This window comes from Oreochromis aureus, linkage group 7, assembly GCF_013358895.1.
Source record: "Oreochromis aureus strain Israel breed Guangdong linkage group 7, ZZ_aureus, whole genome shotgun sequence".
NCBI classification, from domain to species: Eukaryota; Metazoa; Chordata; class Actinopteri; order Cichliformes; family Cichlidae; genus Oreochromis; species Oreochromis aureus.
The window spans coordinates 38,208,183-38,269,130 of record NC_052948.1 but is presented as its reverse complement, the minus strand read 5'-3'; the positions used below and the strand labels follow the sequence as shown (position 1 = coordinate 38,269,130).

Sequence of the window (60,948 nt, the reverse complement as noted above, 5' to 3'; positions counted from 1 at the left end):
TTTCTTTTCCATATGGGTTTTACTGCCACATGCTTACTGTTTACACTCACTGTACACTTTATTAGGTACATCTTGCTAATAATTGTTTGGACCTCCTTGGGTTTTGCATTCAGAGATGCTCTTGATTGTAACAACTGTTTATTTGAGTTACTGTTGCTGTAGTTACTTTAGAAGTATTCTAGACATTCTCCTCTGATCTCGGTCATCAACAAGGCACACTTTCTCTGAAGTGGCTGGTGAGTGTATGTTGCATTGTTGTGCTCATCTTGACTGACATAGAGCCAGTCATTCCAACCATGGATTCAGGAGTCAGTCTCAGCTACTTTGCCATTCCAGGTGCTTAAACGTAGCCAGTTACTTTATCTTCTTTAACTATGTTTTTAACAAATTTCCAAAGAATTTGAAAAGGTTAACAGCGAGCATGTTTGAAACAAAGGTTTTCTTCAGTTTCCAAGAATAATGGCTAGTACAAGTTACATATGAGCATAAATCTAAAAGAAGTGCTTGTTCAGTCTTTGACCTTAATTCAACTACTGCTCACTACAGTGTGCAATAAGTCATTATTAAGTCATGTTTCTAAAATGACTATTGATTTTCTCACACAGCAAGCGCTAGCCAAGAGCAATGACAAAATGCAGAAGCAGAGATAAGAGTGAAGTTTCTATGAGGACAGTCCCTGCAGACGATTAGTTATTATCCACAGCTGCTGATGAATCGCTCATTGCTGTGCTGCTTTGATCACTTTGCTCAAGGTAATTTCCTCTTATTTTGTAGTATTCCTGGCAGAAAAATCAATGACTGTTTGAATTACTTTGAATGGCTGAATTTGTATGAATAGATAAGTAATGACTGAGTGATTTATAAGCTTTAATGGGGGGGCTTTCTGGGCACACAATTCAAATGTCTTTGTGAGGTTTAACAGCTTGAACTGAAATAGGAGAATCCCAACTTCCTGACTGCTTGACCTCATTTGCTGCCGTGGCAGATTCCGCGTCACGTTGTTGAATGTTACTACTGTCATATTTTAAATACAGTTATTAAAAACACATATTGTGTGCATGTTTGTGCATGTGTATGAAAACCAATTAAGCTCCATGTCAGAACATCTGGAAGTCTTTGCGTTCGAGTCCATTAATGCCTCAGAATGAAACAGAATCCGAAAGAGAATAGACACTCGTCCATGCATGCACACGCCCATGCACGCACACACGCAGAGCGCTGTATGTCTCTGATAGCTTCTATTATCTAGGTCTCCCTCCTGGCTGCACATCAAACATGGATGAGCTCCAGCCATAAAAGGCTCCATTTTCCTTTGATTTATACAAGGAATAAAAATCGGAAAGGTGAAAAGTCCAAACCATGCATATTTTATCAGCTCACTGACACCAAAGGCAAGACAGACCAAAAAATTTAACATATAGCAAAACCCAAAATAGACCACGATAGGACCAAAGACAGGAACTGCAATACTGAACCCCATGATCTCAGTGACCAAACACCTTCTAACCTGATGTGTTACAGACTAAACTGGTAATCAAATTTGATTAACATGGAGATGAAGCAGATGATATGTTTTATATTTGTTCTAAATTATGATGGAGATGGAGTGAACAGATACTGTGTTAGGATCAATAAACCATTCCTCTGGGTCCTGTTTGTCTTATATCTTGTTAAAAGACACCAGTGATACCATCAGTACTGTGCCAAAGAGGGGCTTTATCTAGGTGTCCCTGTGGTTTTAGTTGTTATGAGAGAGAGGGTGAGGGGTTGTGAGGAATGAGTTTGTGTGTGTAGGTGGGGGGGCTTGTGTGTACTGATAGAGTTTTGGTCACAATGAACATTATTATTATATTTTGTTTCATTGTCGGTCCTAGCAATGGTGGTATATTTGCAGTGGTGTCTAGTATCTAAGGGAGGTGTTGAAGTGGTTCGCATTGTTGCCTCACTCATCATTTGGAAACTGTCCTTTGTGACCGTGACATTGAATGGTTGGCTGTCTCTCTGTCTTGACCCAGTAATGGACTGGTGATTGGCTGGGAAATGCTCCTGCTCCTCTGTGACTTTGGTTAAGCAGTTAAAAAATGGATGTATGTGGAATAAAATTGTACACATGACATTGGACATCTCTGCTTAGACTGCATTCCCATGTGGCCAAGACCTAGGTAAGGGTTAGAAAACGGATGGATGGATGTTTCACTATAGGCAATCTTCAGAGACAATTTCATCTCCTTTCTTTTTGTTGGTTGAGGACTTAAATATCTGTTAGCCCCATCACAAGCACCTCTCTTTACTATACTATATGTATCTATGCTCCTTCCTTCCACCAGTCTATTTTCATATCTAAATTGCTGCGCACCTAGCCCTGTTCCCATTCCCTCCTTCTCCTTCTCCTCTCATCCTTCCTTCCTGTCTCCTCTTGTTCCCACTTCCCATTTTGTCCCCTTCCCCTTCTTTCTCCGTTAGCCATCCTGTCTGAATAATGCAGTGGCCACACAGCTGCACTACCATTGTCCCAGCTTCAATGTTAATGTTGTGTCCTTGTCACAATTATTAGGTCACTATCATCCATCAACGCTAATCATTGTCATACAGATACGGACAAACAAAACACATTACGGAGAACAAAGGCACACACATGTAGAGAACAAAGGCTTGCATGGAGCAAAGAACCACGTTGTGGTTTATGACACTCGTGTTAAATTAAATGATGCACTTTGAAAAGGCAAACACAACAGGCACTTTATCATCAGAGAGAAATTAAAAAAAGGAAATTCATTTTTTCTGTATGAAAGCTGTCCTTTTGGGGGGGTAGGGGTACTGAAAGTCAGTTCTGTTCATATGTGTTATAATCATTAACAATTATTTGGGAGGAAAGTGATCATTTAGACTGATGTGACTCCATGCAAACAGTTTTGGTTATATCTTCTACAACCTCAACTCCCTAAAACTTGGAATGGTGTGTAAAATTTAAATGATTTGCATAAAACCACATTTTGTCACAACGTAACATATCAGTAGACACATCAAATGTTTAAACTGATACATTATACTTTATTTCCTGGGAAAGATTAGCTAATTTTGAATTTGATTTGAATTTGATGGCAGCATCAAGTCTCAAAAGCATTGGGATGGGGCAACAAAAGCCTGGAAAAGTAAGTGGTACTAAAAAAAAGTAGCTGGAGGAGCATTTTGCAGATGGTTAATAATATGATTGGGAATTAAAAAAACGGCATCTTGGAGAGGCAGAGTTTCTCAGAAGTAAAGATGGCCAGAAGTTTATTAAGCTGCAAAAAGCAGTGTCTACAAATTATGGAAAATGTTCCTCTTTGTAAAACCGAAATGACCCAATATCTCATCCTCTAAATAAGATAATATCGTCAAATGTGTCTGGAGAAATCTGTGCACAAGGGACAATCAGAAATCAATACTGGATGCCAATAATCTTCTATTAAAACAGGCATGAATCAGTTGCAGAAATCAGTAGCAATTCCAGAAATCACTGTCTGTGTACACAGTTCATTGTGCTCTCCACAAATGCAGGTTGAAGCTCTATCATGTGAAGAATCCACATGTGAACATGATCCAGAAACACTACCGTCTCTGGGCCAAAGCATATTTAAAAGTTTTGGAAAACATAAACACCACATCCTGTGAATTAAAGAGGGGAAACCGTGCAGCTTGTAATCAATGCTAAGTACAAAAGTCTGTATTTCTGATGGTATGGGGCATGCGTTAGTGCATTAATGCACATCTGGAAAGACACGATCTGTGCTGATATATATATTAAGTTTTTAAAGCTACATAGGATTCCATTCAGATGGCAAAATCCATACTGTATCTATTACAACAATATAGCTTCATAGCAGAAGACTCCGGGTGGCACATAATGAAACAAAAATAATTATTATTATATGAAGGCAACCCAGGATTGTTGAGCAGCTAGAGTCCTCCATCAGAAAAGAATGGGACAACATTAGCAACTGGTTTCCTCAGTTCCCAGAGGTTTACAGACTGTTGCTAAAATAAGATGACCATGCCCCAACCTTTTGAGACATTTTTTCTTCTGTTTTTATTGACACTGCAAAACATCCCAGCTATTCTAGAATTGGGGATGTAAGATTAACAATGACAATGTTTGCTGCCACACAAGCGGACTGGGAGAGAATGGGAATTTGAGAGCATTTTATCAATAATAAAACTTCCCCATCTTCTGTGTCGATCATGTCTTTGGGGTCTGGTTTTGCTTTAAATTTGTGGATTTTAAGAATGGAGAATGCTTAGGAGTGAGCATGGTTCTTTTGCAGGGTCATTTGTTCATCAGACAAATCCTTTTTCCTTAAAGGGTTATGTATAGATTTGGCCCACTACAGGGCTGTGGATGGAGGCTAATATGGATTAGGTTAAATAAGCCCGTTGAAACATGAAAGGCTGCTGATAGCTGATGTGGGAATATCAGACATCTACTTGTAGAGACCTGAGGCTTTGGGGTATTGGCCAAGTGTGTGTGTTTCTGTGTGTCTGAGTGCTGCAAATGAATCGATAGTGATGAGAGCAGGCTGGGTTCTATTGCCTATTTAATTATCCTCCATCAAACAAACACGATAGCACCTTAAGATCACTTAGGCTGCAGTTCTTCACATATACACACCCTCACAGAGAGAGGGCAGTAGTCAATTTTATTTTTTTTAAATAGAAAAAAAATGAGAGGATCAAGGTCACCAGAGCAGAGAAAGACAACGGCCCTTAACCCTGTTCTCTGTTGGGGGGAAATCTTTAAAAAGGTAATCAGCGAGGCTAGTTGGCAAGATAGAATTGAATATGAATTAAGTAAGAAGAATTTGATTTCTCTGGGTTTATTTAATAAGAGTCAGTGCTATTGTCTGTCCTTTTGGAACTGGAAACTTGTGCAATTGATCTTGTGTACTTTTCATCAGCTCAGTCTCATCATACATAAAGCTTTGTCTGTTTTGAAGCATCTGAGCCGCTGTGGTCTACTGCCACCATCTGACTGCATGAATAATAAAGAATGGCAACATGTCAACGTAAAAACAAAACAAGCCATTTGGATGCCACAGCTTGGAAAGAGCAACATGGCCGCTGTCAGCGTCTGACAGACAGCTGTGAGAAGTGTGTGGTGTCTGATTAGTGCCTCTTTCTGTCTCTCACTCTCTCTCTTTGGCATGATTACATAACAGGGGATGTCTAGTAAAATCTTGTGTTGTGTATGTGTTGTTACAGTATGTGCTGACTGACTCAGTACATATGTGTGACCTAGATACATCCAACAGTCTCTCAAGGATTTATTAGAGTGCAGTAAAAGTTTATAATCTATAACGGGCAGATCATCAGCCTGCTCTTTCTCTTCTTTCTGCATCTGAGCATGTCTTTTAGTAATCTCGGGTAATTAGTAATTTGTTTTTTTTCTTATTTCACTTCTCACCTAATCTTCTCTCTCTGTCACTCACTTGGCTCTGAAACTGTTTCCGTGCACTCTGAATTCCAGACTTTCTTTCAGATTTTGTTTTTCTGCCTGTTCATCAATGCAGAAGCACGTGGTTCTTCTGAAAAACGTAAGGATTCTACATTATGAACATTAGTTAGTTTGACTGCAGAATGGAGCCGTTAGGATACATGTATACCTAAAACTTGACTGCATAACACAGAAATAATCAAGTATTTATTTTGAAAGCCATTGGAAGCAATATTTTGGTTGCTTTGCTTTAGCTGATGAACTGTGACCTGACATCATGATTAAGATACCACTGTTGTACTAATCTTCATAAACACATCTGTACATGAGTATATATATATTCTATGCATGGTCACCAGCCTTAGCTTTGATAAAAGCTATTGAACAATCACATTAGAGTTTCTGCACTCCACATTGACATTCAAACAGAACTGTAAGGCAAAACGTGTTGAGTTCAATTTTGTAATAGCGTCATCATCATCCAGAAGTGATCCGGACTCTGAAAGCGAGTTAATTTAAACTGGTAAATGTTTTATCAGATATCTGTAGCTTCCTCTCAGTGAAGAGAGATTCAAAATAAACAGTTATTGTAGTATAAGAAAATACTTCTTTACAGTAGAGAGACTAAGTGAATTACTTTTTCTGACTGAAATGAACCTTTTCAGTCTTGCTTGACTTATGTCCTTGTAAGTGTCACTTCTTCATCGTGGAAACAGATTTTTCCCCTTTTTGGAGCACAGTTGCTCTACTGTTTAAACCAGGAGACTGTCAGTTCTATGTGAGCCAGTCACCTAACAATGTATCTGCAGGAGATGAACAGGACTCCCACTGCTGGAACTCTACAGCACATACCTAAAATACTGCCTTCTACTTTGCAACTCTATCACAGTGATAAGACAGGCAGTAGAGTGTATGTTATCTGCTCTAGGTCTCACACACAGGACCACTGCAGCATTTCACTTTTTCTCCCTCACTCTCACTTCTCCTTCTTTTTTTTTCTTTTTTCTTTTTTTTGTTCTTTGCCGAGTCCCGCCTCATCACCTCTCTTTCTCTCTTCCCACTCCTCTGGAGTTCTCTCATCTTTCTCCCCCCTGCTGCATCCTCTCCCCCTCTCTACCTCTTTCCCCTCCTCCCCACATGTCTGTCTGTTCGAAACTGGAGCAACGTCTTAATCGAGGCTCCCGGACGTGACGGGAATTTCTAAGCAACCCCAGCTCTGCAGTACAGACACAAACACACATACACACACAGAAACACACACATTCTGCTTGGCAGCCAATTAACAGCCTGCGATCCCGCGCCAAAGGAATAACTGCATGTTGATGAGCTGGCGGCCGTGTGCGTCTGTGTGTGCATGTGTGTTTATGATGAGCTGGTGGCCGTCAGAGCCACTTACACAGATAGAAGGATATGTCTTTTATGTGTTCAAGGGAACGAGGGGGATTATGGTGCATTATAAACCATCTCCGTGAGAGACAAACTAAGACAGTAACAAGGAAGTGTGAATTTGCGCCTGGGATTCTCTTTGTGTGTGCGGCGCTGTCCCGACACTTCCAGGATATGTGGGTGTCGGTGCGTATAAGAGGCATTAGGAGAACAATGCAGATGATTTACTTGGAGCGGAGCCTTGCTTTCTCCTCCTCTTCCTCCTCCTCATCCTTCCTCTATTTTTGTTACTTTTCATTCTTCTCCACCTCCTCCTCACTTCTATCCTGCCTCCACTTTTGAGAGTTCATCCAAAGGTGAATGCTTGACAAAAAAAAAAAAGAAAAAGTATCTTTCCCACTCCAAAAACTCATATATTCTCTTTATGTGTCAAAAATATTGACACCAACCATGACACAATATCCCCGAGCAGCAAAATGCTGTATTTGCCAGTCGAGGTTTCATCATCCGTCTTCTTTTCTTGAGAGACACAGTAGATGTTGAAAAGACTGTGGGTTTAAAACCTGGCTCCATGCTGTTTCTGCCCTACTTCTCTGCATCATCATCATATCAGTCTTTGTTCTATACTATCAGGAAAGGTAAAATAAGTAAGGGTAGATGAGAGGTATAAACTGCTATTAGAAAATCTTTAAAAAAAAATTACATTCAGTGCTGTAAATTATCAATGCAACATATTACAAGGCACGCAGATAATTAGTTGAATAAAAATATATCTGTGCATATTTCGGTTGCTGTGATTGTTTAGTTTGACACATAAATAACTGTTAATTTATTTCTATGTACAGAAGTATACATCCAGATGAGGGATTTAATGTTATTACCCTTTGGAAAAAACATGGAGGACATCTTAGATTGTGTACTCTAGAGTCAGTATATTACAGTTACATGGCTGTGTTATTCATTTCTAATCATAACACTGTAAAACCACAAGTAGTAAAGTATTATTTTAACAAAAGGAAAATGCAAAGTAAAAGGCAGGAAATCACAAAGAAGGCCTGCAAAAACTTGAAAACGAAGAAGGAAAATTAATTTATTCATTTATTTATGGTTAGTATTTAATAGGGTCACTAACAAATGTGGTGTGATAGAAGACATATTTCAGAGGTATTTCAAAAGTTTTACTGGTACATGTATGAGAAAGGAGATCCTGCCATCTAGTGGATAAAACCTCAAATTACTGTTCGAAGAATAATAAAAAGACCCTATATATAAAACATAGATGCACAAAAAGTGTTTCATGTTTTCTGTGTACACTCTTAAGAAGTAGTCAATTTAAAAAAAAAATTCTGGTCTGTATTTTTTGTATTTTTACTGCTGAAATATTTCTACTAAAAATAGAGTTTAACTTTCGCTCTATGACTGGAAATTGCTTCCCTCAAATCTAAACTTGGCATCGATACTTTCAAATTCTAGTTCAAAGTAGTCTTGTAGTCTGTTATAATCACTGGCAAAAACTTAATGAAACGTAATGAAGAAATCATAAGAATGACGTCAGTGAGTTCTGTGAAACAGCTCCACCCAGTGGAGATCTGTGGCAAAGACCAGAACATTCCTGAAGACTCTGGACCTCCTCCACTTAGTATATATAAACTGGGACAGTCTCACTGCTGAGACAGAAAGCAAGACAAGCAAGACCAAGAAGAAAACAGACACCTGAAGAGTGTTTCATCTCACAAGAAGAGGACTCAACACTAAACACACTGAAGATGCTGTGCTCTCATGGAGTCCAGTCTGCACTCAGTCCATTCATGGACTTCTACTGGCCTGTACGCAGTCTGTGGCCAGAGATCAAGCCTCTGTTCTACCAGCAGGATCTCCTGCAGAGAAACCTACAGGAGCTGCGCAGCAGTCTGGAGCTGATGGATAAACTTCAACACAGGATCCTGGAGGAGACAGAGCCTTTCCAAAGCAGCATGGCTGTACAACCACTCTCCTGCCAGCTGGAGAAAGAGGGAGACAAGTTTGCTCTGACGCTGGACACTCGAGGCTTTTCCCCAGAGGAGCTGTCTGTCAGGCAGGTGGGCAGGAAGCTGAGAGTCAGTGGCAAGACAGAGAAGAAGCAGGAGGACGGGAAAGGCTCGTACTCTTACAGACTGCAGGAGTTCAGACAGGAGTTTGATCTGCCCGAAGGACTGAACCCCGAAGCCATCACCTTCCACCTGTCTCCCGATGGGAAGCTCCACATCCAGGCAGCCAAAGCTCTGTGTGTTGAAGAGGCTGAGAGAGAGCTGACTATCAAGAGGAGCTCAGAGGACAAACCACAGCAGAGTGTGTGTTCACAGGCAGAAGACAGCAGGACAGAGACACACAGCAGCACACAGGGCAAACCTGAAAACATGGACTGAGACATAAAATGATACCAATGTAAAATAAATGTTTTTGTACTAATGTTCATTTATGTTCATATGTGCAGTTGAATTTTTATATCTGATGATAAATAAACACCATAAAAGCTGAACTATGTGTTTTGTGTTTCTTTCTAAGTCATACATTAAAAAGCTGCAGTGAATACTATGACATAAATGAAATATGATAAATAATATGATGCAATTTATCCATTCATGCTCTCCAGCGCCCAGCTGCCACAGGTTTATAGGTGGTATAAACCCTGGACGAGTTCCCAGACTTTCACAGGGTTAATGCTGAGAGAATGAATGTCATTCATGTTCACATTATGCAATCTATAATGAAGCATATGTTTGGACTGTGGGAGGAAGCTTGACTACCAAGAAAGATACTTCAAAGTTTCCATGATGGCGGTGCAGTAGTTAGCACAGTTTCTTCACTGTGGCCTCACAGCAACAGCGAATGTACAGCTGGCTGGTTCGGGACTTTATGTGTGGAGTTTGCATCTTCTCACTGAATCTGTGTTGGGTCTGTTCAGCTGTTTCCTCCTGCAGTACAACAACACGCAAGTTAACTTTACTGGTGATTCTAAATTTGACAAAGGTATGACTGCGTACTTGAGTGATCTTCTGTCTTTCTCTGCGTTGGCTCTTTGACTGACTTTAAACCTTTTCAGGCAAACAAGTCCTTCTTTTGCTGGAGTATGCTGTCGGCAGACACAAAAAGCTGTGTGATGGATATATAATCTCAACTTCACTTTAGCAATTTAATGGAAATGAACAAATTCATTCTGAGTATTTACTCATGATGCTTAATGAAATTAAGGGGATATTTCAGAAATGATTATTATTTCATTTATCATTTGGTCTTCAAGATAAACATACTTTTGTCTGATAGATCTAAAGATACACATATTTATTCATTCTTACAGTAATGAACAGATTAAATGATTTCAATTGATTTTTTTCTTTACTTTTAATTTTGGCTTTGTCTGACATTCATATTCTTGTAGAAACATTATTGTTGTTTCTTTAAAGAAAAAAGCAGAAATATTTAATTGTTTTATTGCTTCTGTCAATCTGGAGAAATTAATAAAAATGGGATTTGATTGTGCAGACCAAAAAAACCCCACTTAATATTTAACTCCATGTGGGTAGTTTTAATTTTGTGTTGGCTCCCAACAAATGACAGCTCTGCATGTCAAAGTGAACAAGAAAACATTCATCACTTCAGGTTTAAAAATAAAATAAAATAAAATAAAACTGTGCATTTAATTTCCACAAGGTCTATGTGAGCCGTGCTTTTGAATATCCAGCAGTCTATTTTACAAATGCATTGCTACAGAATTCAAAGAAACATGAAGAACAAAATAGGTATTGCCTAATACAGGCAATCATTTTACAAATCAGCTCATTTAAGCTGAGGATGACAAAAAATAAATAAATAAATACTTTAAATCTGATAATTATCAACAGCCAACTGTAGCAATTTAATAAAGTATGTTAAAGATGTACAGTTCTGATCCTATATTGAACATTAACTGACGTCAGTATTCTTGAGAAACAGCCCCATGAATTGGATATATGTGATAAATGCATCAAACTGCACTATGTTCTGCAATTACAATGAAAGATTTTCTAGAGGTTCTTGAATTTTGGAGGTGTGGTTGTGTGTTGTTGTTTTTTTTAAAAAAACTAAAACATTTGAACAAACAATTTAAATAATGTAACTGAATATTTACTTAATCAAAGCAAACAATAAAAACTTGATGTCAGATCTGAAATATGTAGCATTTACATGTGACATCATAACTCCTGTGAAACAGCTCCACCCAGTGGAGATCTGTGGCAAAGACCAGAACATTCCTGAAGACTCTGGACCTCCTCCACTTAGTATATATAAACTGGGACAGTCTCACTGCTGAGACAGAAAGCAAGACAAGCAAGACCAAGAAGAAAACAGACACCTGAAGAGTGTTTCATCTCACAAGAAGAGGACTCAACACTAAACACACTGAAGATGCTGTGCTCTCATGGAGTCCAGTCTGCACTCAGTCCATTCATGGACTTCTACTGGCCTGTACGCAGTCTGTGGCCAGAGATCAAGCCTCTGTTCTACCAGCAGGATCTCCTGCAGAGAAACCTACAGGAGCTGCGCAGCAGTCTGGAGCTGATGGATAAACTTCAACACAGGATCCTGGAGGAGACAGAGCCTTTCCAAAGCAGCATGGCTGCACAACCACTCTCCTGCCAGCTGGAGAAAGAGGGAGACAAGTTTGGTCTGATGCTGGACACTCGAGGCTTTTCCCCAGAGGAGCTGTCTGTCAGGCAGGTGGGCAGGAAGCTGAGAGTCAGTGGCAAGACAGAAAAGAAGCAGGAGGACGGGAAAGGCTCGTACTCTTACAGACTGCAGGAGTTCAGACAGGAGTTTGATCTGCCTGAAGGACTGAACCCCGAAGCCATCACCTGCCACCTGTCTCCAGATGGGAAGCTCCACATCCAGGCAGCCAAAGCTCTGTGTGTTGAAGAGGCTGAGAGAGAGCTGACTATCAAGAGGAGCTCAGAGGACAAACCACAGCAGAGTGTGTGTTCACAGGCAGAAGACAGCAGGACAGAGACACACAGCAGCACACAGGACAAACCTGAAAACATGGACTGAGACATAAAATGATACCAATGTAAAATAAATGTTTTTGTATTGATATTCATTCAGTTTACATGTGTTGAGAAATAAATTTTTATTCAAAGCTTAACTATGTTTTCTGTGTGTTTCTTTCTAAGAACAGTGGAGGATAGAATGGGTTTTATTGAGGTCCTGTGATCCATGCATCCAAGTTCTCCAGCTCTAAAATTCTAAACTTTATGGCTTATAATAATAGAAACAAATGAGGACAAATTGAATTGGTCATTCAGACTGAAAACTGTTGCTTAATTCAACACCGTCTGGGTTTGATGAATGAGCTCCTGTATTTGTCTGAGTTAACACTTCATAGACCAGGTGGTTTCAGAGTAGTTCATGCAATCTTATTGTCTGTTCCAAAAATGTGACAACACTCGATGTCAAAGTGAACAACAGAACATTCAGTTCACAAGTAAGAAAAATCAAATACTGTGCAATTAGTTTCCACAAGTTCTCTGTGTGAGTTGCTTTTCAATTTCCAGTAATCTATTAAACAAATTCAAGTCACAGTCTTCAAACAAACACGAAGAATAAACCAAGTATTGATATATTGAGCAAATATTTTACAAGCCAGACTATTTCACCACATAGTTTAACAACAATTATATACTGCACATGTGGTAATTACTAACATCATGCTATTTGAAGTTAGCAAAACACATTTGCAAAAACAAATTCTTATTAACAATTATTAAGTGAACTCGGAACTCTTGAGAAACAACCCATCCTAGTGGATATATGTGGTAATGGCTATATATTGAAACATGTTCACCTGTTTTTCTACACATTCTTAGAATTTGGAGTTTGTGTTATTTGATTTTAATAATATGTTTTTGATTATAAAATTGATTTGAACTAGTTTTTTCAAAAATATCAGCATGAACCCAAACATTTGTTGATCAGTAGACAAACAGCTTTTCACATCAGACATGAAGTGCATTCAGTTCACAAGTGACGTCAGAAGTTCTGTGAAACAGCTCCACCCAGTGGAGATCTGTGGCAAAGACCAGAAAATTCCTGAAGATTTTGGACCCCTTCTGGGGAAATGGTGTACATCTAAGACTTACCTCCAATGTTTGCATTTCAATTTGTATTTGAATAAATGGCCTTGTTAAAAACAAATTCACTACATATATGGTTAGAATGGATATTCCAGTAAATATTATATTATATAATACTTCTCAAGTAATGCAGAGTTTTGTTCTTTATTTTTATTTTTTGTATTTTTCAGTCTTGGTGAGAGCAGTTTGACGGCTGAGGAACAAGAGGTCATTTTTCCTGCTGGCCTTTCTTCAGCATGAATCAGATATTTGTTTAGTAGATATAATTTTTCTTCCAAATCAAAGCAAATGAAAATCGGGGGGGGGGGGAATAGTACATATTTCAAGTTATGTATGGTGATTTAATTATTTTCAGCAGCAAAAATGAGGTTCTGTTCCTGTGAAACAGCTCCACCCAGTGGAGATCTGTGGCAAAGACCAGAACATTCCTGAAGACTCTGGACCTCCTCCACTTAGTATATATAAACTGGGACAGTCTCACTGCTGAGACAGAAAGCAAGACAAGCAAGACCAAGAAGAAAACAGACACCTGAACAGTGTTTCATCTCACAAGAAGAGGACTCAACACTAAACACACTGAAGATGCTGTGCTCTCATGGAGTCCAGTCTGCACTCAGTCCATTCATGGACTTCTACTGGCCTGTACGCAGTCTGTGGCCAGAGATCAAGCCTCTGTTCTACCAGCAGGATCTCCTGCAGAGAAACCTACAGGAGCTGCGCAGCAGTCTGGAGCTGATGGATAAACTTCAACACAGGATCCTGGAGGAGACAGAGCCTTTCCAAAGCAGCATGGCTGTACAACCACTCTCCTGCCAGCTGGAGAAAGAGGGAGACAAGTTTGCTCTGACGCTGGACACTCGAGGCTTTTCCCCAGAGGAGCTGTCTGTCAGGCAGGTGGGCAGGAAGCTGAGAGTCAGTGGCAAGACAGAGAAGAAGCAGGAGGACGGGAAAGGCTCGTACTCTTACAGACTGCAGGAGTTCAGACAGGAGTTTGATCTGCCCGAAGGATTGAACCCCGAAGCCATCACCTGCCACCTGTCTCCAGATGGGAAGCTCCACATCCAGGCAGCCAAAGCTCCGTGTGTTGAAGAGGCTGAGAGAGAGCTGACTATCAAGAGGAGCTCAGAGGACAAACCACAGCAGAGTGTGTGTTCACAGGCAGAAGACAGCAGGACAGAGACACACAGCAGCACACAGGACAAACCTGAAAACATGGACTGAGACATAAAATGATACCAATGTAAAATAAATGTTTTTGTACTAATGTTCATTTATGTTCATATGTGCAGTTGAATTTTTATATCTGATGATAAATAAACACCATAAAAGCTGAACTATGTGTTTTGTGTTTCTTTCTAAGTCATACATTAAAAAGCTACAGTGAATACTATGACATAAATGAAATATGATAAATAATATGATGCAATTTATCCATTCATGCTCTCCAGCGCCCAGCTGCCACAGGTTTATAGGTGGTATAAACCCTGGACGAGTTCCCAGACTTTCACAGGGTTAATGCTGAGAGAATGAATGTCATTCATGTTCACATTATGCAATCTATAATGAAGCATATGTTTGGACTGTGGGAGGAAGCTTGACTACCAAGAAAGATACTTCAAAGTTTCCATGATGGCGGTGCAGTAGTTAGCACAGTTTCTTCACTGTGGCCTCACAGCAACAGCGAATGTACAGCTGGCTGGTTCGGGACTTTATGTGTGGAGTTTGCATCTTCTCACTGAATCTGTGTTGGGTCTGTTCAGCTGTTTCCTCCTGCAGTACAACAACACACAAGTTAACTTTACTGGTGATTCTAAATTTGACAAAGGTATGACTGCGTACTTGAGTGATCTTCTGTCTTTCTCTGCGTTGGCTCTTTGACTGACTTTAAACCTTTTCAGGCAAACAAGTCCTTCTTTTGCTGGAGTATGCTGTCGGCAGACACAAAAGCTGTGTGATGGATATATAATCTCAACTTCACTTTAGCAATTTAATGGAAATGAACAAATTCATTCTGAGTATTTACTCATGATGCTTAATGAAATTAAGGGGATATTTCAGAAATGATTATTATTTCATTTATCATTTGGTCTTCAAGATAAACATACTTTTGTCTGATAGATCTAAAGATACACATATTTATTCATTCTTACAGTAATGAACAGATTAAATGATTTCAATTGATTTTTTTCTTTACTTTTAATTTTGGCGTTGTCTGACATTCATATTCTTGTAGAAACATTATTGTTGTTTCTTTAAAGAAAAAAGCAGAAATATTTAATTGTTTTATTGCTTCTGTCAATCTGGAGAAATTAATAAAATGGGATTTGATTGTGCAGACCAAAAAACCCCACTTAATATTTAACTCCATGTGGGTAGTTTTAATTTTGTGTTGGCTCCCAACAAATGACAGCTCTGCATGTCAAAGTGAACAAGAAAACATTCATCACTTCAGGTTTAAAAATAAAATAAAATAAAACTGTGCATTTAATTTCCACAAGGTCTATGTGAGCCGTGCTTTTGAATATCCAGCAGTCTATTTTACAAATGCATTGCTACAGAATTCAAAGAAACATGAAGAACAAAATAAGTATTGCCTAATACAGGCAATCATTTTACAAATCAGCTCATTTAAGCTGAGGATGACAAAAAATAAATAAATAAATACTTTAAATCTGATAATTATCAACAGCCAACTGTAGCAATTTAATAAAGTATGTTAAAGATGTACAGTTCTGATCCTACATTGAACATTAACTGAAGTCAGTATTCTTGAGAAACAGCCCCATGAATTGGATATATGTGATAAATGCATCAAACTGCACTATGTTCTGCAATTACAATGAAAGATTTTCTAGAGGTTCTTGAATTTTGGAGGTGTGGTTGTGTGTTGTTTTTTTTTTTTTTTTTAAAAACTAAAACATTTGAACAAACAATTTAAATAATGTAACTGAATATTTACTTAATCAAAGCAAACAATAAAAACTTGATGTCAGATCTGAAATATGTAGCATTTACATGTGACATCATAACTCCTGTGAAACAGCTCCACCCAGTGGAGATCTGTGGCAAAGACCAGAACATTCCTGAAGACTCTGGACCTCCTCCACTTAGTATATATAAACTGGGACAGTCTCACTGCTGAGACAGAAAGCAAGACAAGCAAGACCAAGAAGAAAACAGACACCTGAAGAGTGTTTCATCTCACAAGAAGAGGACTCAACACTAAACACACTGAAGATGCTGTGCTCTCATGGAGTCCAGTCTGCACTCAGTCCATTCATGGACTTCTACTGGCCTGTACGCAGTCTGTGGCCAGAGATCAAGCCTCTGTTCTACCAGCAGGATCTCCTGCAGAGAAACCTACAGGAGCTGCGCAGCAGTCTGGAGCTGATGGATAAACTTCAACACAGGATCCTGGAGGAGACAGAGCCTTTCCAAAGCAGCATGGCTGTACAACCACTCTCCTACCAGCTGGAGAAAGAGGGAGACAAGTTTGCTCTGACGCTGGACACTCGAGGCTTTTCCCCAGAGGAGCTGTCTGTCAGGCAGGTGGGCAGGAAGCTGAGAGTCAGTGGCAAGACAGAGAAGAAGCAGGAGGACGGGAAAGGCTCGTACTCTTACAGACTGCAGGAGTTCAGACAGGAGTTTGATCTGCCTGAAGGACTGAACCCCGAAGCCATCACCTGCCACCTGTCTCCAGATGGGAAGCTCCACATCCAGGCAGCCAAAGCTCCGTGTGTTGAAGAGGCTGAGAGAGAGCTGACTATCAAGAGGAGCTCAGAGGACAAACCACAGCAGAGTGTGTGTTCACAGGCAGAAGACAGCAGGACAGAGACACACAGCAGCACACAGGACAAACCTGAAAACATGGACTGAGACATAAAATGACGCCAACTTAAAATAGAAGTTTATTTTCAATGCAAATGATAATTTATTGTCCTATGTGGGGTTTTTTTTTTAATGTAATGATGAATAAAAACATTTTTTAAAGCTGAACTATGTTTCCTGTGTGTTTTACTTAGGTCATATGTTTAAAAAAAGGTCTTGCCTGAATGGATAGACTGGACATTCCAGTGAATAAATAATCGTTAACATGATTCTGAAATGATAGTTTTTTTCCACTGTTTTTCTTATTGATACATTGGTATTATTTTAATTTTAGAGAAATCGCAAAAAATGAAATTTGATTATGCAGAGAAAAAAGCACAAAGCTTTCATCAATGCCAGGTGGATTATTTGCATTCAATTTTGATACTATTTCATTTAACACTGTTCATCTTTTATGACATGAAGCTTATCGACGTTAAAGAACCATCATCAGTTCAAGAAAATCAGATACTGTGTGATGATGAATTATGAATGAATTATCCACACCCTCACTTATCTTAACTGCACTACTGTATAGCTCTGTGTAAATAATCATTCTGTACATACAATAATTTTTAACCTTACAACTGTTTACAACTTGCATAGTTCCCATTTCTGTATAACTGTATATCTCATATTTCTGTAAAGTTATTTATTTCATATTCTGTATAGTTTTTCATATTTATATCCTGTTCATATCCTGTACATAGCTTGTACTCACTACAGCCTGTACATACCTATAGTTATAGAATATTCACAACATACTTCATACCGTGTACATTATAACATACCACAATAGACCCATTTCTGTAATATACTTGCATATCTATATTATTGCTAATATATACTGTAATATATCTATATCACTAAAACACTTCTGGATGGATGCAAACTGCATTTCGTTGCCCTGTACCTGTGACATGTGCAATGACAATAAAGTTGAATTCTATTCTATTCTATTCTATTAGTTTGCAGAAGGTCAAGCTTGCTTTTGAATTTACCAATACATGTTGGATAAATTAATTACTGCAGCATTCATGTAAAAGGGAACAATAAAAAAATACTAATATAATAGAAATGATTTTTGAGTTCAGGTTATTTGTCTTAAAAACTTAAAACAGTATTCAAACACAGAATAAAAGAAGAATAAAAAAGCACTTTTGTGTAATCTTTTATTTTCCAGATATATTTATTTTACTTCAAATTAGGGAAATACTATACATCTATTAATTACCTGTATTAAAAAATCTGAACAAAACATTAAAAAAAGACTTTAGTACGTTGGGAGTAATGAAGTGAAGTCTGAAATCCTGATAAAAAGATTCTCCAAATTGAGATCTATGGGTATTGCAATAAAAAACAAATGCTAACTTAAAATCTGAAGTCAAAGTTTAAATGTATATTTTACATGTTTTACATGTAAATTATGTAATACATTTTACATGGGTTTTTTAAAGTGACACAGCCTACATGGATATTAATAAAAAAGGCCACAGTGCAGTGACTGTGCTAACTACTGCACCACAATCATGGTTACTTTGAAGTATCATTCTTGATAATCAATGTTCTTTCCACAGTCCAAACATATGCTTGATTCTAAGTTGTATAATAATATGAACATTGGTGACATTCATTCTCTGTATGCCACCTATGGCAGCTGGGAGCTGGAGAACATGAATGGATGAATTGCATCATATTATTTATCATATTCTATTTATGTCATAGTATTCACTGTAGCTTTTTAATGTATGACTTAGAAAGAAACACAAAACACATAGTTCAGCTTTATGGTGTTTATTTATCATCAGATATAAAAATTCAACTGCACATATAAATATAAATGAACTTTAGTACAGAAACATTTATTTTACATTGGTATCATTTTATGTCTCAGTCCATGTTTTCAGGTTTGTCCTGTGTGCTGCTGTGTGTCTCTGTCCTGCTGTCTTCTGCCTGTGAACACACACTCTGCTGTGGTTTGTCCTCTGAGCTCCTCTTGATAGTCAGCTCTCTCTCAGCCTCTTCAACACACAGAGCTTTGGCTGCCTGGATGTGGAGCTTCCCATCTGGAGACAGGTGGCAGGTGATGGCTTCGGGGTTCAGTCCTTCGGGCAGATCAAACTCCTGTCTGAACTCCTGCAGTCTGTAAGAGTACGAGCCTTTCCCGTCCTCCTGCTTCTTCTCTGTCTTGCCACTGACTCTCAGCTTCCTGCCCACCTGCCTGACAGACAGCTCCTCTGGAGAAAAGCCTCGAGTGTCCAGCGTCAGAGCAAACTTGTCTCCCTCTTTTTCCAGTTGGCAGGAGAGTGGTTGTACAGCCATGCTGCTTTGGAAAGGCTCTGTCTCCTCCAGGATCCTGTGTTGAAGTTTATCCATCAGCTCCAGACTGCTGCGCAGCTCCTGTAGGTTTCTCTGCAGGAGATCCTGCTGGTAGAACAGAGGCTTGATCTCTGGCCACAGACTGCGTACAGGCCAGTAGAAGTCCATGAATGGACTGAGTGCAGACTGGACTCCATGAGAGCACAGCATCTTCAGTGTGTTTAGTGTTGAGTCCTCTTCTTGTGAGATGAAACACTCTTCAGGTGTCTGTTTTCTTCTTTGTCTTGCTTTCTGTCTCAGCAGTGAGACTGTCCCAGTTTATATATACTAAGTGGAGGAGGTCCAGAGTCTTCAGGAATGTTCTGGTCCTTGCCACAGATCTCCACTGGGTGGAGCTGGTGACCAGACTAATGACATCACTCGTAAATTGCTCATCCATCATGTCTTACTTTCTTCTTTTCTGTGAAACTATTTGATTACCTCCGCATGTTTTTACTAATATCCATATAGGCTGCCTCAGTGACAAAAACATGTAAAATATATAAATGTGTAATAAGCTTTGACTTCAGATTATAGGTTTGCATTACCATTTAATTGCAATACCCAAAAAGTCCACTTAGGGGAGCTGTTCATCATGAATACTTCACTTGAGTATTCCTGTTGGATCAAAGACTTATTTTTAAATATCTTGTTTGGATTGTCTAATACAGGTAATTATTTGGTGTATAGAGCCTTTCCTCAATTTGACTTTATTTAAAGTTTATTTAAAATAATCTCGACAAAAAATTCTAGATAAGTACGTTATTATTCCACTTCCATCAAAATTTATGTTTTACTAATATTTTTATTCTACGTTTTTGCATGAAAGCTGCATTAATAAAAGTCTCCAGATTACATGCCTATTGAAATACTGTCACCAATGTACACATATAATCAAGGATGCACTGTCTGAAACTTAGTGCCTTTTTTTCTCTGCATGATCAATTTCCACTAAAAATACTACTACTAAAAATAATACTAATATATAAATATAGAAGTATTCTCCATTGCGGTCAAAGAACACAAAAAAAGAAAAACAAGAAAAAAACATCTGTCATTTCAGAATTATGTTAACGATGATGTATTCACTGGAATGTCACCTCTATGCATTCCAGCAAGGCATTTTTTTTTAACAAAATGACTTAAAACACACATTTTAGCTTTTATGATATTTATTCATCATCAGATAAAAAAATACTAAAGCACACAGAATCATAAATTATCAGCATTGTTGAGATGCAACAATGTTCAAGTGTCTATTCTCTTGACTTATCCCTTCTGTCATTCTTTCTTTCTCAAAAATAGGACTGTTTATCCTCTTATATTATAAGTAAAAGAGGTCAAAATTCAGCTGGAACCTTCTGGTCACTACCACAGATCTTCACTGGGTGGGGCTGTTACTCAGGCTTACTGACATTAAATCATCACTCCTGTGTTTTCAGGAACTTGCCTTCATTTTCATTAGTTCAACATTAGATGTCTGTCCAGATTATCATTAGATAATATTGTCAGATCTAATCTGAGTATCATCTCAATAAAAGTATACATATAAATACATATAAATGTATATGTATACACTGTATAAACACAACTAGAGTGTTGTGTTTATACAGTGTTTTAAAAAATATGTATTTTGTGTTTAGTATTCATCATCTCAATAATCTTTCCTGTCTGGTCTTTGGATGGACTCCTCCAACTGTATTACTCTGAAGCCACTGTCTGCCTATTAGTACTAAGATCAATAACTGAGACCAGACAAGAATGGGCTACTAATATAATCAAGAAGAAAGAAGAGACGAGCGCGCCAAACACTAGAGTTATCCATAAACATTTCAGACTGCAAGTGCGGAAATATTTACTTAAATGTGATCTTTGCTGTTTGTGCCATGCTGCTGATTTGTAATGTGTCTATTAATGCACTTAAACTCCTACTGAGTATTTTATCTTTAGAGAAATGCTAAAGTTCTTTTTTTTTATTCACAACCAAACTCCAGTATTACAACATCTATATACCCATGAACATTGTACATGTTTAAGGCAATTAAAACGCCAACTTATAGCGTTTTGAATAACAACTGCATAATTTTACTTTATCAGTGATTTTCAGATTGTCATGACTTGAAAGACGTTGTTGTTTTATGCTTTATGAGTGAATAAAAATCTGAAATTTAGAAGAACTTAGCATCATAGAGTGATGCTAAAAAAAACTATTTTTCTGGCAGCAGAGAACATTAAAAAAAAAAGGCAAACAAAGTTGTTTTTTTTTAAAGGATTACAACCGTGCAGATACACGCCATTCAAAGTCAAGCATTGCTTTTTTGAGGTACAGAAGGCATCACATGAAAATTATACATTTAATCAAGCTGTGTTTGCAGTTTTGAAGTGAAAGTGAAGTGAACATTTTAAGAGGAACTGCTGACTTAAAGGGAAGAAAATAGTGCCAAGAAATTTAAGAAAAGGGAAAAAAAACTATGTTCACCAGCCACTGTATTACAAGTACATCTAAATCATATACAGTGGTAAAATATTTTCTATAGTTACCAAAATAAAACCTTTAAGTTAAAGAAGAGTAAATACATACAAATGGTGAATAAGGGGCTAGAAAGTGTGCCCTTAATCTGTGATGCCTTATTAACAAACCCTCTTTGAGGTAGATTGGTCTCCTATTCAGTGTTTAAGTCCTCACAGGAAATGTCCATTATGTGACCTTACTTAACGTGACAATGCCTGATTGATATGAAGATGAAGCCAGTGAGTGTGGTTGTAGCAGTCATCCTGTACTCACTGAGTCCTATTTGGTTGGCAAATGAGCCTCAGCATTGACCAGGCAGGTTCTGGAGCTTTTTCCACAGAGTAACCATCTCCTTGGGACTCCGTTTGTGAACGAGCACAACAGATCTGTATGCACAAGGATTTTCCCTTTCTCCTGCTGGGAGGTCAAATGTTAAAAAACCCGGGTGATGGGTTGGAGAAAGCCCAAGTCTGTGCAGGCACATTCCAAGATACACATCATCAATAGGGAAAAGGTGGACCCTCTCAGACACCTCTTTCAAACGTAGTGCAAGTGATCCAGAATACACCACCCCTCCTCCACCAGCATAGGGTGGGTACACTCCTTTGTAGAAATTTTCTGGTATGTAGTATTTTGTGGACGGTTCACGGTTTGGCATTGCATTAGTAATCACGTCCCCAATGAACATATTCATCTCAGTTTTCCTTTTTAAAGCTAGCTGTAGTTTGTGCTCCTCCTTCTTCTCGTGGAGATAATCCAGAAGGGCATTTGTTCTGACAAAGACGTCATCGTCCCCTTTGAAAACAAAGATGGCAGTGGGACAGTACTGCTTGAACCATCGCCAGAACAGCAAGTCCTTTAGGGTCAAATTATAAAAAGTATCTCTGAAGTCCCACAGTAGAATATCCCCATACTTCAGGTTCTCTAGCTCCAGGAGATTTTTTAGGTCTGGGTGTGGACCCGTACTTGAATCCTGCCTTCCGAGAAGAAAGACTGTGCGCACCAATCCACCTTTTTTATTTGATTCCCCTTCCACCAGACCACTGCGTCCCCACGTTTCACGGATTGCCTGCCTATTTTCAAAGTTCCCCACTTGAGATTTGATAGCCATGAGGAGCATGGGAGAGTCCAGATCAAAGCTACTGTTGTCTTTCCTACACATACCAGGTTGGTTGATAAGAAGGGGGTACTCCCTGTAGTACATTGACCTGATAAATGCCCTAATCTGTTCTGGCAGCCTGTTTATATCTTGCATGTGAGGGACTGAACACTTGTGTGAAGTGTTGTCAGAAAGACATTCATTGTTAATCTCTGATAAAAACTTAGCTTTGGGCTTCCTCTGTATGCGAGTTGTGTTTCCTCTCAGTAGTGGATTGTGCTCACGGTCCCAAGCATGCTGAAGCTGGTTCCACAGAGCACTGTCCTCCAAACGAAGGTTCCAGAAAGGCCCAAGTGGATGGGAGGCCATAGTTGAAGAATTAGCAGAAATCCCTGGAGCAATATAGTGGAGAATTATTTTTGGCGGAGCGTAGGAGATGGTGATGAATATGGAGACTCCAATATAAATTAAAAGATGGCCAGTCATCATACAAGGCAGCAGACACAAGCACAGCAGTCTCCCATTGCGTTTGCAGCATTTTCCCATTGCCTGCGGTATACAAATCAGGCACACACCTGCACACAGAAAAACATGAGGATTTTTTTAAAGATAATAATGCAAAGCAGAGAAAGAAAGAATGGCATTGCTTTCACTGTACAAAGACTTATGCAACAGAACGAGTCTCATAAGAGGTTTTATAACAAACACTGCAATCAACTCAAGGGAGGTTTTTTTGTCTCCTTGGTGATGGTCCAGGGAGGTTTATTATCTGTTCTTCTCTTCACACTCACAGCATCATCTAATACCTACCTGTCGACAGGTACTCAGCCCCTGTAGGAACAATTTGGAAAATGTATTATGAAACAACGAGGATTATTTGCCTCTTTCATCAGTTACTGCTTCCATATTGTATTTGACTTGAAAAGAATGCCCTATTGATTCTACATCTATCTATCTATCTATCTATCTATCTAATTCCAAGGATGGATAATTATAGACTAAACTTATCTGCATCTTTTAGTCTACAAAATACACTCGTTAGAACTGCTACATGTGTTTCCTACAACTCTGTCAAACTCTTACAGGTTTAGGCAATGGATGAAAGAGGAAACACAGAAGTACTTACAAGTGAGGGAACTTTCGTTGGTTATGGCGAGTGGGGAAAAAAGGCACAGTCACCTGTGGTGTCCACTTCTTGTTTTAGTTTTAGCATCCAGCCTCGTCATGAGCTGGTTATGAAGCCTCAACTGTGTAGCACAGTTTGTATTGTAGTGCATCATTTGGTCCTTTAGCGTAGGGGACTTTCAACCGCAGCTGAGCAACGTGTCCCAGGTGAGTCCTGTGCGCACTGAGCATGCGCTCCTTTGGCTCTTTGACGCTTAAACATAACGAGGGGGAAAAAAGAACAAAGGGATCCACATGATTGGTGTACTGTCTCCTGCCAACACAAAATTTCAGGCATTGATTTTATTTGCATGCGTTGCAGGTGTAGAGGCTATTTGCATGATGTAGCCAGATTGTCTGGACCCACCCAACCGCAAATTATAAATGATTAGTGGTTTAAGGTTTCACTTAAGTACACAAAATACATATACAAATACTATATACATATATATCTATCTATATATATCTCTATATATAGAGAGATATATATATGTATTCGTGTATTGTGTGTGTGAGTATGCTTGTTTGCGTGCGTGTAGATACAGTTAGATACAGTGTACAAGTGCATAATGCAATTTTATAAGGATAATCAAGGTAACACCGACATACCTCCATGCATAACACCCTGTGACAGACACTGCCTCAGACCAATAGAGCACGCGTCTGGCAACAGGTTACGGGCTAAACAGTCGAGGGCTTTGGGGCTAAATCCCCGGATGTGACCAATAGAACCAGTCGGGAGGCGGGGCATTGTGAGGTCTGCTTACGTTTGTTTTGCATGAAGCAATACATGTTTGGTTGAGCTTTGAATGAGGAGCCATCATCCCGGCGGCTCGGAGGTGGAAAATAGATTTCAAAGTATCTCCGGATGAATTCAAAATGAGCAAGAAGGCTTTTTTCACAGGTACTCCAGTGACTGTTAAGCTTCAGTTTATCTCGGTGCTGGGTAAGCATGTTTTGTTTTTTAAATAATGAAAGAGAATTGATTTGTAAGCGACAAAACATGCCACAGACCTGTTTGTCTGTGACACAAAGTAGCAAGGTTGCTAGCAGATTTTTTCGCACTCTTGTTTTTTTTTTTTTTTTTTGAGAGAGGGGGGGCGAGGTGAAGAGGATAAGGGGGAACTATCAGTCATTCAGAGACAAAAGAAACCCTAATATCTTCACCAATATGTGGCTGAGGGCAAATGACAGCCAGCAATGAGACCAACTCGCCTTTTGTGGCTCGTTGAAGTCTACATCCCCTTGCCATTAAGTAGCGTTAGCTTATTCTTCGAATCGCGTGTGTTATGCAGGCGATCTCGGAGAAGAAGTAACCCAAACAGATCGTTGCAGACAAATTATTGTTGCTTATTCCCTTCGTAAGATCCCGATAGCCCTGCCAGGATTTCGAGTTGACACGAATCGTGGCCGAGGAGCAAATAATAAACGGCCTAATCGGCACGTTTTGTTCTCAGACTCCTTAACTTGCATTGAGACTTTGTGTTCACTTTGAAGGCTCTCACACTCGCCAGCGGCTTGTCCCTGGGATTTTGTTATTTCGAAAAACCATTGTTACTCTTCAGCATATTAACAACAACGCTTAAGTGATCATTCATGTGGACCAAATAATTGCTTTTCATTGAACTCGATCCGTGTATTGAAAAAGCCATTAAGCTTTCATCCAGTAGCTGTTATTTACGTACTGCAGCTAGAAATATTGCTTGGCGTGCTTTGCTGTTTGGACAGTATCAAACAAACACAGAATTAAGCTTGTAGTTAATTATTTTAAGGAAAGGTCTCTCTCTGGAAGCTGCTCTTACTGTAGGAGTCCAAGGGTTAAGCATTAAGTGAAAATAATTCTTAGAAGGAGCTTGGACTTTCACAGTAACACACTAAGGATATTTATCCCTTCCTCCTGGCAGCTAACTTGAGAAATCTGCATCTACGAGTAGTTCTGTCTGGATTTATTTGAGTCCATTGATCTGTAGTGCAGCTGTCTAATCCAAAAGCAATGGAGTATACGTCTTGGCAAGACTGAGTCCGCAAAGAAGATGCATTTTCAGATTTCCTTTAGTAATTCAATTAGAGTTGTCTCTGGAGGTCCTGTTTGAATTGCACAGTCTGAGCATGCGTGCTTCCGTCAATAGGCTAGAAAATGGCTCTTTGCAATAAAAAAGACAGGTCTAATACAGGATGAGGTTACACTTGTGAGTCAAAGCTCACATCAGTGTCCTGAACTTGGTGTTTAGTGTGTTTTCCACATTTCATGAGCTGTTTTCTGCTTAGTTGCTAGTCCAATTGAGGGTGAGGTTGAGGTTCAGAATTGCTCCACTCAGTTGTAGTGAAGGGGACTATCAGATTGAAAGTCTAAAGAAAAGGATCCTGGAAGCTTAAGAGTTTATCAGGAGTGGGTGGGCCAGCAGGTTTCATCTGAAATTCCCTCTAAGAACCTGCTACTGACCAGGATTAAACAGTGTTCAGTTTCCTTATGATAGGGTAATAACAGGTTTTGGTTACAGAAATGCTATAGATTGCTACCTAAGACGGGTCTTCTTCCCTGTTAAGTAAAAACAATACTTGAGCATAATTATATACCCTTTACTAGTTTCCAAAGCCAACTATATAATGGGGAACAGGATCAAGTGCACCATTTACCATTTGGAATAACAGATTTATATGGGTTGGGATCCTTCAAAAGTTTAGTATTGATTTGTCCAGAGCTGCATTTGTGTGAACAACATGCATGTGATGCTGAATAACTACAGCAGAGACAAAACAATTTGGTGTAAATAGTGAAATGCAAGGGGGCTGTACTAACACACTAATCCAGCATACCAGGATGAAATTGTGATATTTGAATTCACTCACTCTAACATCGGTAGTCGTGCTAAGTGGTCACACAAAGGTTCCTATCAATTCGATAAGTCAAGCTAGGCTTTTCAAGTCTAGCTATGAGCACATTCACACGGTGAATTCAAGTGGTGGTGTTGGCCATAAATGGCACAAACATTCATACATTTACTGGTAGCAGGGTGACCTATTCTACTTTTAAAAGGGAAAACTACAATAATAGAAAATATGAAGTGGTCAAAGACATACGTCAAGCTAAAAGTAGCACATTTACTGCAACCAAAGCAGCATTGTGTGTGTCTGGTGGGCACTGTATGTAAATGATATAAATAAGAAGTATATTAATGTGTGGTTAGGCTGGAACAGCACACAAAAAAATCTATTTAAAGCCCAGTAGAAAACCAGCAAGTAAGGTTTGTATGTGTAAGTTAGTAGACTTCTCAGCACCACAACTCTGTCATAAAGGCACAGGAAGAGCATTAGCTTGGTAAGATGGATGCAACCCTGGTGGTTTTAGACTGTGTGAGAGCAAGTAACAAACAAAGATATAAGCAGTATTTAAACTGCCAGGTAAGTAGAACTGCAATTTTTTTTTTTTTTTTTTTTTTTTTACAAGGTCAAGGCTTTATACAAGCCTTAGGTTTCTTTTTGTGTTATATAACTATTTTAAAGGCTAAACAACAACATATAAAATTGCTTAAAAGCTGCTTGCAACCACAGGATATGTCTTATTAGTTGTTGCCAGAAAATGACAAAAGTGAAAGTTATAGTAAGTTAATAAGTAGGTAGTGCGTTTCAAAACTTGGGTTGAACCTAAAGTTCCTCCACTAAGCCCCAAATACTGCTTTGTAATATAGGAGTGTGATAAATATGTATAATAAGTGTTGCTCTGTGGCCTGTATTTGAAACATGTTTCTGTAAATGGAGTGTATTGGTGACATTTTTTAATTTTGTTTTTTAGGCTATGTAAGTGAAGTACTCATATTTTCAAATCAAATGCAGCATGGCAACAAATGCTGTTCATCATTTCTATATATCTTTAAATAGCCAGTGAGATGACCAGTGAGTGTTGTAGTCCTAAAAATAAGTCTCCCTTTAAAGTGTTTGCAAAAGTTAGGAGTTAATGGCTTTAATGAAAAAACAAAAAACAAAAAAAACAATATATGAGAGGTGAGAGATGGTTGCTAATACGGATGCATCAAATTTTAGTGCTTTGTGTGTAGTGCTTTGACTGCTGTTGCTGTTGTAGTTAATGCATAAAAAACTGTGTGTAGTGGGAGAGGTGATAGTGGAAAGCTGTGATACAAATGATTAAAAAAAACTAATTTTAAAAGAAAGGCATTCAATTGTTCATCACACTTGATATTTTCTTAGGTGTCTTACTTGTGTTCAAGTGTTAATGTGTGTTTTCTCTCTGTTTTCTAGGTTTCTTTGGATTTACTCCCCTTCAATCCCTATACTTAGTTTGACTTCTGAAGACCAATGCCTTAGTTCTGATCAAACATTACTCGTAAAAGACATACATACACTGGGTATATTAACAGTGAGTTCAGACCAGTCAACTATATCACTCCCCCCAAACCCTTCTTTCCCAACTCAAGACAGATTAAGAGGGGCATCAGAACATTCAACAAGCTACCATGTCCTCCATCCTTCCCTTCACCCCACCTGTTGTGAAACGACTCTTGGGATGGAAGAAGACTCCAGCAGGGAGCGGAGGAGCAGGAGGAGGAATCGGAGGCGTTGGGGAGCAGAATGGAGGTGGACAGGAGGAGAAGTGGTGTGAAAAAGCAGTTAAAAGCTTGGTAAAGAAGCTTAAGAAGACGGGACAATTGGACGAGCTAGAGAAAGCGATCAGTACACAGAACAGCAACACAAAGTGTGTCACCATACCCAGGTGAGAGGGGGACCCAAAGATCCTGTATTTCTATATTTTCTTTTTATCTCTGAACTGTAGACGCTTATTCACAACAGCTGTGTGCATTAATACATTTATATGAAGCACATGTAAATTTACTTTCCTTTCCACTGAATGGTTAAAAATGAAGACTACAACAATGAACAAAGCAGTTGCTTCCTTCAGCACTGTCACACTTCCACACAAAAACAAATCTGTTGGCAGCATGCAATGGTGTGCCACAATACCGCAAATTAGTGAGTGCAGTGAGGTATATCAACACACATGAAAGTAAGAAAAAGAGTGACAGGCACCCACACGTTTGCAGAAAGAAGTCTCCGTTGTGCAACAGTGGGTCCACTTCCCCAATACTTTGTGCCATAGGTTAGCAAGGCAGCAGAAGTGAAACCAGGTTGGAGGAAACAGATGTCCTGCATGCATTGCCAACCAAAACCATCTTGTGCTTGCTTTCATTAGAACTCACTAACCTATATGCAGAACTCGGGGGTGCATTTACACCGTCTGCAGAGTTTGCTCTATATCGATTTTTCTCTGATAATCTTTGATTGCATCAGCCTTGTGGTCTTCTGCACCTTAAGAATATGAACTGCCTGAGCTGATTTCAGTGTTTCCTTTGAGAACATTATGCCAGTAACTTATAATTCAGATGAATTTGAAAACGGTGAAACGATTAACGCGCCTGTTCTAGAATTTTTTTTTTAAATCTATTCAGAAATAGTTTTGTATCTTGCGCTAATAGTTTACACCATCTCGTCTCCTAACTCTATAAAGTTTATTTTAAATCCAAGATTTAAATGTTGTTTGAAAAATGAATGTCTCTGGCTTCAAAGGTTGGAGCAAAATGTTGCTGTGTTCAACTGGTAGCACACTTTTAAGTACTTTCAGATAACAGAATGAGTTACTAATTAAATAGCTGCTTTTTTAATTAGCACTTTGCACCGGCCACTTTACTTCATGAAGCACTTTAAGTCCAGTAAGTTTTATAGAAATCATGTTATTACACCTCTCAAGCAATAAAGTAAGAGTCAAGCAAATATGAATAGCTGTTGAAGCAAGGTCCAAAAACTTAAGAACACCGTTGGTATGTAGACCATTCTGCACCAGTTAAGAAACTGTTTGAAATAAGATGAACATTATATGATTTAAAAAGTTGATAAAATGCTATTAAAAATGTGGTGCGCAGGATGCATAACTTTGTTATAGTGAAGAATATTCTCTTAACATGTTACAGTTTTTGCAAACAAGTGAAGAAAAAAAACTAACAAAAGAAAATGCATCTTTTTTTTTTCATTCTGAAACCTTTGTTCACCATAATACCTAGTTCAGATAGTTACTGGTTACATGTCTTACAATCTGGCTTCAGTATGTTTCTGATTGTCACATGAGAAGGTGTTGAAGTCTCCAGATGAGGTGAGACAAAAAAGTCATGGAAACCCAACAAAGTACACATGATCACCTTTCATTAATTCACTGAGAACTGGATTATTAGAAGCTTCCCTTCTCAAGTGTTTTATGCAATGTAGTCTTTCTCTTCTTTCTGTCTTTTCTTAGCTTCACATGAATTACAAAATGATTTGGTATTTTTTTAGTACCACACTACGTACTTATGCTGATCATAAATCAGCACACTCAGACTGGCCTGTCACTGAATGGATGGGTGCTATGGTGGATCACAACCCATTGCTTTCTATTGGTAATTTTTGACAGATATGGAGGGAAAAAAAAGAAATGAAAATTCAGATCAAATTTACATCAGGTGTTTAAAGCAATTAGTATTTCAATAACATTTTTCTAGTCCTACTTATCTGCTTTCGACTACAGGTCACATTTAACCATACATTTATTCAAGTGTCTTATTCTGTACACTAAAAGCACTTTATCTACCTCTCAACCATGGCCAATTAACATAACAAGCTTGTCTTTTGACTGTGGGAGGAAGCTGGAATATTGGGCTAGAAACCCATATAGCCACAGGTAATGCTGGTCAGATTGACCTATAATGTAATCTGGGTGAAACTAGCATGTGTCTGGTTTGGCAGACTGGTGCTTTCCTTCCATTTTTTGTAGCTTAGTTTGCGAAACCATTGAGGGCTTTGTACGGTGACTAGAAATGTAAATGCAGCTAATGTGATGGAGTTTGCGCTGTATTACTTTTTTGGCCTTGTAGCAGAGACAGGTTCACCTTCGGTATTAAGGAATATTAGATGATGTCCTTGGTGGGCAGATAGTTTCTCAGCAGTGCACTCTGGTCAGATTTCTGGCTGAGGTCAGACAGACATAATTACATTGCATTCTTTAATGCATTTGTGTAGATGTACTCTTTGAATGGATGAGCTAATAGATATGTTATTATTAAAGTTACAGAACTGAGCTCAGTGTTCGTAGCGCCCATACAGTGGTACTGTAGTGTAAAGCAGAGAATCACTAAAATTACATGTAAAGCTCACATTAGTAGTTGAAGGTAACATATTTATCCAACATTACCTTGCAAAAAGTGGAATGTAACATATATGGTACTTTGCAAAACTTTTAAGGTACCCATCATTTCTTTATATTTTGCTACGAAAATGTAGAAAAATGTTAAGTGATATAATCAAACATGTAAAAACCTAAATGTAAATACAGCATAAAAGGCAAAAACAGGGTTTGTATAATTGTGGTAGACTTGAACTAAGCCTGAACTAACTTAGGCAAGCTTTCTTTAAGTAGTCTTCAGGAATCGTTCTCTTGAAGGACATTCAAAGTTCTTCTTTGGGTGTCTGCTGTCTTTTGTTTTCTTCTCTGTCAAGATGATCCCATACCACTTTAATAATAATAATAATAATGAGGTCCAGGCTCAGGGGAGACCAATCAATGACTGACACTGACAGTTTTCCAGTCCAATGTGTTTGGGATCATTGCCAAAATGAAAATTGCAGCCCATCAAATGCTTTCCAGATGGTAGATGGTGGATCAAAATCTAATGATACTTTTCTGTATTCATGATTCAGTCAGTTCTTACAAGATCCTGAACACCATGGGCTGAAATGCAGCCTAAGCCCTCATAGGAACTACACCATGCTTTACAGATGGCCATAGACACTCGCGGTTGTACCTCTCTTCTGACCTTCTCAGTACGTTTTGATGACAATTTGAACAAAAGATTTTTAATTTGGATTCATAACCCTGTAAACCCTCTTATGAATTAATTAATTCAAATAATCCAAATCATGTGTAATTTCTCATACCTCAGCCTTTTGTTTTCATTAACAATGGCTTCTTAACAGCCACTCTTTCACTAAGATGATGGGTGAATGGATCGTCATATGTTGTCATCCATGTCCCGTAAATGAAAAAGACGAGACTTGCATGATGCCAAGTGTCTGACATTTTCTTCTCATTGAGGAATGTAGGTTAGATTGTAGTTTTTGATATAGAACTGATAAAATCATGGTAGTTACCGAAAGACATTTGTTTAAATGTACCTTGCTGTTTAGACAGTGTGTCTTAAGAGTTGTAACTACACAGCTAGGATTCTTTTAGCTGCATAGTACGTCACACCGCCCCTATTTTCCTTTAACCTCAAGAAAGTGATGATAAAGTCTAAGATAATTTTTTTTCTTTTGGTCTTTTTGTGGGTGGAGTGAAGGATGTGAAAAAGGTATCTGGATTGTTGCAAGGTGTTTGTAGGTTTCTTTCTGACTCAAGGTAGGAAACAGTGTAACAGCTCTGCTATTTCTGGAGATAGTAGTTGGTGGTGATGGAAATTTTAAATGATAACATCCTTATGTTTTGCACATACTTTGGTTAAACTTGCAAGGAGATGCCTTTAAAATACACTTCTAGCTTTATGCCGTTTATCTCCAGTGATCAATAGGTGAATAGATGAAGATCAAGGGTTCCCAGACAGGGGGCTTTTTGACGATGGACTCAAGAGACATTGTACTTTTGACCTTTTAAGTAAGTAAGAAAGGAAGAAGGCAAAGTGCTATTTGTGATTCCTGTAGTTGTAAAACTATGCAAGTAGGGTGATAAGCTTGGAGATAGAGAATCTTGCACAGACAGGCATGACAATCATTTTGCTCTAATCAGACAACAGTATCTCTCACACAAACTTCCTATGTGCAGATAGACATTAGTGTTATATCTGTTTTCCTTTTCTCACGTCTTGACACACAAAGTGTTTAGTGAAGTTTTTTTTTCTTTTAATGTCCTCATTCACATATCATTCACGTTTAGATTAATATATTTCTTCACATCACACTTGTCATATGTTTTTGAAAAAAACATGCCGAAATGTGTGGTTTTATTTTATTTTACCTTTTTTTGTGTGTTCTTTGCAGTTGTGCATTTTAGCGGCTTATTAGCCGCCTAAGTCAAGTAAATGACAATTGGATGCATGCATGGAATTGTATTATCTTACGGAGGCATTCTCTGTCACCTGATTGCACCACATCACTATGGTCTGATTTGGATTTGTCTTGCAGTCATCTGTCATCTCGTTGGTCTCTTACTGGGAAACTGAAGGTGGAGCTTCTTCCTTCCTTCATGCCATTGAGTTACCAACTGTACATATCTGTGATTTCATCGTACTAATTTGGAATGAAACGCCTCATGTTTACCATCTCTTTGCTTTCATTTTGTATTTTTTATTCTTTTTCCACTTGTGTGCGTGTGTATGTGTATGCATGTCTTTGGTGTGCGTGCCTGTGTGTTTCTGTGTCTGTAGCAATTGCTCAGACCTTTGGGGTCTAGGCTCAGGCCACATGATAGAGCAGTGGGACTCAGCAGGCATGTACGGATACCCTGACCACAGCAGGTGAATATACTCACATGCACGAAAAATCAGTGATCCAACAGATTTACTACATATGTCTTCATTATTGCAAAAGTAGTGCATGAAAATAATGCCCATTGATTCCTTAATGGTAGGGCCATTTCTGTTGTTTGTTTTGTTTTTGTTTTTTAAACCAGATGTAATCACAACTTGTGCTACAAGTTGGCATTTATGTTTATTTAGACAATGAGGAAATAATGTAGCTGGCCATTTCCACTGAGAACCTTTCTTTATAGCTTTTTAAATAATCAATGTGTTCCATTTCAAACACCACTCTATGGATCTATAACTCGCAGGTAGGCTTTTAAAATAAGGTTTAGCCATGCAACATGTCCAGTGACGTTTTAAAAAATAAATATTAGTAAGCACTTTTAAACCAGAAACCCAACATGACACAATCACCTTTAAGAGTTTCTGACAGTTTCTTGTGAAGATCTTGGTGCATTTTGAGCTGCTTTTCATCTTCTCTCTTTCCCAATTCTCTTAGGTCACTGGATGGCCGTCTTCAGGTGTCTCATCGTAAGGGCCTGCCACACGTCATCTACTGCCGCCTGTGGAGATGGCCTGACCTTCACAGCCACCATGAGCTGAGGGCCATTGACACCTGCCAGTATGCATTCAACCTTAAGAAGGATGAAGTGTGTGTCAATCCCTACCATTATCAGAGAGTGGAGACACCTGGTAAGGGTCCTTGAGAATTGTGTGTCCTCTTACTTCAAGTACTTTTGGTTGTGGTGTTCAAGATGTCCTTGAACAACCCTATGAGCATGGTAGTCATAGCAAAATCATTGTTTTAGATCTCCTAGTCTCTGTCCAGTTTGTGCTGTTAAAATCAATCTAAATGTGTTTATATTTTATTTTCATTTGTCTTTTTACAAGATTATATTTAGTGGAAAAAATTGATATAATTACATAATATTAATTGGTATAACAAATTCCATCTGTACTTATCAATAACACTTCTTTTCTCTTCAGTGCTGCCGCCGGTGTTGGTCCCACGTCACACAGAGATTCTGACAGAGCTTCCGCCTCTAGACGACTTTACAAACTCCATTCCTGAAAACACCAACTTCCCTGCAGGCATAGATCCTCCTAATAACTATATACCAGGTATGTATGTTTTCCTTCATATTTCAGTATTTTCACTCATTTGTTTAAAGTAACAACTGACCTTTCTGTGATAACTCTTGAGCTTTGGTTTAGTATAAAAACCTCTTGGCTTTGTTTGGGTTTTAAACAATGGTTGCTGTTAACAGTAGACAACTTATTTAATGTTCCTTTTTTACAGACACTCCTCCACCTGGCTATATGAGTGAAGATGGCGAAACCAGCGACCAGCAGATGAATCAAAGTATGGAATCAGGTAGATTAGTTGAGTTTAGCACTTGGAAAAATCCTTAAGATTACACTCAAACATGAACTTTTTTTTTCTCACACGTGGACGTCATTACAGCAGTGGAAACAAATACTTGAAGCAGCGTGGTTTACACAGGCAGTGTTTTAAATGCAAAACAGAGTACAACAAGATGTAATGTGTTGTATGTTTTTGTCATCAGGCTCACCAGCAGAAATGTCACCGAGCACCCTGTCTCCTGTCAGTCACGGCCTGGGTAAGAGCGATTTATTATTTATTTATTTCTCGGTTATCTTTAGTTTCAATAAAAACTTTAAACATTACCACCTTGATTTCTCTCTTTCAGACCTTCAGCCAGTCACCTATAGTGAACCAGCATTCTGGTGCTCTATAGCTTACTACGAGCTAAACCAGCGGGTTGGAGAGACGTTCCATGCCTCACAGCCATCCCTGACCGTTGATGGCTTCACCGATCCCTCCAACTCTGAACGCTTCTGTTTAGGGCTTCTCAGCAATGTTAACAGAAATGCTACTGTTGAAATGACAAGGAGACATATAGGTACGGCATACACTACCACACACGCAAAAATAACACGGGGTAGCAGCTACTATGCGTGGGAAAAGCTCTTTTTAAGGATTTTTAGAGTGTTGCGGCACTTTAACAATACCTGCACTATGATTCTCAGATTCATTACACTGACATCCTTGAGCTGTAAATGTGCCTTTACAGAGATTTGAATTTAAAGGTGCTATGAGAAACACAGCAGTTCTTTCAATGATGGCTTTTAAAAATCTATCTGATAAAGACATGTTACTGAATAGGTGTGACACTTAGAAAACCCAATGATTTAAGACCTTCCATAGCCCTACATCCACTGATATTTCACTCAAGTTCAAGCTTTGCTCCAGCAATGCTCCAGTAATCCTTTGTGAATTTTTTTCTGTCTTTTTCTTTCTTTTCTTTAGCTTCACATTAATTTTTCTGTGATACATTCTGCAGGTCGTGGCGTGAGATTGTATTATATCGGAGGGGAGGTGTTTGCCGAGTGCCTCAGCGACAGTGCCATTTTTGTCCAGAGTCCTAACTGCAATCAGCGATATGGCTGGCACCCTGCCACAGTCTGCAAGATACCACCAGGTTTGTACATGTTTTATTTTATTTTTTAAATAAAGCCGAATGATTCTTATCCCACAGTTTAAAAAATTTCCTGTCTGGTTTGCTTACAAGATACAGTATAAAAGATATACTTTATTTATCCTAAAGATGTGAATTTTGCAAATGTCTCAGAAAGGTAAAAACTCATCTGGAATCAAAATATAAAAGTATAAAGTATAAAAAATGTTAAATAAGTAAATATTTAGCTAACAATATGAAGTAGTAGCATACAATACAGTAAAAAAAAGTTTAAAAAAGTGACTTACCTAGTGTAGTAGACAGCATAGCAAATATCAGATGGCATTAAAGTTTCTCAGTAGCAGACAGTGCAGTACAGTGAAGTAAATCAGTGTTAGTGTTAAGTGCTGTGACACTGCAGGGTTGAGATTAACTATTAAGAGATGATTCTCTGCTAGGCAGATGTGTTAATTTGAACACAGTATGGCATGAACCACAATTTCAATTTAATCAGTCTGGAGCTGAATCACTCGTGGTAAAAAGTGCCCTGCTGCCTGTACAATAAGTGGTTCAGAGGGCAGTTGTATTAACCTCCACCCCACCACAACGTCTAACGTGTCCAGTTTCTATCACAGAGGTGGCCTTCCAGATTGGTTTATTTAGTCTGTTGGTGTCCGACTGATAGAAAATCCCTGGTGTTTTGCTGTACACGTTGAAGGATCTCTGCCTTCCTAGGGGATAGAACCTGCTCATGCCTTTCTTGAGGAAAAAAAAAAAAACCCTTAGTGTTGGTCATCTTCCAATGGAAGAGCTGAAAAATTTGCCGTCAAGGTCTGGAGCTTTGACTTGTGTTTTGCAGATTGGACAATTTAGGAAGCAAGTATCACCAAACAAACATTTAGAAAATGATGGTGCGGGATGTCGCTTTTTTTTTTTCTTTAATGAAAATAGCTGTAACTGATATGTAGATTATGGCTTTTTCCCCCTTGATATTAATGAAATGGAGCTTGAGGAAAGGGAATACACTGTGTCTTTTCAGACACTCACCCACACAATGACTCATCTGTACCCATGTAACTTTGAACATTTCATCCCTGGCCAAAAGAGCAGTGTGAACGGTATCATTACTGAAGCACACAGTGGTACTGAAATGCACCACAAAGATCTTTTGGAAATTCAGGGGTCAGACTTGTAAGGCTTGTGTAAAATAATTCCTAACATGCAACATACCCACTCCTCGCAATGGTTCAGCTTGGTACCTACAAATATATCACAACTGTGATCTTGCTAATTATAATATTCAACTTACCAATTTTGGAAATGCACATTTATTTAATTTGTTGTTAATTTGGCTTTATTTTTCTAAAATGTTACATGTGCACAAATGTGACAAATTAAATGTCCTCGGAGTATTTGCATTAACTGAATTAAATCTTTCCTGGTGGGGATTATTAGTCCCACGCATTGTTTTGTTTGTTTCCTTTTTCTAATGTATTTTTTTTCTGTTTTAATAGGCTGTAATCTGAAGATTTTTAACAACCAGGAGTTTGCTGCACTGCTGGCCCAGTCAGTAAATCAAGGGTTTGAGGCTGTATACCAACTAACCAGGATGTGCACCATCAGAATGAGCTTTGTCAAGGGCTGGGGAGCAGAGTACAGGTGAATTTGTCTCTGAAGCACATTGTTCTCTTACACTGCCATCCATTACTAATGGAGGGTTTTATGGTCCCCATCAGACCAGAAAGTTGCTCAGTAAAACTCAGTAGTGTTGTCTCTCTCTGTGGATTGCTCAGGAATATAGTGTTTGCAATTTCTGAGCTGTTTAATTCATTTATTTTTCTCTGTAAGCTGTTAATGTTGCAAATGCTGGCATGACTGATTGCTAACAATATTTTTCTGGTTGTATGAACTGAAAGGCTTGGGTCCACCTCCCCTTTTAAAAAAACAAAAAAAACTTTTGGTTGTAATTTTGTTGTACACATCAGTGTCCATCTAAGTTCTTCATTCACTAAAATCAGCTTGTGGGTAGAGGCCACATAAGTGTTGCAAATAGTTGTGACAAAGCTTGTGGTTCCCTTCACCTCTGCACGTTTCGCTTGTAATGATGTGATGGTTAAATAGTAATAGAAGTTGTATTAGTTCTCTGAAATCAAATTAGTTCTCAAGATGTTCTAAGGGGAGTTTTCTGAAGCTATTGGACTGTTTGTATGAAGCCAATCAGCTGATAATGTGCATAAAAAGACTGTAGTTTCCCTTAACACTGACTCATAGGCTTGTATACCCTCAAGTTAATGGACTGAACCTCAGTAAATTAGTCTTAAGGAGAAATTGTGAATCAGCAACCTAACTTGAGAAAGTGATGAAGGACTTGAAATTCAAATCTAGATACACTCTCACTCTCTATTGTGGTGTCAGCAGTATATCTCACATGCAGGTTGTAGAGAAGCAGCTTGTGTGAAATTTTAAGTCAACATTTTATGTGCACACACAAACTATGACAAGATTTTAGGAGCTAAATGCATGGAACATCATTAGCAGGGGATGAGGAGTTCTTTTTGCCTTACTGCTCCCCAGTGGTCATTGGAAGGTATTTAAACAGGATAGTAATTGGTTGGCATGTCCCAAACAGACTGTGAGTGCAGTAAAAGCATCCTGGCTTAAAAAACACACAATGTAACAGTTTTGGTTTTGGATGCACTGCAAACTCAGATGCACATTTTAGTATTTTTAATCACATGTAAGAAATCTCATAATGTTTAACATACTCTCTTTTTTGTGCTTTAAAAAAAATTATATTGATATGAAATCTATCTATAAATCCTGCTTATTATCAATAACAAATCACATGAAATGCTACTTTTAGCCACTTTTGTCTCATACCCTTCTGCTGTATTTTTATCCTTGCAGGCGTCAGACAGTCACCAGCACCCCTTGTTGGATTGAATTGCATCTCAACGGCCCCCTCCAGTGGTTGGATAAGGTGTTGACCCAAATGGGTTCACCCTCAGTGCGCTGCTCTAGTATGTCCTAAACAGTGTCCTGCTTTTGCAGATGCAGAGTCAGACATTTCAGTGTTTGAACAGTGTATCCTAAAGGAGAGCACCATGCAGTCTTAAGTGATGTACAAACAACAAAACAAAAACAAGAAGAAAAAAAAAAACACACACACATTGGACCCTGAGGACAAGAGCTTGACATCACTAATTGACAATAGTGGTTTATTAAGTGATGCCACAGTGGACCCTTTGACTCTGTTGGAACAACTGACACATTCTAGTTCTCATCAAGTGAGATCACCTTGCAATATCAAAATGACAAGAGAGTGATGTCCTATTGGGCCAGCCCACATTTGTGCTCTGATCCGGAAACCCACAGCAGGACAGAGCTTTATTATCCTCCTCACTGACACAGCAACAACTGCTTCGGGGATCGAGCATGTGACCTTCTACTTGCTGGACAGTCTGTCCAACTACTCATTCAGATCGCATCTTCACTACCTATTTACCACAGCACAACTTTGATTCCATGTCAGTATTTCTGTTTACACGATGCTGACTAACAGTACTACTGCCACCCCAGGCTCACAATCGACCAAAGCCAACTTCACATCTTCATTTTCTGGCAACCAAACATCCATTCCATTTGATTTGGGATGCTCCTCTCCTCTCCCAGTCAGTCATGTGCTGTTGTTATCACTGACCTCACTATGTTGGAATGCAAAGTTTTCTGCTCTTAAAGGGGTTTAATTACTCAAAAACCCCATCTTCGCATTTTCTCATGCACACAAACCATATGCGCTTTTCTTTTCTTTTGTTTTCATAATGATAAAGTGTCTCCTCTTTATACAAAGCGTGGATTGGTTGGTGAAGAGTTTCCATTAAATAACGTCATCACTAACCGCCTAGTGTAGATGATTGGAATTAAAGTTGAGCATTACTAAAAGCAAGTGTCTACAATATGTCACCCTAGGCCAAACTTTGTTCCTCCCATGCATGCTCCCATGCACCCTCTCTTACATTCTCCTTATTTTATTCCACAGTTACATCAGTTTGTTTGTGAAGAGGAGCTCTGTATAGACTTTGAGATGCACAGGCTTAAGATTAAACACAAGGCTTCACTGTTGCTTACGTCTAACAAGAGGAAAAGATAAACCCCTATTCCCCATGTTTCATATTTGTGGAAGAGGCATAAATCTCTGCATAGTATATCACTATTGACATTTTATCAGTAAGTGAAGTCCTGCAGTGTTGGACTGTAATTAGCAAAGCATCCTCTATTCCGCACTTGCACTATCTTAAATTACCCACCTAAAAAAACGGTTGCCTTTCATGTAAAATATAGCAAGGTGCTTTTAAATTGAAAATAAAGAAGTGTTGAAAAGCTCACTCGATTCAAGATAATCACAGAAGAAGATTAATATTTTAGACTATTTACTGTAAAGATTTGGGCCCTTACATTGCATGAATTGGTGTTCATTTGAGTTAATTAAAGAATAAATAAATAAAATTTCCTATCCGAAAGCCAGCTGGTACTGACACTGGCATTTGAAAGCGTTTAAGTATTCAAGCTTTAAGTACTCCACAAGCTAGTTACTCTAGTTATTTTCTTTACTTGTTTCCTTTAGCTACATTTTGTATTTTCCGAGTATTTTTTACATATAAATATATTTAAAATCTTTAAAGCTTTCTTCCTTTTTATTAGAATTTATTTTTTTTAGAACATACCTTCAGTTTGAAAATTATTACAGCTTGATGAGGATTTGTGTGTGCGTGTGTGTGTAGCATAGGATATACCATTATCATTGAATTTACCACTTAAAGCACATTAAGTTATCATTGCGCTCAATGACTGACATTGTCCTAATTGATACCTTTCTTTCTTCAACATCTGAAATTTGGAGACGTTCACAATCTTTAGGCTCTTACAGATGTCATCTTAGTGATACCAGTATTTCATCTCAGAGAGTCTGACCAAAGATCCGCTTAGTCTTTAGTCTTCACTCCACAAATAAAGATGAGCATTTTATGGTTACGTACCACAGCTATTAGAAAAATGAAGGTGTTTCGATTACTAAATAACTGACTTTTTGGATATTGATGTATAATCTAGCCGCCTCGCAATGGAGTATACGGCAGATGGTATTAATTAATATAGCTCTGCTGCTGAAAGGTGTATTTGTGGAGTTGAGATGACTGTGCAGTGAACAAACTGCATCAAAAGCTGATTGACTTCCGTAACTCAACGCATGCACATTAATTAACAATGAGTGTGTTTACTTGCACACGGGATACTAAGTTGAAGTCTCTGTACTGTAAGTGAATTCTTTACTTGGGATTTTAAGTGGGACATGTAAATATATAATAATGGGACTCACTTGCCTCACTATTGTGGCTCTTGCTGTCACATTCCTGGTATCCTCATTTTACGTTCTCTAAATAAAAGAGCTGTTGTTGGTGTGCACGTAAACACATTCCCATTTTCTACTTGATCAGTGATGTGGATGTGGCATATTATTATTGCTATTATTTTATGTTATTTTTTAAGTAAGGACACCAAAATGAAAGGTTAATGAAGATTTAGCTTCTCACATAATGAGGGCCAAGACATGAAGTCCAGAAATCCTGGTACATGATACATTATTGCATATTCAAAAAAGTCAAAATTCAGTAGGTGGGTTTTAGAGCGCACACTTGATCAATGACGTCTCCCATTAGGCAATGTACTTGATTGCCTTTATTTTTATTTTTACTTTAGAGTCCTGCCTGTCTTTGTACTGGTTTGATCCAGGCAAATGTTGACCTATACTTCTTCACCTAACTAATGCTCATCTGTAACCAGACTAAAACCAGCTCAATGTGGTAAATGTTGTTTATCTTTTGTTATTTATCTGTCAACCTGTCTTATATTTTCTTTTTTTATTTATTAGGGAAAATGTTGACTGGAAGTTCTAGCCAGACTTTCCAAATGTTAAAGTGACAATGTCATGGTGTATTATTGCTAACCCACGTTTGTTCTATGCAGTAACATCGAATCGTCAAGAAACATTGATAAGGTTTTTTTTCTTTTCTTTTCGTTTTTTTCTGATGGCTAGACATACTGTTTTGTGCATATTGCCGGGATCCAGCAAAAGCCTTCGCTTCTATTGTTTGTTTTTAAGTGCCACCTAAGACTTTAGCCTACCCTACAAATTACCAGCTCTCAGAGGTAAGATGAAACCAAATAAGGTTTCATGAAGGCTACTTCAACACATTCTGAAGGTCCACATTCCTATTTAAGGATCACGTGTTGTATTGTTATTATTATTATTATTATTGTTATTATTATTTCTTTTTGTTTCCTGATTGTGATGACAATTGTGTATCTTCAAATAAGCCTCTTTCAGGTGAATCGTCAAGAAGGTGGTTTTTTGGAGAAAGTGAAGTTTCTACATGTCACTAGTGATGTGATGTTATATAGTTGTACTTTTTTGTTTTTATCATACATGCTGTTCCTTTTGCTTGCTGTCAATGGAGCATATTCACTTAGACAGTCTCTTAGAATTTCTGTCTTTTCAAACACTTAACTTCATAGGCTTTCCAACTACCCTGCATATACAACTTCTTACAGTGTACACTAATAAAGCTGTTTTAATTCAACTGAAAATAGTGTCTTGTGTTGTATTCCAAATAGTTCTAGCCTTTGTTAGGTTGAGCGTTGTACATAAATAAATAAAGCTTATGTTGGTGTAGTCAGCAATTAAAACAGACAATTTACCTGGATTTAAATTTAAAATACTGTCCTTTATGGTATTTTTTTTCTCTTGACATAAACTCAACACACTTTGTTAGGTACCCTTTGCTAGTACCAGGCTGGTTCTTTTACCTTAAGAGTTGCCTTAATTTTTCTTGGCATAGATAAAACAAGGAAACAGTCCTCACATGCAGACTTGACGGCTGCACATCCAAAACTCATACCACATATCTCAGGTGCTCTGCTGGATTGAAATTTGTGATTGTGGAGGCCATTTGCGCTTTGTGACATGGTGGGTTATGCTGAAAGGAGCCATCAGAAGATGGGCACACTGTGGTTTTAAAGGGTTAGACATGGTCAGCAACAATACTCAGGGAGACTGTGGTGTTTGAACAATGCTCATATGATATAAAGAGGCCTAAAGTGTGTCAAGAAAAAATCCCCCACATGACTACACCATCAGAACCAACAGCCTGGAGAGTTAATAGAAGCTAGACATGATCCATGCTTTCATATTGTTTATGTCAAATTCTGACCCTGCCCTCTGAATGTCACAGCAGATATCAAGACAATGGTTCTCTGTGTGTTCTGTTAACCAGTTTTGGTGAGCCTGTGTATAGACTAAGTTTTCTATTATTAGCTGACAGGAGTGGTACTTAGTGAGTCTACTGTAGCTAATCTGCTTTAAGACACATATTGTGCATTTAGAGATATTCTTCTACATACCTCAGTTGTAATGACTGTTTATTTGGGCCATTGTTCCCCTTCTATCAGCTTGAAGCACTCTGCTCTGAACTCTGTCACAACAAGGTATTTTTGCCCCCTCACTGGCTATTTTCTCTTTTCAGACCAAGCCTAGAGATAGTTATGCAGGAGAATGACAGCAGATTGCAGCAGTTTCTAAAATACTCAGACCAACACCCATGTCACATACCAAGTCACATCAGTCAAATTTTTCCCCCACGCAGATGCTCAATTTGAACTTCACTGAGTTGCTGCACGTATTTTATGTGCACATAAAAAAGTCTTAGTTTTTTTTGTATAATCAGACACGTTTATTTGCTCTCCCCATAAAGATGAAAAACAGAAGCAAAACTGTTAAATATTAGTGTATTAGATGATTGATTAGCTTAGGCCAGCAAGAACACCGTGAAGACACTTTTAAAATGGATTAGCTGCAAGACTTAGCTGGAAAAATTATCATCTCAACCACAGCTACGACAACGACGGGCTCTTCCAGCTAATTAGCTAAAAACTGAGTTCTTCGATGGATTAAATTAAACAGTAACACTTGAAGAATTTGCTTTTCGGAGGTCCAGGTACTGTCTTTGGCTAATGTCCATCCTGTAACTCTCGGGAGATATAAGTATAATAAAATTATTAAAATCAATAAGTTGATGCACAGACGTCTATTGAAGTTAGCTTGATTTAGACTGTCTGTTAGAAGTCTTTTAGCTTGTGTTTGCTTTTAGATATCCTATTTTAAAGCTACTTCGCTAAAGTGTATTTAGCTAGGCTTATGTGGTTTATACAGTGTATTGCATGTAAACTGAACGACTTTCGTGGATTAGTTCAAATACTAAAAAGGATGGCATTACTATAAAAAATGTAAGCAAAATCACTGACCTAGGAGCCTAGGTTGTAGGAGCTTGGGTTACTGGTGCTAGATGTCTTATGCTTTCATTGCCGGTAGGGGGAGGTAGAAGCAAACTAATGAAGCGCCCCAGGGGTGTGAGGCGCAATAACGAAGCTCAAAACCTATTTTTAAATGTAAATTTTATTTTTGTGTTTATTTATGTATATTTGCATTATTTTACTCCCAATTCACATGAGTATTATTAATCTGTGCACGTGTTAATTTGGAAATGTGTTTTAAGGAAAGCCCGACTTTGACACAGGTACGCTACCTGTCTACAAGGAAAATGTTCAGTTTTGACACTGACAGTTACTTAGCATTATAATGAAGATTTAAGTAGTTTGTATATGTCTTTAAAAAATTGACCAAACCAGTTTGATTATGAATGTTTTCTTCTTTATCTTCACACTCACAAGCATATATAGCATATATACAGACACTGGATCACAACCCTGAAACAGTAACTGACCTGTAACATAAATAAAATGGTAATCTCTCCCTCCCTGAATTATTTATATTTGTTTACTGTCAGTGAGTGAAACCTTCTTTTAACCCCCTCCCTTGTAGTGAAATAGTCTACTTAGTGATATGTTGGTTTTACAGTTAAACGTCCCAGACACATTAAAACACATTAAAAACCTTTGCAGTTAAAAGGCTGGGTGGAGTAAACAGTCTAGAGAGTGGAGTATCTTTTATATGTTTTATAGTATGTACTGTTGTTGTTAGTTTTAGATAATTGGTGTTTTGATTTAAAAAAAAGCTGTAAAATATTTTTAGCACATTTTACCTGTTTTGTGTAAATACATAGCATTTTGGTCTTCCTAGTTAAATTTATGCCAGTGCACCTATTACCATCTTTTTTGCCTGCCCGAATGAGTAGTTTTTCTAAGTGACCCACTTGTGCTCCATTATCAGAGCATCATTAGGGTGTTGTTGTTGATGCTTACCCTCCTTCCTTATGGTTTGGCCTTGGATCTCATCCAGTCCCCTGAGTCCTCTTAGAGTACAGAGCAGTAAGCATTTCCCAAACAAATTAATACCATATCCTGAGTGTGCCTAAACTTTCTGGAAGTGTAATATAGACTATTAATGGTGGCAGTCATGTTTTTTTCAGTTGCGGTGGCAGAACAGATTTCAGTTTATATTTCCGATTGGTTAATAGACGCAAGAACGTTAATTGTTGTGACTGTGGCGTCTGCTTTATGGACTAGATATTGATCGGATGTGCTGGCTTTTCATGCAGAGGTTGCAAATGCAAAATATGATTCCCAGTAACTATGAGAGTAATTCGGCTTGGTAAATTACAGTCAGCAGCAAAAATAGTATTTTGCAACTGTGATCTTACTCCAGGCTGTTAGTATGTGTAGTGTATTATGGATTTCATGTGAGCATGAAATTTTCTATCAATATTTTAGTGCTTTTAAAAAATAGTTTATTTGAGTGTAGTTATGACATTTCATTGGTTTTATGACTGCTGCTCTTAACAGTATGGCTAATCTACGTAATGCGTACCGACAAGGCTCTCTCCATTTTCTCTCAGCTGGACTTACTAGCTTGACTCCTCATCATACATTTCAGCACAGCTATAAATATGACTGACTTGTAATTTGTTTATCTATTGCTGTCCACGTCTCTGTCTTTGTTTATGTCTGTGCATCTATGCTGAAAAATAATCTATCTGACAAAGGTGGGAGGATTTTTAAGAATACAATTAAATCTACCTGTCAGGTATTTTTTAAAACCTGGTGATGTTGCAGCGTAGGTCCTGACATACAACCTGCGTGCTGACCCCAGACTGACATCTATCATTAATATGACTTTTTGTTTCTGACGTTGTGTTTGTGCCATTTGACGTCCCAGTGTAAGATTCCTTTCATGGGTTCCTTACATTTCACTTACCTGACCCCTTGATTCTAAACCTTATACGTGCTGCTTGATCCATCCGTGTGTGTGTGTGTGTGTGTGTGTGTGTGTGTGTGTGTGTGTGTACACACGAATGATGTGTGTCTTTCCTGGACAGGGTTAAGTAGATGGTTCCTTGGGAACAGGCGATACATGTGTAGATGAACCCTTCTTACCTCTTGGCTTTACATCTTAGAAAGGCACTTTGTGTGTATTTGGGTACCATAGGACCTGAAGAAGGTTGATCATGTATAAGTTATGTTAACTAATTAAGACTGGGCCCTAACCTATGGCTGACCCCGAGGAAATAACAATGCACCATCTAAAAGCCTTTGTACCTGCTTACCTGTGGCCTCTTGGCCACACTAGAGTGTTGGATATCCTGTGTGCCGGTGTGTGTCCATGCATGTGTGTGTTTTGGCTGGCTGGTAGCGGAGGGCTACTCTGACCTGGTAACTGGAGCACGATGAGAGAAGAAACGAGAGAGCAAAGAGAAAAGGACAGCGAGAGAGCAAAGAAGAAAAGAGCCATCTACCCCTCTCTTACTTTCTTTCACCGAAGAGGGGAAAGAAAGTAAGGGGGTGTAGACGGCTAGTCCATGTAATTAGGCCTAAATGAGTTTTCCACTGACTCAGTGGGTCGTGGCAGCGCTGGGACAAAGATAGGCTGGAGGTCAGGGAGTCATCAAGTTTGGGGATGGGGCATGGTGTGGTCACATGAAGATATGAGTGCAGTGTGGCAGGCGGTAGACCTCCTTTGGTCAAGGTTCTTTAGGGGAGACTGAGACTATTTTTCCCTGTTTCTTTATGGTTCTAAAAAAAAAATCAAATCTTACATCTGAATATGAACATTTTTTTTAATGTGGGGGAATGCACAACTTAATGTCTCAACTGAAAGTCCATTCCAGTCCAGACAGTTCAAATTATTCTAGTGGGATGAGTGATAATTATATATCTGTAATCTATCCAAATTTTAAAGTCCCAAAACAGAAGCAAAAGCCATGCTTTCTGCTGCCTATTTGCGCCATAAGTGTGTAAATCATGGTCAGCTGGAAGTCTAACTGTGTTGAGGCAGGAGACTTGCAAAAAGGATGCATTCTATGTTGGAGGAATAATGTGATATTGACACTAATTAATCATAATAGATGATTTATTTCATGTAAACAAAGAAAAAAAATTGCCAAATTGTCTCTCCAGTTTATTTTTCTTTCAAAATGGAATGCATTCCTGCAGCATTGCACATGCTGCTTAACCTGATATTGTATCGACTGTCTTGCTTACTTAACAACCAGATATCCTTCAATTTCCATTTAACTGATTCACTATGAGAAATAGATGAATCATAGACAGCTAAGTGCCTAGAAACCACTTGTCTTCCAAATGGATGAAACTGGTGGCAAAGTTACCCTTGAAATAGTCTTGTAATATGAAAGCAATCCGTGTCGCAGAAATCAACTCAGGCACTCTATTTCAAATGTGTTTGTTCTTATTGGCCACCTGTGAGTTCTACTTTAACCCAAAATGATCCCTCCAATTATGAGCTGTTATGAACTCTAAGAGTGTTTGTGACGTCATTATATCATCGCTCATCACCTGCAACTGAGTTCAAAAGGTTACTCTGTAACAGAAATGGTCATTAAGGTTTTTTGGGTTTTTTTTTTACAGGTGATTGTATTGTGGTTCATTTGTAATTAAGATCAGCTCATTATGTGGATGGGAAATATTACGCTTAGCTGAGAATACTGAATATCTCTTGTAAAATCTAAATATACTTTCAAGGTTGTTCTTCTATGTTTTCTTCAAAATACAAGTGTAACTGATGTTAGATGGTTCATCAGGTTGAAATGTCCAGTGACAACACAAAAGGCTGATTGCTTCTTCTTGTACAACTGCTTAATAGCACAAATTGGAAACATGAAATTTAGAACTGTGCACAGATATTCAACTATGCATATAAATGTTTTTTGGGGATGGGCATGTGGCCTCAAATTTTGAGATCATAATTGACTTTTAGGTGATTTTTTTAGGTGCTGAAACACACACCATCTCAACCATGCCTTATACTTCACCTCATTTTTGCCATCTTAAAGCTTTAGCAAGTTTTCATGTCTTTACAGCGACTTTTCCTTAAAAAAATTGCCCAATGATAAGTTTAGTGCCCTGTGAGCGTGAGGTCTTGCTCTCCCACCACAGGCAAACCTGTCTCAGTATCCACTCTATTCGGTGAGTGGCAGAATGGAGCATACAGCAGCACCTGTAAATGAGCTGTTTGTGGGGTTGTTTTTACACTGATGGAGGCTATGCACTGTTTGTGCGGAGGGGGAGAAGACATTCTGTCTCTTCTAACCTTTTCACTTTGGTTGAATGAACAAAATATAAAGCACTAGTTGTTCTTTGTTTAGGTTAATGATAGTAAAACAAACTAAAGCAAAGCTTATTTTTTACTGTCACTTTTGCAGTTCTGGGTCTGCCCTGTAAGCTGCTTTTGTCTCCTTCGCTGATCTTCTTACCTTTTTCTCTTATTTGTCTTGCCTCCCAATGTCAATACATTGTATGTAATAATATCAGCTAATATTCTTCCCTATTTGTTGCAAAGCAGATCATACTTATGCATGTTTGTGTGTTAATTCTGTGTATTAAGTGTGCAGCTGTGTACACTGTGTATTTTCACATAATCTCACATTACTTTTTAAAGCAATGAGCTACTGAAGGCCGTGCACACAAACAAACACGCACGTGTCTGTGCTCGCACTTTTCCTATCTTATCACCCACATCTCCACCTCCCTAATATTCTCCGCCTCCCCCTACATGTGCTACATGGCGGGGTGTGTGTGGGGTTATGAAAACAGTTAGGCTTAATAATTGATGTTCTGCATTTCAATCAATTTCACCACAGTGTTAGGCTAATTAAGGTTAGCGCTATGCTCCCAGGGGCTGTGTATGTATGAGGGTGTGAGTGAATAAAAAAAAAGTGTGTGTGAGATGGACGGTCTATGTGTGTTTTCCTGCTCCTGGGGGCTCCATGCTCCATTTTATATCTCAAAATACATGGGAATTCTCTATTTCAGGAACAAGAGATGAGACACGGTCCTTTTCTCTCTCTCTTGCATGCACGGTCTCGCTTGCTTGCTGTTTCTCTTCCTCTCTTTCCCTCATTTTGTGTCTCTCTCTCTCTTGCTCACTTCTTCCCCTCTCTCTCCCCAGGCAGGATCCTAAATGCAATTAACACAGCCGCTTTACTGCCTGCTAATTATTAACACACACACACACACACACACACACACACACACTGGAAATGATTATTTTATGCTGGACTAATTTAAAGTTCATTGACAATTGTTTTAATTAATTAAATAAGAAAAGCACACACTTTAAGAAACGCAGGCTGCCAGGCAGGCACTGCAGACGTTTGCATATGAATGTAATAATTATCCTCAGTGTGTTTTTGGTGGCTTACCTAAAGCATTTTTTTCTTTTTGTGTGTGTATGTGTCATGTATAGTTCACCCACAACCTTAAGGTGTGTAAGTGTTAATCTGCGTGTGTGTGTTAATGTGTCTCTAAACCCTCTCTGTCAGTATTTAACATTAACTGGAATAACTAAAGAGTGCAATTAAGAAGCAAAGACAGCTTTATGTGCAGCGATTTTTTTTTCTCCCTCTGTTATTAAATAGTCAGGGGTAGGCCACACTTCCCATAGGAGGCTGGACCGCTATTGCTGCAGATCAGCTGTGTTTGTGTATCAGCACTAAATGCCACACGGTCGGCTTTTGAGGTGCAGGGTCAACCTACACAAATAACGATTGCCTCTACACTTGACTGCACCGTGGTTTTGATATTTAGCAAATCGCTAAAGTGTCAACTTTCAGGTACATTTATGTTCCGAGATAATTGACTACCTGTGTCACAGGGGAGGTTTTGTCTATACAATATGTCACGTTCTGCTCTTTTATTTACAATGCTTGACAAAACAGTATTTGTGATAATGAAACATCAGCTTAGACTATAGGTTGCAGATCCTCGTGTCTAACTCACAGCTTACATTGCCTCTAGTAAGTTAAATAGGTGCATTTGAACTTGAATTAGCAATGCAGTACAGTGCAAAAGTCTTCAGCCATCCGTCATTCCTTTATATTTTGCTAGCAAAATTAGAAATAGGCGGTTTATTGAAACATGTAAAAAGATAAATGTAAACAGAGACAAAAACAGAGTCTGAACAATTCTAACAAACTTGAAAGGCGATATTTCGTCTGACCGCCTTAATTCTTCAACATAGTCTGAAGTCTGAGGCAAGCTTTCTTGTAATTTCTTTAAGGAGTCTTCAGGAATAGTTCTCCAGGCTAATTTATAGACATTTCAAAGCTCTTCTTCGGATCTTGACTGCTTTTTCTGTCAAGTTGATTTCACGATGGTCTCGGCTCTGGGTTTGTGAGAGACATCACTTCAACAATGCTGAGAGGTAGTGTGAAACTTACAAAATGAAAATACAATAAATTGTGAATGTTACCAGATTTTCATTTAGCATGTACAGGCCAAATGTATTATATTTCCAACTACTTGCTAAGTACATACAGTAAGTATAAAATGAAGCTTAAGTTTTTTTAAATTTAAATTTTATGGTCTAATGAGATACTCTTTGTATACTTTATTTTAGCCGCTCTTCTGTCTGGAGGCAGTTTTTAATCTTTAATTGTAAGTTTAGATGTATGTTTGATTTGTAACTTTCCAGGATAACTATGGCCTCACACAGGCCAACAGTCTGAGTATAAAAAACAGCCACCATTGTATTCATTGGGGTACTTTTGATAAGTGCATGTCCAACAGAACCAGTCAAAATACAGCGTGTTGTTTCAAAATGTGGGACAGGGGGACAAGAAATTTCACATTTGAATTCATCATGCCATCATCAAAAGCCTGTTCCCACCGATTTTCAGACCACTTATTGTGTAATCTGGCATACCTCAGACTTTTCTCTCTTTAACCTCCTAAGACCCGAACTCTTCCACGGCATGCATTTTTAATTTCTCTTTGATATTTGGGCATATTGGGGCCCAATGAATGTAAAAACAAAGAATTACCAGATTTTTTTTTTTACCTTATTTTTGTTTTTATGAAAAATCAGAGCCACATATGAGGATATTCGTTTAAAATTTTGATAGAACAGTAGCAGTATAATGTCCATGTAAATGGATATCAGGCCCTTGTAGAGCCAAATTGAGTATTTTGGTCTAAATAACCCAAAATGTGATGTCCACATATGTGGACGGCAGGTCCTAGGAGGTTAAGAATAGCGTCTTGACAGCCACTCTTCCACTGAGACCATTTCTGATGAGGCTTTGGTAATTGGATCAACTAAAGGGGCAGATGCATCTCTTAGATCTCGTTCAGGTCTTTGCTGGATTTTTTTCCTGTTTCTTAAGGACGTGACTTTTGTATACTGTTCGTCTGCTGTTGAAGTCCACTTGTCCAGTATAAAGAAATATAGATAAATGAGGGGTTACTTAAGACCTCTGGACAGTACTTAGAGTCCAGAGTACTGTAGAGTGTTTTAATTATATGCAGTAAATCATAGTTTGAGTCCTCCTTAGATAAAAATATTTCCTCTCCTCTCTAAAATGATTTTTTGGGGGTTTTTTTATAAGTTAAATAACATTGATTGGACCATTTGTGGACTGGCCTTCAGCCATCATTCTGGACTTTAGTATTTGTAACTACAATGCCACTGAAGTGGGCTTGGACTAAGTCTTAAGACTGAGACGTCCACCATGGTAAGAAGACAGAGATTGGATATGTACTTTGAAGAATTAATCTAGTACTGCTCTTGTGTTAGATGAGTGAACAGAAGCCACGTGTGGCCTCAAGTAACTAGACACCAGGTGTGTTTGTTTAATAAAGTCAGAAGAAAAGAAAAAAGGAGAGCCAAACAAAAGAAACAGAAAGACTATAATATAAGATGAATATAAGATGAAAGACAGAATGGAAAGTGAAGGATCTCATATGAAAATGTGTGCGCTTGCTTTTGGTGGACTCAGGTGTTAAAGTACACTCCCATTACACTTAGGAGATGTCAGCCATAAGACTGGCGACACAACACCACCATCTTTCCACCACCCAACCACCTTTTATTAACCTTCTTTGTCTTTTTAAAACCCCTTTCTGCTATTACCTCACAGTCTATCTTCAGTTCAGTTTTCAACACTGATTGAAATTCAGCATTAACTACAAGTTGTCTGAACTAAATTCTATTAGTTAAAGCTGAACTTTATTATTATTGTCAAAATGACACTGTGGAGGGGAAAATTAACTCCACCTTATAGAAATCTCCATGAATTAGATTTTTGTTGTGCTTTATAACATAATTAACCTAAATAAATACATTCTTAGCCATTCTCTGGGTGATGTGAGGCATCTTAAAAGAATGAAATACTGCTTATTTACACTTACAGTTGAAACAGTACTGATAGACTGAATTTGTATGTGCATTTAGTTGTTCATTTTTAGTTCATGAATTCTTTGAGTCACATTTTTTTGTGAATTTCTTACTTTCTAATTCCTCTTTATTGGTATCCCTTCTTGTGTTACCCTTGTTGGCTTTTACTGTTTTCCACACATCATTTGTTCACTTCAAATGTAGGTTTCTAGGTCTAGCAGTATTTACAGTTTATTAATAATCTCTCATTTCTTCTTCTTTTTGCCTATAACTACACAGAGAGGAGCTGCAGCAGGGCATCAGGAGGACACAGGGTCCTGAGTAGGGGGTAAGACCTTAGGCCTGAGGGCACAGAACCATATTGTGGGGTTAATGTGTGTGTCTGTGTGTCCAATTTATTCCTCTGTTGTTCTCCTCTAGCCTGACCATCATGTGTGTTTGAATGAATGCATGAATATGTGAAAGAGAGACACATATGGGGGTGTATTTGTGCACATGCTTGTGTGCATGTGTGAATGAATGAGTGTGTGTGTGTGTGTGTGTGTGTGTGTGTGTGTGTGTGTGTGTGTGTGTGTGTGTGTGTGTGTGTGTGTGTGTATGTGTGAGAGTGAGAGTGAGTGGAAGCCCCTGGCCAGGCCATTCGTTATTGATGCTCCTGCCTCAGGGTATGTCGGGGGAAATGGATGTGCGTGTATGTGGGAGTGTGCTCGTGTTTGCTTGTGTGTGTGCGCAGCTGTGTGCATGTGTGTGTACAGGGGGTCATGTTATGTCGTCAAACGGCGGCTGGTGAAAGATGGCCAGCACTGATATGATCAGTCATCTGTTGATCAAGATGTACTGCTGCCTCCTCATCGCAGTTTCTCTCTCTGAATTTCACAGTTAAGTCACTCTTGCGCTTCTCTCTTTCTCTCTTTGTCTTCTTCCCTCTTTTTCCATGCTTTTTTTGTTGAAAATGTCCTTAAATTTACTTTCTTAAGCAGGTTTCAGAAGTAACTCTTTTTCTTTCTGTCTTTCTTTCTACATTGCTGTATGCAAAGTGACTTTGTGGCTTGGCATTATCAATGTCCACATGTGTTGCTTTTTGTGTCTCCCTATAGCTTGCATTTTTTGCGACTTATGTCGTTCAATATTCTTCTCTGCCATCTTTCTTCCCGTTTTGGTGTTGCCTCTTCCACCCTTGTCTTTCTCTTCCTTTCATTAAAGTGTCGTGTTACATGTGTACACACAGACAAACAGCCAGGAAACGATAAGATGCGCTCGCATGCTCAGTAACTCACAAACGTTAAAATGTGCATACACATCAGCTAACCTGAGCCTGGTATACATACTGTACAAGAGACACACAAGCATGCGCATATACACGTACACACGAGCTGTGGTAAGTAAGTAGGTAATGTGCTTCAGATACTGTGGTTAACTGTATACACCACCAGTCTAAAGTGCTCTGCCCTGCGGTGAATAGCTAATGGGCTTCAGAGAGTTTGGTTTTTTAACCTTAAGGCGCTGTTGTTTTCTGTGGTTAAAAGATAATGGGGGTTTTACTGTGTGGTTAAGAGCTGCACTTGTGTTTGTGTGTGTGTTTATGCATGTATTCCTGTGCTAAGAGAATAGTCCCCACCAGTGATTTCATTTGTACTGTAAAAATTAAAAATTTACAGTTTACTCATGCTAAGTTGGAAGTGCTGTGCATTTGTGAGGTGTTATTTCAAGCATAATCCTGTGGGTTGTTTTTTTTTATTATGGAATTAATATAGGAGACAAACAGGAAAGGAATTAGAGTTGTTACTTCGTGTGTGATTTCTCGAGAAGCATTTTGGGAAATGGTCCAGCCTCTTTTTACGAGAAATAAGCAGAATGGATTTCATGTTTATGGGTGCATGTGAAATGGAAAATAACTGCTCTATATGCTCAAATCCAATACAGACTAGCTGTTGTGGAAAACTATCTCTTCTCCCTGCTTAAGCATGCAACTTAGCGTTTCGACAGTCACTCCAGTTGTTCCACCATCTGCCATTTTAGCTACCAGAAGAAGTGTGCATCGTTATTGAGGAACACAAAAGTAACAGTCCTGATGGTAGTGTAGTGGTTTACACATTTGTCTAACAAGCAAAAGATCCTCGGCTTGATCCTGGAAGGAGGCACAAATCCGTTTGACAGTTGTGTCGCAAAGAGTCTGTGGTATAAAAAAATGTTCAGTGAAATCAAGCGTGTACCTGATCTGGGGACTCTTTGCGAATAAATGAGCAGACAAAAGTAGCATCTGTCTTCTTGATTTGGTTACAGTTGGGGCTTACGTTTATCCTGGGGATATTCTGCAACCAGCACTGTAACCGCAAGACTTATAACAGTCTCAACAGTTATGGTGCCATTATTTTATAACTGTTACATTGTACAATAAACCTTTCCTGGCAGTCATGTAAAAATGCTTCCTTTCATTGCCATTTTTGATGTTTTTTTATTTATTTATTTTTTAATTCATGTTTGCTCAGCCAAAATGCACAATAGTTTGATAAGCAAACAGTAAATAATCTGTCTATTTCCACAGGTAACAGAATTTTTTGTTTTTGTTTCAGAGCATTTGTGAGGTGATGTAAAGTCTGCAGGCCTGTTGCATGTCCTGTGAATGTTGGAACTATTATCCAACTCATAACTATGATGTCTTGATTGACATAGCTAATTTGGCTCTTTAAGGTGTGATTGCCTGTATCATTGTTGCAAATGGCTGTACAGTACCTTCTTATTTCATTTTATTAATCAAAGCTGTTTTTCTCTTTATAATAATACCTTTCTGTAGCGTACATGTAGCATACGGACATAAAACTTTGAGTGTGAATGTATATATGTGTAGAGTATTTGCTGGCACATCAGTGCATGTCTTCTTAAATCACTCATCACATTGTCAGTGTTGTTTTCTGTGGGAAATAGATAATGCCTTTACAATGTGTGGTTAGAGTCAAGACCAGTACAGTTCACTGTGCGCTGACCCCAAACGATGCATAATGTAACAGCACTGACCACGCTGATGTATTAGTGGACTAAGTGACTGTATTAATGGTGCTCAGTGCAGGGAGGGAGGCACTAAGAGGCCCGAAAAGTGCTTTAAGTGAAGGTGTGGAATGGTGATTGGCTGCGATAGGTGTGTGTGTGTGTGTGTGTGTGTGCATGACTTTTTGGGAGCTAATGGTTAGATAGATTAGGAAATCCATCACATTTAAGGACAATTTTCAAGGATTCTTAAATCTTTTTTTTCTCTTCCTTTAACGGAAAAATTGCAGTGTCAAACAAAACAGAAGGTGTTTTCCTGCAGGATGCTGAATGCCTGTCTAAACATTTCATTAATCAACCTAACATAAATGTTTTCAGACTGTGGGAGTGTCCAGAGAGAACCCACCTAAGGAGGGAGAACATGCAAAAAACCCACACTGACAGTACCCACCCGGCTGTAGAGTCAAACCCAGAACCTTCATTCTGTTAGGCAACAATGATAACCATTGCACCACTGTGTTGCTATAAATGTGATGCAGTGCATCAATACAGCCATTGGTATTTCTCAAGAACACCATCCATTACTCAGCATAGTCTCCCACAAATATGAGAAAAGGGTAAATCTTTCCAGTGTACTGATAGCTTCTACTTATGGCTTCCACCAAACTATCATGGATTTGATTATAAAAGTGGTAACTCTGTTAGGCAAGCGATTATATGAATAATACTTTGTATGTTACATAGATGTGTGTGTGTGTGTGTGTGTGTGTGTGTGTGTGTGTGTGTGTGTGTGTGTGTGTGTGTGTGTGTGTGTGTGCATCTGTGTGTCTTTTGTTAACTTTTCATTGGTGTAGTTGATACAAAATATGAAAACATATCTGTGGTCCAAACAATTTTTATATGATAATGTTGAGTGATGTGTACTGTGTGTGCTAACATCAGCAAGTTGGCAAGTATCCTAACCTATGTTATCCCATCACAAATAAATTTTGCATATGTGGGAGACCACATAGCCAATTTCCCAAAAAGCTGGTGGCCATTAAAAAACAAACAGAAGTGTTTATTGGATATGTGTGAACTTTAAAACATAGGAAAATTCAGTCCAATCAGGATCTATATATAAAATAAGAAAACGTGCAATAAAAGTGACAGTTACTCAATGCTGTAATCACAATCAAAACTTTTGACTTTTGCTGGGAAAGATCAAATGAGAGTCTTACTCAACAAGCGTAACTATTTTCCACAGTTAAGTCTTATCTAGTGCCATTATGTTTTGTGCAATCACAGCATTCTTGCTAAGCAGATTTGTATGCAGACTTACTGCTAGTTTAGGTTGATGCTTGTCTTCAAATTCCTGTAAAGTTCTATGCAGACTGACAGAAGGTATTCCCTTTCTTTCTAACAGTTATACTTGCACTCTTCAATCTTGAGGGGGAGTGTCTAAAGTGGGAAATATAGGGGCACGGCCCCTTTTGTGATCCATGTCTGAGAGGATGTCAGTCATCATGACATGTCTGCCTGATTCATGTTTTTGTACTCTATGTAATCTAATATTCATTACTTATACAAGTAACATCATCATTAACTCCCCCTCTTCATTCTCCTTTCTTTTCAATTTTTTTTCTTTCTACCTCCCTTACATCCTTGCTGCCTTCCCCCTCTTCTTCCTTACCCACATCCATCTGTCATCCTCTCTATCCCCATGTTCCTTCCTTACTTCTTCAGTGTCTGGACCAAATTGTAAACAACTGTCATATCTGGCCTTCTTAAATAGCATTCACAGAAGGTCCAGAGTGTGCACACACACAGACACACACATAGACGCACTCCCATGCATATCTCATCAATGTTTCAGATCGAGGGCTGAATATCAGCTAGCTATACTCCATGCCTAGTCCTCACTTATTTACATCCGGCTGCCCCCGAGCCACTGAAACCTCAACACCAACATCAATGATTCATCAGCCAGTGTTTTAGCAAAATGCATACCTCCTCTGTCGATACTGAGGAGGAGAAGAGGGAAAGAAGAGGAGGAGTGAAAGGATGGGACCATGTAAGGAAAGAAGAGAAGCTAGAGAGAGACAAGTGGAGAGTAAAGGGAAGGTATTAGTGGTATTAGTGTAAAAAGAAAACTTGGAGGAAAAGATAGTGGATGAGGAAGATGCAGGAAAAACTGGACAAAGGGAGAAAAGGAAGGCAGGTAAAGAGAGGAAGTCATAGTGGAAGGTAGGAAAAGACAAGGAGATTGATAAGGAAGAGAAGAAAATGCTGTTAAAAAAACAAAAAGAGAGAAGCAATTAAAACATACCAGTGCATCCACTTCTTCCCTCTGCTTTTCCTTCTTTCTGTGTCCAACACTTGATCCCTCTTTTATGGATGAAACACGGTCTTTTTTATCTTATTTTTGTCCGAAATCAATGACATTCTGCAGGCACACTCAGACACAGGAGTCCGATATGTCTTTTACTCTTTAGATTTCAGTAGAACATGAACCCACTTTCCTCTTGGGGCTTTATAGATGTTCACAGACATTTCCACATTGATTTTAAAGATGTACCTGCATTTTGAAATTGTGGTTTTATGGTGTGCAGTTGCTTAAGAAACATAAAAAGCCCTAAAGCCAAATGAACAGAATTTTCATAGCTGGAAAAAACAAAAACAAAAAAAACTTTTTTTGACTCACATGAATCCTTTATTTTTTTTAAAAACTACAATTTACAACCGTTTACAACAGCTGCTGTAATATCAGTTTGTAAGAGATTCAAACTTTTTAACTATTAACTATTTTATTAACTATTATTACATAAATGATGTACATTAATTACACTGCAACTGGAAGTGCGTAACAATACTAAAGAGGTTTGATTTCTTACACAGGCATATAGATAGATGTCTTCTTACTCCATTCAATGATTGAGTGGTTATTTCATGTCACTGAGATTTTTTTTAAAAAATGTGTTGGAGCACGTGTGTGTATGTGTATGTATTGCTTTGTTTTTATATGTCCAAAATAAAAGGTTATTACAGCATATTTTTTAGCTAATCAGAAACACACAGTTAAATATATAATATTTACGTGTATCCAAGTGAATAGCTTGATTATTAGCAAATGCACAAAAAAGCAAAATATTAAAATAGAAGAAAAGAATATTACAGAATAGAATAGCATAGCTACTTTATTGTCATTCAGAGCACACACCAGTTAGTGCGCGTAAGAACAAAATTTTGGTGCATTTGCTGACCATTGGACTGTCCAATATAACTAATAAATTAATGTAAATTTAAATGTATAAATATTTAAAAAAAATAGAATCTTGAATTTGTAGATATATAGTATAAGAGAAATTAGGCACCCGAAGAACAGCACAAAAGGAACAGGGGCAGAAACAGAGGCTAGAAGGGATAACTGGCCTTGACTTTGAGGGAGAATTGTTTCATGATAACAAGGACAAGACACTTCTACTGTGTTTTCTCTCTTTCTTTCTCCCTCACTCTCCTTTTCTGTCATTTGGTGCCCAGGGTGAAATTATGATAATAAGAGAAAGGAAAAGCTATTACTGTGGCTGCTCTCTCATTATGTAAATGATATTAAACAGGCCCTCTGCGTGTGAATATGTGTGTGTTTCCAGTGTGTATTCAAGCCTGAGCAGCTGAGCATGCAGGTGCGTGTGCATGAATGTTTGTGAAGGCTGCCGTGTTTGTGTGTGTGCGTGTGTGTGTGTCTTTGTTTGGCTGTTTGTTCTTGTGTGGACAGGCTGAAAATGTCTTTCTCCATTGGTGTGTATGTGTGTGTGTGCACGTGTATGTCCTGGGGCTAGGGTTCCTCAGTGCAGTGATTACAAGGTGTCAAACTCCCCCACATTGATTATGACATGTTAATTACACACTGTTTCCACCTGCTTTGATGACACAACACGCACATTAAAAGATGTCCTGCACACACAGTGTCTTGGACGTTGTGTTGGTATGGGACCCTTGTGAATTCAAGCGAAACTTTAGACATGCCAGGATAAGAACAGGATGCCTGTGCTTGTTTAAATTCAGCTAGAAGACAGCTAGAAGTAACCTAACTATTGTAGCTGTGTTTACCTGCAACCAAGTGATGCTTGACACAATAATTATGACATGCATGGAAAACTGACTGTATTTTATCTGTATGTTACAGACACAGACACACACAAGCACACACACACACACACAAACAAATAATAAATAAATAATAAAATAAATAAAAATACATCTTCAAATAAATATGTAATTTTGCATTTTGGACAGTTTGATGCTCCGAAATTTGTTGGGGAACAGCCCCCTTTCCAACATAACTGTGCACCAGTGCACAAAGCAAACTCCATAAAGACGTGAATGAGCAAGTTTGGTGTGGAAGAACTTGACTGGCCTGCATAGAGTCCTGACATCAACCCAGTAGAACACCTTTGGGATGAATTATAGCAGCTGCGAGCCAGGGCTGCTCATCCAACATCAGTGTGTGACCTCACAAATGCACACTCCTACTGTAAACCTCCTTAACTCCTAAACCTTGTGGAAAGCCTTCCCAGAAGAGTTGAAGCTATATGGCCACATCCTATGGATTAAGAATGTGATGTCACTCAAATTCATATGAGTGTGAAGGCAGATAAGTGAATACTTTTGGCAATATTGTGTAGGTAATCATGTGCAAACAACTCCAGATTTTTTATTTTTTTTTATTTGACAGTATCAGTGTGACAGTAATAAGATGCTGAATGGCATTGACAATCAATACTCCTGGTTTCAGGTGATTTCACATAAAGCAAATCGCACAGGGACGTATTCTGAGACCCTAGTTACAATATTCCTTATGTGATTATGAACACTTCTGAAAAATATTGACTATCTGCTGAACCACTGCTTTTTTCTAGATATCTTTCTGTCTTGCTTTCTGTCTTCTGTTAATGTGTTTGATTTCAGATGCACTTTAATACATTCTTACTTTTATGTGTGTATATGTGTGTCTTTTTTGGTGGTCTGTCTTGCTCTACTCCATTGCTTGTTTATATGCTTTATACCACAGGTCCTCGGGGGTTTATAAATATTGATTCTTACAAAGGATGGATAGATGCTTGATAGCTTGTCCAAGCCCTGGGAATACACACTTGAGTGCACGCACGCACACACACACAGACACAGACCCACACGCACACACAAATAAGACACACACACGCTCACACACACGCACGCATTCCTAAATCCCT

At 38.5% G+C, this 60,948-nt stretch overlaps 7 protein-coding genes across 9 annotated transcripts; 5 read left to right on the top strand and 2 right to left on the bottom strand.

Moving 5' to 3' along the window:
• The first annotated feature begins 8,529 nt into the window (after positions 1-8,529).
• Positions 8,530-9,374, top strand: LOC116324972 (heat shock protein 30-like). The gene has a single exon (XM_031745770.2). The coding sequence runs from the start codon at positions 8,623-8,625 to the stop codon at positions 9,259-9,261; it is 639 nt and encodes a 212-aa protein (XP_031601630.2). The 5' UTR covers positions 8,530-8,622; the 3' UTR covers positions 9,262-9,374.
• A 1,805-nt stretch (positions 9,375-11,179) lies between these two features.
• Positions 11,180-12,014, top strand: LOC120441222 (heat shock protein 30-like). The gene has a single exon (XM_039615514.1). It carries the CDS (start codon positions 11,282-11,284, stop codon positions 11,918-11,920), a length of 639 nt encoding a protein of 212 aa, XP_039471448.1. The 5' UTR covers positions 11,180-11,281; the 3' UTR covers positions 11,921-12,014.
• Positions 12,015-13,486: 1,472 nt separating this feature from the next.
• On the top strand, positions 13,487-14,336 carry LOC120441219 (heat shock protein 30-like). Its single transcript, XM_039615499.1, has one exon. It carries the CDS (start codon positions 13,585-13,587, stop codon positions 14,221-14,223), a length of 639 nt encoding a protein of 212 aa, XP_039471433.1. The 5' UTR covers positions 13,487-13,584; the 3' UTR covers positions 14,224-14,336.
• Positions 14,337-16,138: 1,802 nt separating this feature from the next.
• On the top strand, positions 16,139-16,967 carry LOC120441220 (heat shock protein 30-like). The gene has a single exon (XM_039615500.1). The coding sequence runs from the start codon at positions 16,240-16,242 to the stop codon at positions 16,876-16,878; it is 639 nt and encodes a 212-aa protein (XP_039471434.1). The 5' UTR covers positions 16,139-16,239; the 3' UTR covers positions 16,879-16,967.
• Positions 16,968-18,647: 1,680 nt separating this feature from the next.
• LOC116324971 (heat shock protein 30-like) lies at positions 18,648-19,497 on the bottom strand. The gene has a single exon (XM_031745769.2). It carries the CDS (start codon positions 19,396-19,398, stop codon positions 18,760-18,762), a length of 639 nt encoding a protein of 212 aa, XP_031601629.1. The 5' UTR covers positions 19,399-19,497; the 3' UTR covers positions 18,648-18,759.
• A 943-nt stretch (positions 19,498-20,440) lies between these two features.
• Positions 20,441-24,681, bottom strand: LOC116324983 (N-acetyllactosaminide beta-1,3-N-acetylglucosaminyltransferase 2). The gene is made up of 4 exons (XM_039614579.1): positions 24,612-24,681; positions 23,965-24,216; positions 23,649-23,669; positions 20,441-23,413 (listed from the first exon to the last, which is right to left on the bottom strand). The coding sequence occupies exon 4, from the start codon at positions 23,382-23,384 to the stop codon at positions 22,041-22,043; it is 1,344 nt and encodes a 447-aa protein (XP_039470513.1). The 5' UTR covers positions 23,385-23,413; positions 23,649-23,669; positions 23,965-24,216; positions 24,612-24,681; the 3' UTR covers positions 20,441-22,040.
• Positions 24,682-24,800: 119 nt separating this feature from the next.
• On the top strand, positions 24,801-42,678 carry smad2 (SMAD family member 2). 3 transcript variants are annotated; one of them, XM_031745776.2, is made up of 11 exons: positions 24,801-24,948; positions 28,260-28,731; positions 33,461-33,550; positions 34,056-34,249; positions 34,544-34,678; positions 34,857-34,919; positions 35,125-35,178; positions 35,269-35,481; positions 35,923-36,060; positions 37,551-37,695; positions 38,944-42,678. In XM_031745776.2, exons 2-11 carry the CDS (start codon positions 28,475-28,477, stop codon positions 39,065-39,067), a joined length of 1,413 nt encoding a protein of 470 aa, XP_031601636.1. In that variant the 5' UTR covers positions 24,801-24,948; positions 28,260-28,474; the 3' UTR covers positions 39,068-42,678. The 3 variants fall into 3 exon arrangements, with proteins under 3 accessions (XP_031601636.1, XP_031601635.1, XP_039470963.1); XM_031745775.2 differs by having other exon boundaries at positions 34,857-34,931; XM_039615029.1 differs by having other exon boundaries at positions 24,814-24,906; positions 34,857-34,931.
• The last annotated feature ends 18,270 nt before the right edge of the window (positions 42,679-60,948 follow it).

Excerpts from the sequence above, each read along its gene's own strand:
- LOC120441219 (XM_039615499.1), top strand. The coding sequence starts at position 13,585 with ATGCTGTGCTCTCATGGAGTCCAGTCTGCACTCAGTCCATTCATGGAC.
- LOC120441222 (XM_039615514.1), top strand. The coding sequence starts at position 11,282 with ATGCTGTGCTCTCATGGAGTCCAGTCTGCACTCAGTCCATTCATGGAC.
- LOC116324971 (XM_031745769.2), bottom strand. The coding sequence starts at position 19,398 with ATGCTGTGCTCTCATGGAGTCCAGTCTGCACTCAGTCCATTCATGGAC.
- smad2 (XM_031745775.2), top strand. The coding sequence starts at position 28,475 with ATGTCCTCCATCCTTCCCTTCACCCCACCTGTTGTGAAACGACTCTTG. Across the intron at positions 28,732-33,460 it reads AAGTGTGTCACCATACCCAG|CAATTGCTCAGACCTTTGGG; the intron begins GTGAGAGGGGGA and ends CTGTGTCTGTAG. Across the intron at positions 35,482-35,922 it reads AATGACAAGGAGACATATAG|GTCGTGGCGTGAGATTGTAT; the intron begins GTACGGCATACA and ends TACATTCTGCAG.
- LOC116324983 (XM_039614579.1), bottom strand. The coding sequence starts at position 23,384 with ATGGGAAAATGCTGCAAACGCAATGGGAGACTGCTGTGCTTGTGTCTG.
- LOC116324972 (XM_031745770.2), top strand. The coding sequence starts at position 8,623 with ATGCTGTGCTCTCATGGAGTCCAGTCTGCACTCAGTCCATTCATGGAC.
- LOC120441220 (XM_039615500.1), top strand. The coding sequence starts at position 16,240 with ATGCTGTGCTCTCATGGAGTCCAGTCTGCACTCAGTCCATTCATGGAC.